Source organism: Limanda limanda, chromosome 16 (assembly GCF_963576545.1).
Source record: "Limanda limanda chromosome 16, fLimLim1.1, whole genome shotgun sequence".
Taxonomy (NCBI): Eukaryota; Metazoa; Chordata; class Actinopteri; order Pleuronectiformes; family Pleuronectidae; genus Limanda; species Limanda limanda.
This window is the reverse complement of record NC_083651.1, coordinates 2,229,183-2,300,551: the sequence shown is the minus strand read 5'-3', so window position 1 is coordinate 2,300,551 and position 71,369 is coordinate 2,229,183. Positions and strand designations below refer to the sequence as shown.

At 44.6% G+C, this 71,369-nt stretch overlaps 4 protein-coding genes across 4 annotated transcripts in view; 2 read left to right on the top strand and 2 right to left on the bottom strand.

Annotated features, from left to right (window-relative positions):
- Positions 1-10,910, bottom strand: part of kcnh3 (potassium voltage-gated channel, subfamily H (eag-related), member 3) — a 96,632-nt gene extending 85,722 nt beyond the window's left edge. The window contains exon 1 of the mRNA XM_061088484.1: positions 10,835-10,910. Coding sequence (XP_060944467.1) covers positions 10,835-10,910 — 76 coding nt within the window. The remainder of the gene's footprint in view (positions 1-10,834) is intronic.
- A 2,230-nt stretch (positions 10,911-13,140) lies between these two features.
- On the bottom strand, positions 13,141-13,958 carry LOC133022122 (macrophage mannose receptor 1-like). Its single transcript, XM_061089133.1, has 2 exons — positions 13,647-13,958; positions 13,141-13,544 (listed from the first exon to the last, which is right to left on the bottom strand). The coding sequence occupies exons 1-2, from the start codon at positions 13,888-13,890 to the stop codon at positions 13,165-13,167; spliced, it is 624 nt and encodes a 207-aa protein (XP_060945116.1). The 5' UTR covers positions 13,891-13,958; the 3' UTR covers positions 13,141-13,164.
- A 7,007-nt stretch (positions 13,959-20,965) lies between these two features.
- Positions 20,966-32,055, top strand: idh1 (isocitrate dehydrogenase (NADP(+)) 1). Its single transcript, XM_061088254.1, has 9 exons — positions 20,966-21,072; positions 22,675-22,804; positions 26,934-27,225; positions 29,371-29,473; positions 29,863-30,040; positions 30,117-30,268; positions 30,350-30,490; positions 30,588-30,750; positions 31,190-32,055. Exons 2-9 carry the CDS (start codon positions 22,683-22,685, stop codon positions 31,281-31,283), a joined length of 1,245 nt encoding a protein of 414 aa, XP_060944237.1. The 5' UTR covers positions 20,966-21,072; positions 22,675-22,682; the 3' UTR covers positions 31,284-32,055.
- Positions 32,056-32,971: 916 nt separating this feature from the next.
- On the top strand, positions 32,972-48,717 carry epsti1 (epithelial stromal interaction 1). Its single transcript, XM_061088932.1, has 10 exons — positions 32,972-33,211; positions 34,435-34,493; positions 34,605-34,688; positions 34,778-34,851; positions 34,957-35,040; positions 37,308-37,381; positions 38,624-38,711; positions 44,133-44,188; positions 44,525-44,724; positions 47,493-48,717. The coding sequence occupies exons 1-10, from the start codon at positions 33,048-33,050 to the stop codon at positions 47,636-47,638; spliced, it is 1,029 nt and encodes a 342-aa protein (XP_060944915.1). The 5' UTR covers positions 32,972-33,047; the 3' UTR covers positions 47,639-48,717.
- The last annotated feature ends 22,652 nt before the right edge of the window (positions 48,718-71,369 follow it).

The following is a 71,369-nucleotide window of genomic DNA, read 5'->3' as shown; positions in this document are numbered from 1 at the left end:
TATGTGTGTGTGTGTTCCTGGGTGAATGTGTGTGTTAGTGGGTGAATGTGTGTGTTAGTGGGTGAATGTGTGTGTTAGTGGGTGAATGTGTGTGTTCGTGGGTGAATGTGTGTGTTAGTGTGTGAATGTGTGTGTTCCTGGGTGAATGTGTGTGTTCCTGGGTGAATGTGTGTGTTAGTGGGTGAATGTGTGTGTTAGTGGGTGAATGTGTGTGTTAGTGGGTGAATGTGTGTGTTAGTGGGTGAATGTGTGTGTTAGTGGGTGAATGTGTGTGTTAGTGGGTGAATGTGTGTTCTCCTGTCACGGCTCCAGCTCGTCCCGACTGAGGGATTATCGCTGTTTGACCAGAGCCGAGCAGTTTATTGATCTGCTGCTTTAATCTCTCTCCGTCTTCAGAGAGAAGTGAACATATGCACGAGAACGATGTCGTGTTGTTTGGTCTTTCATAATTGAACAGCGTGGGAACATGTGATGCAGCCTGAGCGACAACACCTCAGAGAGAGAGAGAGAAACAATAAATTAAACCGGGCTCATAAACACCAACATCCAGTAAAGTCGAGCAGAACCGATCTGTCTGGTAACAGGTGCATCCAGATCTCTGTTCACAGCAGCCTCTCTCCGAGCAGCTGCCTCTCCTGGAGCCCGGCCTTAGAAAACCAAGCTGGTTTTTCTTTATTGGCCTTTTGATATTGGAAACGAGAGTCGGGCTCAGACGCTTTGCCCACAGTCAATATTTGCCAGATTTAAACAAAAGCAGGAAGCGATGGCAAAACTGGCGAGGAGCAGTGCGGTTAATGATGCAATATAATGGTCATCTACCAATCGCAAAACAAACACACATGAATGTGAATGAGCAGGAGCACATCACAGAGAAGAGCTGACTGGAGTGAAAAGCTGCTTCGAGGTTTCACTCCAGCGACTGGAAGCTGCTCAGTGTCCGATGCTAAACTTCTTTTAATTTTGCATGTTGATCTGAATTCATGACTTCATCTGGACGGACAGAAGTTCAGAACACACATGCTGACTGGGCATGGTGTTGAAAGATAGACAATCTACAATATTTCCATTTGTAAACTCAAAAAAACAACTTGAAGTTTCAATTCACCGTCAGACAAATATAAAAACTGCCAAGGTCGACCTCATGGTGGCCCGAGACAAAATGTTTCTTTTCAATAGTGCGTAGAATATCACGCACTATTTATCAGGAAAAGAAAAAAGCAATATGGTAAACAATAGGGATATGAATAATGAATATGTTTTAAAGAAAAAGAATAATACTTAATTTGAGAATCTAAAACTATACAAAGAAATAAATGAATAAATGCAAAAATAGCTGAAATAACCATTTTTAGAAACTTTTTATATGACTATATTTCCATTTTTTATTTATTAATGTATTCTTTCATTTGATTCCTCTTTATATTTCCACATATTTCCTTTTTCTTTTACAGACATTTCATCCTTTGACTGCATCCTGAGATAATCATCATGTTGCTTCTACAGTTTGTTTTCTGCTGAGTCAGTGTCTGATATTTAGTGATTCATTAACAAGCACCTGTTTGTGCAGACGTGTGAATCCAAGTCTTCAGATTTCAGATTTCAGAATCAGTGATTTAGTTAGTGACATAATATCAGATGAAGGATGCTGTGGATGAAACATCTGTTTTCTGAGGGAAAAGGAGCGAGCATCAGATTCCTGTTCTTCATGGACTGAGAACCTCAGCGTCCTGATCTCTCACTTCTTCCTCCATCTTCCTCCTCTTGACTCTCCCTGCTCTTCGTTGTGTCTCTCTCCTATTTGCATCTTTGACAGATTAATACCCCGTGGCTGTATAAGAGCTCTACATCCATATGTGTTCTCTGTGTTCGCCTGCAGGACGTGTTTAAACCCAGAGACAGGAGGGCGTCCTCGGGGAAATCAGGCTCCATCTGGTGACTTCAGGCTGCTTTACATCCACAGCTTCTCCCATCAGAGCTGCATGATGCTCTGATGGGAGGAGCCACCCATGAACTTTGGTGCTTTGCAAGTGAAATGATCCCGAACAAGACGATATACAAACCTCAAAGTGATCTCCGGTCTATTCAATTCACTCTCCCTAACTGTGTCAAGCGTCACGTCGACTGCACGCCATCGGTTTGCCGCTCATCAGAAGACACCCTCTGATCCGTACAGGTTGGGGGGGCAGTGACTCACGCATCACACGGCGTTTGGCATCGAGTTCAAAGCAGCCGCCTGCATCTGCTCCTCCGCCTAACGCTGCCACTTTGACTCCGAGGTTGAAATGAGGAGATTACAATATGGATGGAGGCCAGAGTTTAGAGCGAGAATCTCTGGAGTGAAGAGCACATAACGGTGGAAGGAGGAATTAGTCACTGACGCTGGAAGGCAGAGTGTTCGCTGAGAGGTTCAGGAGATGCCTGATGAGCGTTTGATTTTAATTTGTGGCTATTTGAAGTTATGAGAACCAGGGAGATCGGATTCACTCTAAGGAAATTATAGGAATTACAAATTAGCAAAAATAAACTGCTCGACTAAATCCAGTGAAATAACTGAATGTTCGCTTGTGGAAACATTTTCAGGAAATCAACCAGGATGAAAACAAGACATTTTTGTTTTTGCATCCATTTGTTTCATTTGTGTTTTCGGCCGAGAGCTGGTTCACATCAATGAGACCAAATTTGCAACATATAAAAAACAACAGACTTCATGAAGCACGGTGGAGATTCTGCGCTTTTCACGAGGCCGAGTCCGAGGCTTAATGAGGCCGCAGCCTGGATTCATCTGCTTCCTATTTGATTGGTTAGTTCAGAGCGAGCGGTCTGATGTGCCCCCCCGTCACTCCGGCTTTATCACTTTCATTTACTGCCATTACAGTCCCCGGCTCCCTCCTCCTCCTCCTCCTCCTCCTCCTCCTCCTGCACACTCATGTCTTATGCCTCCGTAATTCCCTCCGCTCACGGTGACATCTTCGTTGACCACCTGCTTTGGCGTCTATTTCCATCTCCGTCTGCGTCTCAACCTATTCCTGCTTCCCTCAGCCGATCTGATGGTTCACCTGGCAGCGTTCACCTCCTCCACACGGCTACCACGGAAAGATCGCTGCAATTACACTTTTGACATCGTTGAATTTAAAAGCTCGGCTGCTCCAACACTCGTCTCTTGGTCTCAAAGAAGAAACCACACAGAAACTTCAATGAGGCGGAGAAAAGATCACAAAACTCAACTTGACACGTTGACACCTTTTTCCTCTGGAGCTTTTCAAGAGGCTCGGCAGCAGAGACCGGACACTTGGCCTTTTGATCGGCAGCAGAAACGTTATCTGGAACCAGATCCTCTCCCTGCTGCTCCTCCACGGCCGTCAGTGCACGTTGACTTCATCTGATCCATGTGGTGATAGGTTGTGAGAGCTAATGCAGGAAAGCTGACGACAGGTGAAACAAGTTGACTGTTTGCCTCCTCGTGAACCTGCACATGCAAAATGAATAAATTATAATATATTGTTGAAGGATGCAGTTGATCCATGATCTGTACAGATCGAGCCCAGCAGCTCAGATTTTGCATTGAATTAAAGACGCCTCCTGCAGAAGTCGAGGTTTCACCGTCTGTGTGGACGGTAAAAACAAGCAAAACTCTAACTTACAGATCGATTATGGGGGTAAGGGACGTTTTTGGGACATTATGCATCCAAAACAAATACTGTTCTGTGACAAAAAACCTTGACTTGATCTGAACCTTGAGTTTTGCACGTTGCATCATCACTTCATGCAAACTCTGGGCAGTGGAGCCATCACCCACAGCTGGAGACTCACAACGCAGCGTTTCCTCCATTTAAATAACTTTGCATCTGAACCTAAATCGAGCCGATGATCACAGATCTGCTGGAGCTGTTCAGTTTTTGTATCAACAGCTTGGAGGAGAAATAGATTTTCACAGATTCACCTGCAGCCGCGGCAACAAGCAGCTGGACGGAGAAAACTTCCTCAGTTTCAACAGCAGCTGTAAATAATATATGAGTCGGGTTCTGGAGTTTGGGGAGATATTGATTTCAAGTCACTCACTGCTGTCAGAAATGCAGCCCACTGTTTGTGTGTGTGTCTGTGTGTGTGTGTGTGTGTGTTTGTGTAGATCTTCGTACCTCGGTTCCGGGAGCTTTTCACTGAATAGTGGAAATTATCCATCTGTTAAGAATCTAATTGAGTAAGCGAGTTCTCTCATCATTGATTATCAACCTCATCATGTGACTGTGGGTGAAGCGTAAGTGCAAAATGGACACTGTTAAAATTCAGAAATAACGAAGCGAGCTCTTCACAAAGCCGAGCTCTCTGGTCCCAGCAGCTCTCACGATGATGAATGTGCTTCACGTCTGATTAACGCTGTGGTTGATTCTCCTCCTCAGTCCGACTCCACACACCTAACGCACCAGCTCTCATTACATATCGTCCAGGATCAGCAGCAGGAGATGTGTTCTCGAGGCCGAGCCGGTCTCAAGTGGATCCTGCAGCCGGGGACGTGTGTCGCAGGAGGTGAAGAGTGGAGTTAGTGAACCAGCAGCCGAGGAGTGAGGTCACGCTCGAGGTCACGACTGCAGAGAAGACCGAGTGAAAACCAACATGACACCTCCCTCCATCACAGAGGAGGCTGAGCAGGAGACTCAGGATGTGGTTTCCTTCCTCCAGTGTGTTGTAAAGGTTGTTTAGTGAATGTTAAAGTTAAAAAACTGAGTCCAGACCAAACGCCTGCATCACAGTTTTCTGAAAGCTCTGTGCTGTGAGAATAAAACCCAATCCGTCCTCTTCCATCTTCCTGTTTTGCATTTTGATCACATCTGCTGTTCCCACACCCCTTCATTACTCCCCCCCGCCCCCAACCATTACCCGCCCATCCCCTCTTCATGTCCCCATCATGGAGTCCTCCCGCCCCCCCACCGTCTCTCTCTCCTGCCTCACTGGTGATAAGAGGCTGAGCTACAGCAACAACACACTTCACACTGGTTAACGATGTGAACTGTTGTAATTCACCCTTTGTTTAAATCACATGATTGTTTATCATCATTGACCTAGAAACAAAAATGTGTTATTCTATTTTCAAGCGTCTGTTTTGTTCCAATGAAAGAATCCCAGTCATTAATGGGATCATATTTACGTCTTCACCTGAAGCTTCGGTCAAAACTTCGGTAATGATATTTACACTCTGACGTCTTTGTCACGTCGACACTTCCTGTTTGAAGCAGGAAGTGAAGATTCTCCACCAACAGACTGAGGAAGAGTTTTTATCTCAGAGCCGTGACCTCCATCACGTCCAGGCCCAAACACAGCAAGGACACACACACACCTTCAGAGACTGTGAATAACACACACACACATAACCCAAACACAGCAAGGACACACACACACCTTCAGAGACTGGGACTAACACACACACATAACCCAAACACACCATGGACACACACACACCTTCAGAGACTGTGAATAACACACACACACATAACCCAAACACAGCAAGGACACACACACACCTTCAGAGACTGGGACTAACACACACACATAACCCAAACACACCAAGGACACACACACACCTTCAGAGACTGTGACTAAAACACACACAAACACAGACACACACCCAGACACACAGAGACAGACACTCCAACTTCACAAAATCTTGTTTTGCACCATTTGATAATACAGTCTTTCCTGCTATCAATATGACTATAAACCTTCTGTATATTATATGTTATTTGCTAAAGCTAATGTTATTGTTGTTTTCAAGTTATATTTCCATGTATTTTTTCACCTATAAATAGAAGTGCCTTGGTAAGAGAAGCCTCATTGTACCAGAGTATGATGACATCAAGATCTTGAATCTTCCCACACTTTCATCAAAATTACATTTTTCCTTCATTTCCAACGCTGTCGTATCCAGGTCGCTCTGCCCCCCCCCCCATCCCCATTCAATCAGCTGACTCCTCATTCTGCCTCCATCACCTGCTCCTCATCTCACAGGAACCATCAAGGTTCTTCATCTCTAATGACCAGCGTCTTGTGCTTCCTTCATCTCCTGCTCCCTCGGCCTCCGTGTATCACAGGTTTTACACCAAAGACCTTCACCATCAACTCAGCAGCTCTCCACTGATCTTTCCTCGACGACGCGTGAATGTAAAAGAATCAAAATGATAAAATATACATTTTGAACATGTGAAAAAACCTTCTGGTCCTTTTGTGAAATGAGATTTCATATCTGTGTGGACAGTTTCATACTGATCATTCACACAGCTCTAACTCCACCACTTGGGTCCAAGCTGAAATATCTTCCCTGTTGGATGGATTGTAATAATGTGATTTATTTTACATTCATGATTTCCAGAGGATAAATCCAAGTGTTATTATGCCATCAGTACAGAAGAATGACATTTTCAGATTTCTGTCAATTGTCTATATAAAGAATCGTGATTAAATCAAAGATTTGTTATTAATTCAAAGATTTGTGGTTCATTTAGAGATTCCTGGATAATTTAAAGATTCATGGATTAAATCCAAATGTTTTTGGTTGATTCACTGACTTTTTCTTTTATTGCTACAGAAGAATTACATTCTCAGATTCTTCAGGTTTGCTTCTTGCAGAAACAATTGATACAGAATAGTATATGAATATTTGTGGTTCTCAGACAATGTGAATGTGAACAAACCCTTTGACAATCATCTGGTTGAATTTTGAATTTTACAAGCTTTGCTTTCGGACGTATGAGGCAAACTTTAATATGCTGCACTTCTACCTGATACCAGTGTTCCCTGTTTGAATTTAAAATGCATCAATCACTTTTGTCTAAAACAATACAGACACAACTGTGAGAAACTAAAGGTTCCAGCTCCACTGTGTGTTTGGTTCTCAGAGAAGATGATGAACGTGGAGACGGAGCTCGGCTTCATTATCAGGCCGATCATTACATCTGCTGCTGCCTGACAAGGAGCCACGAGGGAGTTCAACACAAAGCGCCTCAGGAGACACACACACACACACACACACACACCTGAGACGCCACAATGCTGCACCACTTATCCCTGCTGTCAAACACACACACTCTCACACAGACACACAAACACAGGGCACAGGGAAGTGGTGACAGTCGTCCTCACTGCTGCTCGGGGCCACGTCCACGGATTCTCCCCCCCCCCCCGACACACATGCACCGAATGATGTGAATAACAAGAGGAGCGGGTGGGAGGCGGCTAATGAACGACAGGAAGCAGCAGCAGCAGATGAAGGGAGGAGAAGAGATGTCAGATAATTTGACAGTTATTTCACCGTTAGAGAGACACAGTGTCACAAAGTCTATTTCCCTGTGACTGGAGCAAATGGGCTTCGAGATGAAGTCAGTATTAGAAGATGAAGATGGAGATGACAAATCGTGAAAAAGGAGAAGAAAATTACTCAGATTTGTATCTTTGTAATACGTTAAAGACATTTCTGTATTTTGTTTTATGAAATTAAGCTCATTATCGATCCACACAACACGGTTGTTGCTTCGCTGCTGATTCATTTACTGCAACACACGAGGATTCTTTAATAAATGTGGTTTAATTAGAATCAAATGAATCCGTTTCCCAGAAGATATGATTTGATTCTGATTTGGAAAAACAGGATGTGATGGATTCACCGAGTTTGACATCACCTTGTTCATGGAAAACTGGATTGTATTTGCATTTTGCACATAAAATAAAATCTAAACATGTTCATTTTGTCGCTTTATTCAAAGACTCAACGTCAACAAAAATACATAACGATGTTAATTCTCCTTTTGTTGCAGCTCAATCTCAGCTGGCAGCAGGACAGGGGGGGGGACCAGAGCCAGTGGAAGCACATGCAGAGCGCTGGTCTGCACATGTGCTCGTTAAGAGCCGGGCGCAGACCCTAACCTGATTAGGACCGAGCACAGACCCACTCAATTAATAGGACCAATTGCCTGGTGCAGTCCCACACAGCTGCTGCTGCTCCGGGAGCGAAGCAGCAAACCAACATTGATTGAACGAAGCCTGAGGTCGACGCTGAGTCTTCAGAGAACTCAGTCGCTCTGTTCGCTCCTTTAGTTTCCTCCAGACTGTCAGTTCCAAATATGAACAAATTCTAAATTATGGTTCTAATGAGAACTCTGCAGGAGGCTGCTGATTACAGGATGAAAATAAATAAACACAAATTCACAGGGTGCTCTGTGACAGATCTCATATTTATAAAAAGGTGCACGTGTGTGTGTGTGTGTGTGTGTGTGTGTGTGTGTGTGTGTGTGTGTGTACACGTGTGTATGTTCTCTTTCCTCATGAGCTTCTGAGGTGTTGGCTACGATATTCGTCATGAGAGGGGTCTATAAATAATAACCTTCCTGCCAGTGTGTGATTCAGAAGCTGTGATGTATAACTGCAGTGTGTTGCAGCACTTCAGCTCCTTATTAAGGTGTCTGAGACTGTGTGTGTGTGTGTGTATGTGTGTGTGTGTGGGTCAAGGTCAAGTGTTGTGGTTGTAACGTTGGTGCTCATGTGCCATGTGTATCAGTCTGAGTGACAGCAGCACATCCTGAGTCAAACACAGAGAAATGATCCACATGACGCACAACTTTGCTGCACAGTCACACCAGATGTGTGTTTGATGTTGAACAGATGAGTTTGTTATGTTTCAGATTGGGTCTGTTCCAATCAATAAAGGAAGATAAGGACTCGAACCAACAACTGTTCTCATCACAGACTCTACCAACACGCCTGAGAGCTCATATCACATTCACACATTTCACAGATCACAGCTCGTCTCCTCCATGTTAACAGTTGGATCATTGTAAAATACAGGGTGAGTAACACTTGAGAATAATGACGGCTGACGAATCAGAGAAGGCTGATTAGAAAAGAGACAGAAAAGATCCAATCAGCAAGAGGCGGAGAGAGTCGACCCCATCGATTCCAGACATCTGTTTGTTTTTTAAAAAACAGCTTTTTTCCTCCTCTAGTAAAAGTTCAATCCAACGGCTGAGTCGAGTGAAACAATGGAGCAGCTGCACAAACTGAAAGAGCTCTCAGGTTCGACTCCTGCCAGAGACGAGTGGCTTTTTAAAGTGATGCTGATTCCCATTTGATTCTCAACACACAACAAAGAACCTCAGACACACACACACGACAGGAAACACAAAGACAAACGTCCTTCTCCTGAATCCTCTTTGAATTAACGAGGAACTAAAGTCACATCGTTCACAAAACACACAACGACATGTTTGTCAGAGCGAGCCCCTGTAATCCATTTATATTTAGATGTCCTGAAATACCCTCTCCTCCCACCAGGGCGGTGACACACGCTCTTGCATCTCACACTCCCGGCCTCCCCACCCCCACAGCCGTTCATCTCCGCACCCCCGCCCCCCTCTGACAGGCAGAAAGGCCACAATGAATCCTTGACATCCAATGCGAGTTAATTACAATGACTGCACATGCTCGGCTGGAGACGTGTAATTATCTGCACCTCGTCCAGAGCCGCGAGGGCTAATCTACAGAACATGTGGAGGAGAAGGGATCACCTCCATCTCCTTGTTTGAGTTGTGTGTCAGCTTATATAGGAAGGTTGTGGTTGCGTTTTGTGCGCACGCGGCTTCTCCTCTGAATTATGCAGAACAATCCATGATTACAGTGTTTGGGACCTGAAGTATTTGTGTGTCTGCAGCGACTGTGTGATGAGCCACCGAGCAGCAAGAGAGTGTGAAGACAAAGGACAACACAGCACTGGGAAGTCGTTGGTCTTTTCTCTCTTTGCTTCTCATCCTCACAGCAGATTCCCAGAAGCCTCAGAGACAAAGCTAACAACTGAGAGAGGAGAGAGGAGAGAGGAGAGTGGAGAGAGGAGAGAGGAGAGAGGAGAGAGGAGAGAGGAGACAAGAGGAGAGAGGAGACAGGAGACAGGAGACAGGAGACAGGAGACAGGAGACAGGAGACAGGAGACAGGAGGAGGGAGCTCTGGATGGCCCTTTGAGCGACTTGCTTGCTGCGTGGTCAGATAATCGCTTCCTCCATCCTGCTGTTACATGTCACAGGTTTCCAGGGGCGACACTGGCTCAGCCCATCACACAAAGACAGACTCACAAACTCCCATCGACCTGAGGGATCCACGCACAAGGAAACACAAACACGCCACACACAAGCCTTTCTCGCCCGCCCACCCAACCAGCAGGAGCCCGAACACACACGGGCTGCTCATCGCATCTGCTCACAAGACACCCTCACGCCAGAGAAGGAGAAAAGATAAAGGGTCAATACATGCATCCCTCTCTCTCCAGCTGCTGTGTGATGATAGTGAGAATAAACAGGGATTGAGTCAGAGCAGTGAGGCTGGAGGACAGAGAATCCTGGACACGTGCAGAGACAAGAGGGACACGATGGAAGAGACCATCGCCTGAATCATAGATCTACAACGAGCTGGGCAAGAAAACCTTAATGCATGAAGCTGCAAGCATCTAGAAGTAAACAACACAACACTGACTCAGGACTGTTGGTGCACCTGCAGGCTTCCATGTGCATGGGTAAAACTTTCAGGCTGAAAACTGATTCATCAAAATGTGCTTTGTTTGAATCCATGTGTGAAAGTGTGTCCTGCAGATCACATCTTCTCAGAAAACACAACCTGAGATGCACATCACTGAATCCTTCTATCAGGCAGAGTTGAAAGGTGAAAGAAGTTACAACTTTTAAAGTTTCACCCAAGAGAAAACTCCTCATTTGACAAGTTGACACATGGATCTATGAGGTGGACATGTCTGAAGTTCAGATGAGCTGCAGGTTCTGGACCAGGTCCAAAGCTCTGAGTACTCACGGGTTCCATCGAAGCGGGTGGCGATGGTGTCCAGGAAGGTGTTCTGCGGGGCCAGCAGCCCTCTCATCACCGGCATCCTGCTCCGGGTGGACTGGCTCCTCCGGGCTCGGCGGTGGCCCGGGCCGGACTCCTGGTCAGACCCGAACCCGGGCAGGAAGCGAGAGGTTCCCGGTGCGCATCCCAGCCCCTGGAGGAGCGCACCGATCCGAGAAACGCGCGGCGGCTCCACCTTGGCACCGCGGGGGTTGTGACCATACTCAACCCAGCGGGGGGTGCGTGGGAACCCAAGGGATGGAGCCGGGCAGCTTCCGGTGGAGGAGAGGTTCCAGAGCTGGGGGGTGGAGAAGAAGGATGGAGCACGGAGGAGAAGAGCGAGTGAGCCAGGGAGGAGGGATGGAGGCAAGTTTGGTGCTGATGGTGCGTGGAGTCAATCTTATAGCAGCAGGCTCCTCCTCAGCTCTCTCTCTCTTACTCTCTCTCTCTTTCTCTCTCTCCCCCCACCTCTCTCTCTCTCTCTCACTCCCCCCACCTCTCTCTCTCTCTCTCTCTCTCTCTCTCTCTCTCTCTCTCTCTCTCTCTCTCGTTGCGTGGTTATCTTGCCACAACTGAGAGCAGATGCAGTCACATGACTCGGAGCAGAAGTGGAGGTGAGAGACAAAGAGAAGCTGTGTCTGCTGCTCGATGAGATAATAAAGAAATAAATATTTACAGTATATGGTCCTGATGACATAAAGGGGGGGGGGGGGGGCTTCCTATACTAAACCATTGTGTTTTTAAAATCACTGCTTAGAGAACAAAGAAAAAATCCACTTTCCTGCACGTTACACTGCAATGCATCCATTTAAACGTATAATTCTGACATTAAATTAACAATAGAAGGTTTTTCTTTAATTATTTTTGTTTTATGTTAAATGATAATAGAGGAAAACCACTGAGCTGCCTCTCGTGTTTCCTCAGGACCACATGGCTCCGTGCAGCAGGAGACTCGCTTCTCACTGCGCAGTGAAATGCTGCCATCTATCGGTGATACACTGCAAGTTCAAGTTAAACACTATAAAGCAGAGGTCTTCAACGTTTTTCAGGCCAAGGACCCCCAAACAGGTGCAGAGATGTTATTGCTGCTCCATTCATGCTGTATTCTACAGATATACTTTGTTGCTGTGGTATTAACATTAGGGTAAAATGAGCCAAAAATCGAAAACGCTGTTAGAAATATTTTTGTTAAATATATTTTTTGTGTATTTATTACCAAAGCAATCTAACATTATCATTTTAATTTTAATGATTAAATAAATAGCCTAAAAAGCCTGCCCCTTGCAGATATGATGATGAATGCTGCTGTGTGAATTGATTTGTTCACTATGGACCTGATGTCAAAGTTCACCAAGAAGGAAAATGTCCATTAAAAGTTATAATTCGCTGGTCATGTTTGGAGATATGAGGACTTTGGTCACACAGCTGGTCACTATTTCAATACATATATTTAATGAAGCTACTAATGTGTGCTGCTCAAGGTATTTTATATCAAAAAGGAAATAGAAGAACACTTAAGTCACTTTTTTATGTTGCATATACATATATTTATTGATGCATTTATACATTTACACATTTTTGTCTATCTACTTAATCTTACCAATCTATTTTCTATAAGACAGGAGTTTCCATAAACCCAACACCAGTGAATTATTAATGTTTTCTTTGCAATTTTGCTTTTAAATCTGACAAAACAAACAGCTGAGAGCTAAGAGCTGAGATCTCGTTCACGAGGAGGATTATCAGAATCAGAATCAGAATCAGAATCAGAACCGGAATCAGAATCAGAACCAGAACCAGTACCAGAAGGTATTTATTGCCATAAAAACACAGTAAATACACCACACATAAGAAAAAAAACAATAAAAAAAGAATATATATTTACTCACTATTTACTCCTTATTTACTCACCTTTTCTAAAATGTATACAAAGTAACATTTATTTAGACATAAACATATCTATATAAAATATATAAAAGATAAAAGATATAAAAAAGTAAAAAGTGAAATGCAAAATGCAAAATAGTAACGAAAAGATACAGAAGGAGTTTGAAACCAGACGGAGTCTAAATGATCCAAAGTGTCTGTTTGTGTTGAAGAATCATCACAGAGCAGATTCATGAAGTGATAACACACAAGTACATCACAAGACATTTCTAGTTTCTCTCACTGAAAAGAAACAGTAGTCAAAACCAACATCATCCAAATATTCATTAATGCATTAACGTTATTAGAATCACTATTGAGACAATTACTGTTTTTCTGATGTCAGGATGTGTTCTCTCTCTCTCTCTCTCTCACTGGAAGCACCAGCCGCGCTGTTCCATGCTGTAGCAGACAAAAGGTTTTCTTACTTCACAGGAAATTAATCTCCATTTTCCTCCCTTGTTCAAATCTGCAACACCACATCCGACTTCCATCGAGTCAGGTGAGTTGACACCCGGGGACCAGGAGCTGAAAGAGAAGTGACTCCCGTCGGACCAGTAAATCTGAGAATCTCTGTACAAACCGATCCATGCCCAATTGCCACGGGATATCAAGCTCTTTATCTCTTCGTTTTCATCGTCGTTCCTCACAGTGGCCAGATCTGTGAAGTGTTCTCTGCAGTGCTTCTGAGCCTCAGACCAAGTCTTTCGTGTATTCACTCGCACAAACTCGAATCCTCCTGCAGCTGAGTCTGAGAACAAAAGAGGGATTGTTGAGATCACACAATGGATTTCAAAATCATTTCTTAAACATGATGTTGTATCGTAAAGATCAATATAAAGCACAACATTACCATTGTAGCAGACAAATGTAGGCTTTACATGGCAGTAATAATCAAACCATGTTCCTTGTCTAGTCATTCCCACACAGAACTGATTGGCTTCATTATAGTTTGGTTGGTGATCGTTCCAGTTCCTATATTCATCTCCACTCTGGTTGAACCCATCTGACCACTTCCAGTCCACATGACTGTACAGGCCGATCCAAACCTGAGACCTGTGACCAGCAGCAGAAACTGTGTCTTTCAGTTCCTCCATTTCTTCAGTGTTTCCCACAGTGGCCAGGTCGGTGTACTTCTCTCTGCAGTAGCTCTGAGCTTCAGTCCAAGTCCTTGCTTCAGACACAAAGTGGTACTGGTGGAGGAGGCAGGTGGAGAAGGTGAGGCACCCTGAGGAGGAAACCAGTTATTGTTGTTATATATGAGGACTCAAATTAATCTCTATTCATATTTCCTGTTAGACATCATACAAACAGTTAAATTCACTGACCTGAGAGACACAAGACACCAAAGAGGATCCGGTCCATCCTGATGCTGCTCGGTGGACTGTCTGTCCCAGTGTCCTCCACCAACACCTAACTGATCCAGCTCTAGTGCAGCTTTAGGGAAATGTAACTCCAGCTCCTCCTCTGCTACAGACAATAGTGTTCTGTTGAACTCCTCATGCAAAAAGGCAAAGATGCAAACAACAATTTTTTCTTATGTATTTCTGGAGGCATCTGAACTCCTCTTCCATTGTTCTGGCTGCTTTGCATTGTAAATCCTCTCTGGCAGGAGCTCTGTGTATTCACTCATGTCTCTCAGGGTTATTATCTTTGTTATTATCTTTGTGTTGATGTTGTTTGGAACTCCAGATCTCATGGAGTCGACTCTACTCACCTCTGGCCTTGTTGAGCCGTAAGGCTGCTGTTCTGTGATACTTGTGAAACCTCCATGTTCACAGACGGGACATGGACCAGACCCTCAGTGTCTGTTGAGGACGTCCTGACGTCTCCGCAGCACAGACCTCAGGTCAGCTGACAAACCAGAACTCACAGGTCGGGACTGCGGTCAAAGACAGAAACATGAAAAGGAAGATTTAAGTGAATCAGACAAATGAATCACTGAGACATCAGAGAGACATCCTGCTCAGCCAATCACGTCTCTTTAATCAGTTCACAGTGTCTGAGGGTCGGAGCGTGGGAACAGGACACACACGTCCATTCACACACCAGCCTGAAGACAGACACACAAAACTCAGGCTCCATCCACACAGAGAGGGGGGGGGGGAGGGGGGGGGGTACAGCAGCAGTAATGCACCTGGACGTTGGTTCCAGGCCCAATACACAGAAGAAAGAAGAAGAAGAAGAAGAAGTGTGTGGATGTGGTTTGGATCATGTTCACTTCAGTTTCCAGATCAGTTAAATCACTTATTCCATTACATTTTTTATTAATAATAAATTAATAAAAACTTGGCTGGGAATATTAATAATAAATTAAATCCATACTCAAAAGTTACTTATAACTTTTAATCTACTTGCTCCAATGCTCCACCAGCCAGTACCTGAGGAAGAGAGACGACCCTCATCGCTACTGTGGTCGTGCCACAGCACCACCTGCAGGTCAGAGGAGGGATAACGTGACAACAAGACGTTTACTAGAGTCTCAGCAGTGTGATGCAGACATGTTATCAGCTCCATGAGTCTGTGCTGAGGAGCTCTGATGCTAATTCTAATTGCATTACATGTCATTATCCTTGATACTGTTCTGTAACTGTGTGGATATGGTGAAGAGGGGGGGGGGGGCAAAGAGGCAGCTGGGGAGATAGACAGAAGGAGGTGAAGGAGGTGAAGGAGGTGAAGGAGGTGAAGGAAAGAAAGAACAAAGACAGGAGCTCCTAACGTTTCCTTTGATCTCCCCTCTCAGCAGTGTAAAGTGTGCAGTGAGTCTGGGAGGTCCTGTGGCCCCTCAGGCCCCCCGACGGCCCCGGGGTGGGCGGGTCTGACTTCGTGCTGTACGTCAGCGGCGTCCCCACCGAGCAGGAGAACATCGTGGCCTACGCCGCCTACTGCCAGCTGGAGGCGGAGCTAGACAGGTGGGTGGGGGGGGTGGTCCTCGACTTCAACCTGTGGTCCAGACTGTGAATCATTTCTGTTTGAGGATGTTTCTAAGTGTGTGTGTGTGTGTCTGTGTGTGTGTGTGTGTGTGTGCGTGTGTGTCTGTGCCTCTTTGTGTCTGTCTGTGTGTGTGTGTGTGTGTGTGTGTGTGTGTGTGTGTGTGTGTGTGTGTGCCTCTGTGTGTGTGTGTGTGTGTGTGTGTGTGTGTGTGTGTGTGTGTGTGTGTGTGTGTGTGCCTCTGTGTGTGTGTGTGTGTGTGTGTGTGTGTGTGTGTGTGTGTGTGTGTGTGTGTGTGTGGTGCTGCTGCAGAGGTGGACAGCTACGAGCCGGCCTTCTGCTCTCAGGTGTGTGAGCAGCCGTGTGTGGACAGCATGAGGGACATCGTCCTGAGGGACCGAGGACGACCCGACATCCCGGCGGCCTGGACGCAGCACCAGGTCAGAGACAGACACACAAACAGATGCTTTCGTCGCAGACACACACACGTGTGCAGACGACTTGGTTGACATGTCTCTGTCTCACCCTGGTCCTCTGTCCTCTGTCCTCTAGGGCAGGGGTCTTCAACGTGTTTCAGGCCAAGGACCCCCAAACACGTGGAGAGATGGAGCAGGGACCCCCTACTATATATATTGTATAAAACTGTGTTTTATATTAAACTGGGCCTAGTGCCATGTATAAACATAACTACCCTGATATTGTGCATTCAATACTAAGCTATTCAAATATTACACAGGTTCATATATTCATGTTTTTAATTTAAACATGTGCAAGGTACAGGGTGGCCATGCCACTGCTGTTTATAAACATACAGTGGGTACGGAAAGTATTCAGACCCCTTTAAATGTTTCACTCTGTTTCATTGCAGACATTTGCTAAAATCAAAAAAGTTCATTTTATTTCTCATCAATGTTCACTCAGCACCCCATCTTGACAGAAAAAAACAGAAATGTAGAAATTTTTGCAAATTTATTAAAAAAGAAAAACTGAAATATCACATGGTCATAAGTATTCAGACCCTTTGCTCAGTATTGAGTAGAACCTTTTGAGCTAGTACAGCCATGAGTCTTCTTGGGAATGATGCAACAAGTTTTTCACACCTGGATTTGGGGATCCTCTGACATTCTTCCTTGCAGATCCTCTCCAGGTCCGTCAGGTTGGATGGTGAACGTTGGTGGACAGCCATGTTCAGGTCTCTCCAGAGATGCTCCATTGGGTTTAGGTCAGGGCTCTGGCTGGGCCAGTCAAGAACGGTCACAGAGTTGTTCCGAAGCCACTCCTTTGTTATTTTAGCTGTGTGCTTAGGGTCATTGTCTTGTTGGAAGGTGAACCTTCGGCCCAGTCTGAGGTCCAGAGCACTCTGGAAGAGGTTTTCTTCCAGGATATCTCTGTACTTGGCCGCATTCATCTTTCCTTCAATTGCAACCAGTCGTCCTGTCCCTGCAGCTGAAACCCCCCCCCCCCATAGCATGATGCTGCCACCACCATGTTTCACTGTTGGGATTGTATTGGGCAGGTGATGAGCAGTGCCTGGTTTTCTCCACACATACCGCTGAGAATTACACCAACAAGTTCAATCTTGGTCTCATCAGACCAGAGAATCTTATTTCTCATAGTCTGGGAGTCCTTCATGTGTTTTTTGGTAAACTCTCTGCAGGCTTTCATATGTCTTGCACTGAGGAGAGGCTTCCGTCGGGCCACTCTGCCATAAAGCCCCGACTGGTGGAGGGCTGCAGTGATAATTGACTTTGTGGAACTTTCTCCCATCTCCCTACTGCATCTCTGGAGCTCAGCCACAGTGATCTTTGGGTTCTTCTTCACCTCTCTCACCAAGGCTCTTCTCCCACGATGGCTCAGTTTGGCTGCACGGCCAGGTCTAGGAAGAGTTCTGGTGGTCCCAAACTTCTTCCATTTAAGGATTATGGAGGCCACTGTGCTCTTAGGAACCTTGAGTGCTGCAGAAAATCTTTTGTAACCTTGGCCAGATCTGTGCCTTGACACAATTCTGTCTCTGAGCTCCTTGGGCAGTTCCGTCGACCTCATGATTCTCATTTGCTCTGACATGCACTGTGAGCTGGAAGGTCTTATATAGACAGGTGTGTGCCTTTCCTAATCAAGTCCAATCAGTATAATTAAACACAGCTGGACTCCAATGAAGGAGTAGAACCATCTCAAGGAGGATCAGAAGAAGGGACAGCATGTGAGTTCAATATGAGTGTCACAGCAAAGGGTCTGAATACTTATGACCATGTGATATTTCAGTTTTTCTTTTTTATTAAATTTGCAAAAATTTCTACTTTTCTATTTTTTTCTGTGAAGATGAGGTGCTGAGTGAACATTAATGAGAAATAAAATGAACTTTTTTGATTTTTGCAAATTGCTGCAATGAAACAGTGAAATATTTAAAGGGGTCTGAATACTTTCCGTACCCACTGTACATCTTGCATACAACACTGAGCTATTAAAGTAATTCACAGATTCATGTTTTTATTTTAAACATACATGTAGAAGAGACAGTGAATCCTCAAGCTATCTGTGGATGGCACACATACTCCCACATTAGTGAGATGTTGGACCCTGATGGGTAGCACACAATTTATCTAATCTTGGATGGATGGAGGTTGTCAGGCAGAGGTTCAAATCAGCCTCACAATATGTAGTATGCATGTCAATGTGTATTTAAAGACATTTAAATTCGTGAATAAAAACAAAATTATAATTTTTTTTTAAAATGGTCTAATCAAACAAAGATTTCACGACCCCCCTGCAGTACCTCCGCGGACCCCCTAGGGGTCGCGGACCCCCTGTTGAAGACCTCTGCTATAAAGTGTATAATGTGCATGTTTGTTTACATATTAGACTTCTCGGTTGAAATGAATAGCATTTTAAAGTATTTTTAATTTCACATGCAGATGTATGAGTTCATATTAAAATCTTCTCTGTTTTAATGTTTTCCCTGAAGGCTGCAGAGCTGAGGATGTTTAGTTATAAGATCTATAATCTCACTGAATTGAGCTGGGCTGACATTAGGTCGTTACTAAACCTTCTAATGGCCACAGAGAAACAACCTGGGGCCGTGCAGCTTTATTCCAGCAGTAAACTCTGGATGACAGCCTGTGAGAAGAGACCTGATACTCATAGTGAATTATCATTTCTTATTTTCTCACATCTAAATGTAATAATAAGTCTAACAAGACTAAACAGATTCAGTGTTTTAATAAAAAGAAAAGTGGGAATTGGTTGAGAACAGAAGCAGGTCTGGACATGAAATGATTTAATGAACAGATTCACACCATCAGGAGAGGAAACAGATTTCACCTCGAGTGCATTAATCTGTATAAATATCATGCATTTATAATCCACTATTAATAATATATTACTTTGTACTGAGTAATGTCATTTTAGTGCTGTATTCATTTTGTTAATACATTTTCTATTGTGCTCTGTATCATTATCATCATCATTATTATGTCTTTTATTACTTGTTTAAGTTTTGCAGCTATGAGGTTCCACTGCAGAGATTCTTCACAGGATTATATTTTTATAACTGGTGTCACAACATCGTGAATAAGATGCAGAAGATAATTTGTTTTTTTGACAGCTGGTTATTGCCTCCTCCTTTAAAAAAGTACAAAATGTGACATGCAACTCTGGTTATAATTAAATATTCATACTTTTAGATTTGAAACAGAATATTGTCAAATAGTAAATCATGTGGTTTTGTGCAATTTCACTTTGTTTCCTCCAAGAAGTCAACAACATCAACAGTTTCACACTGACACCAAACACATGTCAGAAAGAAATCTCTTATGTATGTTTTTAATATTAAAGCTTATGGAAGCTGCTCTGCAAAGTCTGTTACCTCATCCAGACACGACAGGCTGAGTATCACACAGTACACAATACTAACTGACAGATTGTGTACTTCTGTTTAGATGTGTGGATTAGATCCACGTCCTTCCTCTTATCTCTCAGGTACCATGACAACCCAAAGGAAGCTCAAGCTAATGAGTCTCAGAGCAAAGAAGAAACACAAGCAACAAACAAACACAAGACCTGAACACAAACAACAACAACAACAACAACAACAACAATATGAGCCACAAACAAGATGACAAGAAGAACAACAACACAGAGCAGAGAGGATCCTTGTGTTTGACTCACCTGGTCTCAGGTCCACAACTTGTCAATAGAGACATGACACAGAACTTCTCAGAGGCCAAGAGGTTCTGCAGACCACCGGTTCTCCAGACCACCGGTTCTCCAGCTCACATGTTCTCCAGTTATAGGTTCTTCTGTCCACAGGTTCTCCAGACCAAATGTTACATTACATTACATTACATTACATTTCATTTAGCTGACGCTTTTATCCAAAGCCACGTACAATAAGTGCATCAACCCCGAGGGAACAAACCCAGAACAACAAGAATCAAGACAGTACAATTTCTTCGAAATAAAGCAAAACTACAAAGTGCCGTCATCTCGGTTCACCACCTGCTCTTCCTCTGACGTGTTTTCATGCTGTGGTGTGCGGATCAATAAGGTTTGATCTTATCTTATCTTCTGCAGCGGTGCAGTACCGTCTTCCTCCACACGGGCTGCCTGTTTACTGCAGAAGGCATTTCTTGTGGGCGCTGTTTCAGTAATCTAAGGGAAACTGCCACAACTGAGGTGACAGTCAAACATAAAAGTTTGATCTTTAATTAAGTCATTCCGAGAGGAATTTAACTTCATGTAATAAACATATTTGATTTGAACCCCCCCCCCCCCCCCCCCCCTACCCTAGTTATTTATTTAACTTTTCATCATTTTTTTATCATGGACCATTTACTTTTATTGTTTCATGTTATTTATTTTTCACTCTACATCCATGTCTCTCTAGTTTAGTTTTCAATTGTTTTGTGTATTTGATTTCATTTGTTGATTTAAACTATGAAAAAAATCCCTAAGAAACAAAAACAGAACATTTTGAAAAGGTTGTTCCACTCCTAGGAAATAAAATCTTTAAATAAATGTTAACTAAAACCAACACAGATTTGAAACAGTGTGAAGAAGAAAAGGAAAATGCATTTTTTAAAGTTTTTATAAATGATCAGTTTTCACAGACACCGCCCACCCAAACCCCGCCCCCTCTCCTCTTCGTGGTCTTCTCTGATTGGCTGCTGACACGTCCTCCTCCTCTCTGATTGGCCGGTGGGCTTGTGGGTGACAGCTGGAGGCGGAAGCGAGTGTTACCGGGAGGAAGGCGTCTCCTCCCCGGGCTCAGTTCTCCGGTTGGCACCGATCAGACTTCACCTTCCTCCGGCTGCTCGTCTCTACTCAAGTCGCTGAACTCGGACCGGAACCAGGTGAGATCCACGAACCTTCATAATCCATAATGAGACCAGCACGTCTCATCTCTGGAGAACATCCAGATCCATCCAGGGATGCTAACGATGCTAATGATGCTAATGATGCTACAACACAAACAAGCTAATTACAGGAAGTACAAATCAACACATTCCTCTATTTTCTGCAGTAAATAATATTCAACCTTATGATCTTTATTGAAAACGACGAGTGACACATGACAGCAGGACACGTCACGATCCTTTAAGGCCTCAGCTTCCTTCCTGTTACCATATTTCTGCTTTAAAATTACACATTAATCATGTTTAATCAGAATCAGAAGTATTTTATTGCCAAGTACGTTCACACATACAAGGAATTTGCTCTGGTTATTGGTGCAAACAATGAACATAGAAACATAAAAACGCAATAAATACAACATGCATGGAGAGCAATAAAAAATGGGAAACCAGTATATATTTACTCACTGTTTACTTCTTATTTACTCACTTTTTACCCATATTTATACAAAGTAACATTTATTTTGAGATAAACATTTCTGAATAAAAAGATGTAAAAGATAAAAGATATAAAAAAGTGAAGTAAAAAAAGTGAAAAGCTAAATGCAAAACAGTTAACAGTGTCATATTGCAAAATGCAATGTAATGCAGTATAATATAATATGATATGATATAATGTGTTAATTTAACACATCCTAGAGGTGTGGGGGTGGAATAAAAGTCAGAGTCTGCTTTAAAATGACACATTAATCATCTTTAATATCAGTAATAACAGCAGAGACAGTGATGAATGGAATGTGTAGTTCTGTCTTCCTGGTCTGGATTGGCTGAGTGTGTGTCTCCTCCCATCAGGCCACCACCTGCAGACTTACATAACTTCAACATGTTCCACTGGTCCCAGTTCTTCTTCTCTTATAGAAAAAGACAGTGAACGTTCAGATGTTCAGATGCAACCTGAGCCTCGGGGGTTTCACTCTGGAACTCACAGTTAAGAGGATTGTGGAGCAAATTCATGCTGAGTCACTGTTTCTGCAGAGACTCAAAGAACTCATTCATTGAGGAAACTGTGGAGTCGTTCACAGGGTCACACTTTTCACAGTGGTATCGGTTTCTGGGATTATTATCATAATGGATTAGTTTCCAGTGGTTTCCTCTGTCCAGTAATTAATGAGGCATCTAATTCATGGAATTTTGAAAACAATGAAAGACAGTCTCTGCATGAAACCAGGAGAATCAGGAGGTCCACATTTTCATTTGGATCTGCAGCGAAAGACACACTCACAAACATCTTTCCCCCAAACACACTTTTTCATCAAGTTATTTTTGAAAACAATGGAAATGTTCTTAATGAAAACAAAAAACGTGGATCTGCACAAACCATAATGGATTGTTCCTTGGTTCATGTCTCACTCCTAAACATCTCAGGGAGAACTGTTGATTAGTTTTTCCAATTATCTTGCTAAAAACACAGATGTGGCTGAGATAACAACCTAAATTCATATATTTTTAATATTTTCGATATTACACAGTGTTAATTTATCAAATACTACATCCGCCATGTTGTCTCCTGACGTCTCTTTCTGTCCCCGTGTGTCCCTCCAGCCTCTAAGATGTCTCAGAAGATCAAGTCCGGCTCCGTGGTGGAGATGCAGGGAGACGAGATGACTCGGGTCATCTGGGAGCTCATCAAGGAGAAGCTCATCTTCCCCTACCTGGAGCTGGACCTGCACAGGTGAGGACAGGGGTCTTCACACTTCTGCTGCAGGCAAATGCAAACTTTCAGGATTTTAAATATCTGTTTAAAGGCCCTTGGGCAGATTATACTTTAGTAGATATAAGTAATTAAAGATTTGCTTGAGGGACACTGTGGTAACTCTCGAGCTCCCAGCAGGGACGAGTGAAAGTCACACATCCTGCAGGACTGGGATTTCTGGTTTGACTGGTTTAGAAAGCAGGAAAAGCAGAGACTCTAATGAGAACATCTCAAACGCTCCTGAAGAAGTGGTTTCTTAGTTTGTGAGAAACCCGGGTGGGGTTTATCTTCTGGAGCCTTGACTCTAACGACTGTTTTCCTCTGAGGTTGTCGTTATCTCATCTGCAGTCGGGTCATCATGTGCGTTTACTGCACTCGGGTCCAGTTCCTGGTTTAACCTTCTGTCTCTTCTTATCTCCTGCCTGGACTTTGTCCGGAGGTGTATTTTATTTTCATAACCATTACATGAAGTTCAACTCACCGACGTTACCATCCCTACATATGAATCAGTCTTTTCTGTGAAGTGATTACAAAAAGTCAACTCTTCAGAGTTCGGTTTCCTTCTGTTTTAGTTAGATTTTATAGATTTTTACAGTATTTTTCTCGTACTGACGTATAAAAGTTGATGATTTATTGTGCAACAGGTCGTGTTAGTACAAGTTTAATCACACGTGGTGTTGAAAGAGTATTTCACAATAAAGGAGGAGGTTGAAAACCAAACAATGATCCACCTGCTGTCCACACGTCTTCAGGACATTCTGTAGAATAGAAAACTATTTACTTTGTGAACGCAGCTCGATGTGTCCAACTCAAAGGCATCGAGCAGGTTTCCTGTTAAGGTGAAACAAGGTGAATGGATTCCATCAGTTCTCTCTCCCTGGTTAACTCACTCTTCAGCAGTCACAGATTTCTAGCGGCTCCGGCTCTGAAAGGCAGCGAGAGAAACGTGACACCAGGTGAACGAGTTAATCTGGTGAGAGAGAGGTGAAGAGCGCCTCCATCTTCAAAACATAGAAGCATCTTCTCTACTGGCAACGGGACAAGAGTTTTACTGGGTTTGAAAACCAGGTTTTTATTGAAGGGCTGGTGTACTGTTGAAAAGTCCATAAAGTTTTTACCATCCTGTCAGACCTGCACACGAGAGCCTGATCTGTTCCCGTTGCCCACTAACAACCAGGTAGTTAACGAGCACTAACACAACAGGGAGCTGGACATGTGATTACTTTAATCCCAGTGTGCATCCACCACTGATCAGTAATTGTGCGTCGTGTTGTTGTGGTTTGGTGTCGGCCTCTGGGGCAGGGGGGGAGAGAGAGAGAGAGAGAGAGAGAGAGAGAGAGAGAAAGTGGGTAAGAGGTCATTGCCGTTCTTAAACAAAGCCGGCGAGTGCACGAGGAAACAGCTCGGGCCTGCAGGGCGTGATCAGAATAATAAGTATCTAGGTGAAGTGTGCTTCCTTCTCTCACTACTTCCTTCACCACCACCCCCCCTTCCTGGTTAACTGAACTTCATTTGCGTGTTTTGCAGATCTCCGAGTTACATTATTCAGGTCTAAGAGAATCAGAGTTTCAGGAGCTGGGGGGGGGGGGGGGACTGGGGCAGGAGGTTAATGGATATTTTCTTAATGGGAGCACAGTGTGTCAGAGAGGAATATGATTAGTAAAGATATGGAGCGAGTTCTGACAGCAGCTTGAGTTATTCATCAAGCTGGGAACGAGCTGTCTCTGTCTCTGTCTCTGTCTCTGTCTCTGTCTCTGTCTCTGTCTCTCTCTCTCTCTCTCTCTCTCTCTCTGTCTCTGTCTCTGTCTCTGTCTCTCTCTCTCTCTCTCTCTCTCTCTCTCTCTCTGTCTCTGTCTCTGTCTCTGTCTCTGTCTCTGTCTCTGTCTCTCTATCTCTCTCTCTGTCTCTGTCTCTGTCTCTGTCTCTGTCTCTGTCTCTGTCTCTGTCTCTGTCTCTGTCTCTGTCTCTCTGTCTCTCTGTCTCTGTCTCTCTGTCTCTGTCTCTGTCTCTCTCTGTCTCTGTCTCTGTCTCTGTCTCTGTCTCTGTCTCTCTCTCTCTCTCCCTCTCTCTCTCTCTCTCTCTCTCTCTCTCTCTCTCTCTGTCTCTGTCTCTGTCTCTGTCTCTGTCTCTCTCTGTCGCTCTCTCTCTCTCTCTCTCTCTCTCTCTCTCTCTCTCTCTCTCTCTCTGTCTCTGTCTCTCTCTCTCTCTGTCTCTGTCTCTGTCTCTGTCTCTGTCTCTGTCTCTGTCTCTGTCTCTCTCTCTCTCTCTCTCTCTCTCTCTCTCTCTCTCTCTCTCTCTCTCTGTCTCTGTCTCTGTCTCTGTCTCTCTCTGTCGCTCTCTCTCTCTCTCTCTCTCTCTCTCTCTCTCTCTCTGTCTCTCTGTCTCTCTGTCTCTCTGTCTCTCTCTCTCTCTCTCTCTCTCTGTCTCTGTCTCTGTCTCTGTCTCTCTCGCTCTCTCTCTGTCTCTGTCTCTGTCTCTGTCTCTCTCGCTCTCGCTCTCTCTCGCTCTCTCTCTCTCTCTCTCTCTCTCTCTCTCTCTCTCTCTCTCTCTCTCTCTCTCTCCCTCTCCACACGGTGAAGTCTCTCCTGTGCTTTAACAAAGTGATTATGGTTCAGATCACATCTTTGTTAGCTCCTCCTGGACGGAGGCTGAGCTGCAGTGTGGTTGAAGGCGTCTCCTTCCTCTGCTGTTAAAACTAGTAAATAGATTTGTGTTTATTCTCATACTTCAAACGTATGCATCCGACATCCGAAACTTGGACTATGGGCAGAAAAGGTCTCTGGTTCGTCTCTGGTTCGACTCCACGGAGAAACAACAAAAAGACGAACCTGGATTGATCTGTCCAAAAATCCGAGAGGATTCTCCCTACCCTGTCTAGTGCCCTTGAGCAAGGCACCTTACTCCCCCAACATCTGCTCCCCGGGCACCGTACATGGCTGCTCACTGCTCTGTGTGTCCTGCACCAGATGGGTTAAAAGTAGAGCTGTCAAACGATTAAAATATTTAATCGTGATTAATCGCATTTTGTCATAGTTAACTCGCGATTAATCGCAATTAATCGCAAATTTGTATCTATTCTGAATGTTCCTTCATTTATTATTTTTCCATAATTTTACTTTCGTTTTAATGCTCTTATCAACATGGAAAAGTGGATTGGCTTGCTTTATGCAAATGTTTTATATTATTGAAAAACAACATTGCCAAACAGGGCGGTACAAAATAAGATTATAAAGTGCACATTTCAGGTAAACAAGGACTCTCCCTATAGTGCAGTTAAACCATGGCTTAATATTTTCTTTTTTTCAAGTTTGCTGTGAACATAGCAGTCAGTCCTCTTATTTCAGAAACAATGAACCATAACAGTTAGGTTACCAATAAAAGGTAAGCCTACTACTTCTTTGCTTTAAGCTAGCTACTCAAACAGACAAGCAACAAGATAACAAACAAACAAAATACACAGGCAGGTGTCGGCCTACTTTGAAATAAATGAAACACACAACTTTGTAGGGCTATTTGAGTCCTCCCCTTATTTGTGGAAAATGTATGAAATAAGAAGTACCCTATTTTTAAATAAATAAAAACATATAGCTGCAGCCTAATAGTGTAACGGACTGGGTTTATGTTTATGTTTGGTTTTGACGTATGCTCAGTAAAACACTGTTGAAGGAGCGTTCTGATGTCTGACGGTCACTGAAGGGGTCTGGGTGGGACATGTGACTGTTTGGACCAATAGGATGGGGGGATCGGGGATCAATGAGGAAGTGAAGTGTTGATGTCTGCGAGAGACGGAGTAACAGCGAGAGGTGCACATGTTCGTGTAGAGGAAAATACCAGTTACTAAACCACGAAGAAGTTCCGTGTCCTGTGGGACGCTACAGTAGCTTTAAAATATATAGTTTAGGTGGCGAAATATTAAAACAAAAAGCGAGAGCAGGTCAGACTGGAGGCGAACACAGATACTGAAGCTGCAGCTGCAGCTCTGCTTTAACTCGAGTTAAAAAAATTGACTGACCTAAATATATGTTTGCAGAATATAAAGAACAAGTTGTTTGTAGCTGCCTCTGCGGTGCCACTGGTTCCATCTGTTCTCTCTGTGTTCTCCTCACAGCTACGACCTCGGCATGGAGAACCGCGACGCCACCGACGACAAGGTGACGGTGGACGCCGCCGAGGCCGTGCAGCGCTACAACGTGGGCATCAAGTGCGCCACCATCACGCCGGACGAGAACCGCGTGGAGGAGTTCAAGCTCAAGCAGATGTGGCGCTCGCCCAACGGCACCATCCGTAACATCCTGGGGGGCACGGTGTTCCGAGAGGCCATCATCTGCAAGAACATCCCCCGCCTGGTGCCCGGCTGGACCAAGCCCATCATCATCGGGAGACACGCCCACGGAGACCAGGTGCGTCCTCCTGCTGGGTGAACTGCCAAAGTAAAGCAGGACGATAGTCTTCTGTGTTGTTTAGTATCGATAATAAGGGTGGGAATTGGCAAAAATGTGACGATTCAATACTATTGCGATACTGCAAGTATTGCGATTCGATTCAGTGATTTATTGCGATTCATGTCCCCCATATTATTCAAAGGCATTTCAAAAAATGAGGAAAATAAGACTGCTCACCTCACTTCAAATGTCACATTTAATTCTGTGAACAACATTGTCTTCTACACATTCACTGAAGTGTAAAAACTTTGTCCTTGGACATTCAGGACACAGGACCTTTGTAATTATTTTCTGAATAGGAGACCTCTCACATGAACACTGAGCTCCCAGCACATTACTTACAATTATTTAAATACAGTAACATCAAGCAGACATAATAGAGTAACATAAACCTGAGAATAATCCTATAAATAAGAGAAACCTAGAGCTTCAATCAAATTGAGAAAAATAAACAAATGTGTTCTACTAGAGTCCAGTCCAGTTGGCTGCAAGGTCATGACCCAAAATGTTAAATTCATTTGGTAATATTGGCATTTTTGTTCAGAAAAAGGAGTTGGTCAACATGCTCAGATGTTAAAGTTCCTCTGGAACGTTACTATATCTCCTGCAGTGGAGAACATCCTCTCCACATACACACTAGGTATCTTTTAAACTCTGAAACTCTCCTCGTCATGCTTTGCCAGCCAGGGGCTTTTTAAATATTGCAACACTTTGTGCTACAGTATCGATATAATCGCGGGCGCAAAATATCGCGATACTGAACAGAATCGATTTTTTCCCCCACCACTAATCGATAAGATGCTGAAATTTAAAATATGGATTATGTTTCACTGTATAAAAGCTAAAGACAAAGGTTTACAGCTCAAAAACAAAACATGGTTTAGAATTTAGAGTCGGTCGCTGAGCATCAGCCTCGAAAAGATCCTGATCTGAAGGGAACTTCCAGGACTGGAGCTTAAAAGAGCAACTTTTAACATTGTAGAAGTTATGAGAGAGTAACTTCCTGTGTGAAGATACTTAAAACCATCTCTATCGTACAAACTGTCTGTTATTCCTGAAACAGCCTGAGGGTGGTGCTGTCCGTCCTCAGCTCTCTGTGACAAACCGGCTGCTCGCTCTGTGAACTCATGAGCCGGTTCCACTTGTGTCTCACATTGTGGGTTCGTCAGGAGAGACTCCGTTAATAATTCTATTTGCTCATGAGTCCTCTGGAACAAAGTGTGCAGCCTGTCTGAGCTGCTGTGACATCACACTGCGCCAAAGTCAACAGTTCTGTCCTCAGAGGAGACGCTCGACTGAAGAGTCGTCAGGCTGCTCAGAATTCAGTTTTTATGATTTTATAGAAATCTGTTGGAGTTGGAGCATATTTCCCTTGTAGCCACATTTTATCCTCTTTTTATTTAACTGTGTTTTATTTATAACAAAATAATACTTGTGCATCTATTTACTGATATGCTGTCATGTTTGAAGGTGTCTATTCCTATCAACTTATGGGGTGACGTTTGTTTTTTTTTGTAGTTAATATCACGCTAATCCATGTCCAATAGTCCATTTCCCCGGATAAGATTTATTCGTTATTTGCCACTATAAACACACTCTGACCTCCTCAAGCGTTTATTTTGTTTTGATTTAGATTCAGATTTAACATTTAGATTAAGATTTAGATTAAACATTTAGATTTCACATTTAGATTTAGATTTAAATTTAACATTTAGATTAAGATTTAGCATTTAGATTTAACATTTAACATTTAACATTTGGATTTAAATATTTAAAATATCTCTAAGTTGACAAATATTGTTGTAAATGTACAAAAAAGTGACTCTCAAAAATTCACACCAGTTTTTTAAACATGGTTTGAAGCTAAATGTGACAAAATGTTGCTGTTATTTTCAGCGTGAGCTGCTTTACAAACGGCACCCCATATCAATCGGGGTTTCTTATTTTAATTTCTACTCTATCTTATTAAAGTTTCAAACCACTTTGTGCTTAAGCTTTTAAAGTCCCATATTAATAAAATGTGTCATTATACTTCTTATCCTCTGAGGTGTTAGCAGCCTTGTGGTTTCAGGTGTTAATCCTTGTCTCTTTGCTCCTCCACAGTACAAAGCCACAGACTTCGTGGTGCCCGGGCCGGGGAAAGTGGAGATGACCTACACGCCCACGAGCGGAGAGCCGGTGAAATATCTGGTTCATCAATTTGAGGGTAAGAGACATTCGGTCATTCTTCACACGCCGAGTCAATCAGAGCCAAGTGGGTCAGACAGGATTCATCTTAGTTCTGCAAATATACAAACATCAGCTTTAAATGAGAAACATCTTAAAGCAAAGATGCCGATGATCATAATGTAGATATTAAGTCAATATTCTTTCAATAAAGCTTTTACGAGAACATTTCCTCTTACACATTGTAAACAGGAGAATATAAGATGCTGTATCTTATTACCTGTTCTGGTTTTATCACTTTAAAACAAACACTGAGCTGAAATAAAGCTTAAACAAATCAGACTGCACATCATATAATGAACACACTAAGTTGTTTGTGTGTCTGTATTTGTGATGAACTCATTTGTGTGTGTGTGTGTGTGTGTCCAGGCACCGGCGGCGTGGCTCTGGCGATGTACAACACCGACAAATCCATCAAGGACTTTGCCCACTGCTCGTTCCAGATGGCTCTGACCAAAGGCTGGGTTCTGTACCTCAGCACCAAGAACACCATCCTGAAGAAGTACGACGGGCGCTTCAAGGACATCTTCCAGGAGATCTACGAGAAGTAAGGACAGACGCACACACTCGACGCACACACTCGACCGCAGATCCGATCTCAACACGCCTCTTGTGTGTCACAGGGAGTATCGAGCTCAGTTTGAGGCCAAAAGCATCTGGTACGAGCACCGGCTGATCGACGACATGGTGGCTCAGGCCATGAAGTCCGACGGAGGCTTCATCTGGGCGTGCAAGAACTACGATGGAGACGTGCAGTCGGACTCGGTGGCTCAAGGTGAAGAGCTGGAGAGGAACTCTGGAGTTTGTTTGTCGGTTTTCTTTTCTCTAATGTGGATTCTCTGTGTGAATGTCTCAGGCTACGGCTCCCTGGGCATGATGACCAGCGTGCTGATCTGTCCCGACGGACGCACGGTGGAGTCCGAGGCCGCCCACGGCACCGTGACCCGCCACTACAGGCAGCACCAGCAGGGGAAGGAGACCTCCACCAATCCCATCGGTAGGAGACTGCTGCACACACCTGGGCTTTCAGCAGCAAGACACACAAATCCCCTCAACAGATAAATTAATATTCCATACGCTTGTGTCTGCTGCAGCTTCCATCTTCGCCTGGTCCCGGGGTCTCCTCCACCGGGCGAAGCTGGACGACAACACGGAGCTGCGAGTGTTCTCCGAGGCGCTGGAGGCCGTCTGCATCGAGACCATCGAGGCCGGGTTCATGACCAAGGACTTGGCGATCTGCATCAAAGGACTCCCCAAGTGAGTCTCCTCCAAAACTCACACTCGGTTTAGGTTTCTCCGTTAAATCCCTTCTTCATTAAATCTATTTCAAATCATGGTTATTTGATTTCTCACACACGTCCTTGTTATAATGATAATGACACTAAATTATTTTGCTTTCATTTGACATCACTGAAGCTTTATAACCGATAGATAGAAATCTCCATTGTGTCTTTTTGTCTGCAACTGAGAGGTGAAGAGAGATGTTGTGTCACAATGTTTGAGATTCGAGAGATGAAAGATTCTAGTTCCTGATGCGTCCAATTTCAAAATCAGTCCAGATTTTAAAACCCTGGTAGTCTGATCCCGACTTGAGGACAGGAAATGGAAACCCTGCAGTAAAACTCAGTATCTTTTCAAAGTAAAATGAAATAATATTCAATTATTAATCCATGTTTCCTCTCTTCCTGTTTTGCAGTTTGAAACGCGCTGACTACTTGAACACTTTCGAGTTCCTGGACAAACTGGCAGAGAACCTGAAGATGAAGATGAGCAACCAACCCAAACTGTGATCGCACAACCTCCTGCGACTCTGCAGCTCAAACACAAACACAAACACATGAAATAAAACACACATCCTCACGCACACAGACGATCACGCAGCCGCTGCAGTCACCACCGGAGAGGGGAGGAGCCAGCGCAGGACGCCAGGACATCGAGTCATTCCTTAACTTAGGGTCCAACTAACCCGGGGGTCTTCGTCCTGAAGCAAGACGAGTCCCTGTTAATGTAACACAAGTAGACAAAAAGCCGCACTGAGGCGGTGATAACACAACTCAAACATTAATCCAGTCCACGAATGAAGCTGGACACATGACCTTGTTTACACTAATTACACTCGGCCCCCGGCAGCGAGCGTCTCTTTGTTGATCTGTGCGAGCCCCCGCCCCCCGGACCCTCGCTGCCTTATTCCTGTCAAGGTCACAGGTTTGATTCCCGTCTCCAGGCGTAGAGGCCGTGCACACAAAGACATTTTACTGTTAAACATCATCAGACAGATAAGATATGAAACTGACGCTGTCGTTGGTATTAATCACACAGAGGCTCGGACCCTTCAGACCATGTGACCTGCTTTTAGATTCTAGACTCACTCATTAACTTGACCAGTCACAGTAGGTGTATGAAGTGTATTTATTTTGTACTTCTGTTGTGTGTGTGTGTGTCTGTTAATCTCCACTTTGTCATCAAGTCCTGACGCAACACGTGGGTTTGTAATCATCACTTTACTCGTTGGTTCCCTGTGTGAAACCATGACTCATCATAATAAATGAGGTTTTGAGGAAATGTGTGCGTCGTTCTTCAGATGAAATTATGAGTGAATTTTACAATTAAGTTTGTGTCTGTAGATATTAAACATTAGGAATAATCGTGCCATTAAAATTTAAAAGTAAATAACCGTCTTTAACTCCTGTATTTTTATTTATAAAAGGTTTTTTAGTTAATAAACTATGAGGACGGAGGCAATAACACAAAAACGATTTGAATCTGTACAATAATAACACATTTTTTCTGTGCTACTTTTCAATGTGTGTTTTAAGTGGAAAAACTAATCTGTGAAATACAAACACACCAACACAAGTCAACAATAAAAACACAAACTAAACTAAATCTGTAACTAATCAATTAATCTCCAGATATTCTTATAAAAATTGAATAATCTTCAAAACCAGAAAATGGTGTAAACTACTTCATTTAATTTCCTAGAGCTGAAAGTAAAAAACATTTTATTTTAAGTCATGTAAAAAACAGTGAGTTCTGATAATTGAAAAGAGACCAGAGTCTAAGCCATGTGATGGGATATTGATAATTATAATAACAATAATAAAATAAACACCTTAACTCAATGATGAGCAAAAGATCGTTTGAACCACACAAATATAAATATAAAAAGCCAGTAGAGAATTTCACAGTTCACCTGAAACCCTGAGAGTTCAGAGCGAGATGCTGCAAAACAACAACAACAACAACAACAACAACCATAACAAGCTGCTATGAGTTTGCATGTGTGGTAAAACAATACATTTAACATCCGACATGAGTTCCATGGTTAATATTTCATGTAGAGCAACAGGAAATAAAGGTTTATGTTTATGTTTGTGTGACTGTGCTTTTAATCTCCATCGTAACGAAACTGCTCCAATGGTTTTACTCCAGCAGGTGGCGCTGTTGCATTGATCTGTTATTGGCTGCAGTGGCAACACATGTATACATAAGAGCGAGGACATGTGTCATGAGTCAAAGATTCAAGCAGCTGCTGGACTGACAGAGTCTTCATCATGGATCCTTCTCGTCCTCCTGGTCCTCCTCGTCCTCCTCAGCTCAACTCCAGGAACAACCGTCTGACTGAGAGAGAAGAAGAAACATCTGCAAACAGCCAAACATCTGGAAATGCACAGATCAACGCAGCTGATCCCCCGGCAGCAGACAGACAGCCTCAATAGTGAGTGAACACTTTTTTATTTAATTAACAATATCAGGAGGTTTGATACAGAAACAGGTTTTGATGGTTTTTATTCATACTTTTGATTCTATAACTGATCTGAAGTTGTTATTTAATCTTTTCTCACAGATTTCTGTGGTTTTTCCCTCTTCTTCACTTTCACTTTCGTTTCCTGCGTTTCGAAACAGAAATGCTGCCTTCACTGGTTCCAGTAAATTTCAGAAGTTTGTCTCCTTTAAGTCTTCAGAGGTTTAACTTGAAATAAATCCCTTAAAAAAACACGTAGAAACAACAGTAATAAACAGGTTGATTGTTATATTTATATTCATGAACTCCTCCTCTCTCTCCCTCCTGCTGCGGTTTGAATCCAACTGAATAAACGAGTCAGATGTCACCTGAACGCATCATCATATTATCTATTAATACATCATTGAATAGACTAGCTGTCAGTTTCTCTTTCTCACTAGTAATGGATTGTAGAAAAAGACTCATATCAGATGTGTGAAATGAAAGTGAGGTGTTCTGTAGTGAATTCATATTGTTTGTCATTTTGACCCATGTGTGTAAAAGTGATGTAGAAATACCAAATGTATATTTGTTCGTAAAGTAAGAAAGGAAAAAGGAAAATAATGATTTGTGTTAATCAAAAACAAGATATTTAATGAATACTTAGAATATTAAATATTAAAACACATCTATTTCAAACATAGAGCAAAACTCCGCCCAGGCTTTTTATAGAACAACACTTTCATTCATCAATCAAAGGATCCCTTGTTGTCAGTTTACATGTTATGTAAAGTAAAGGTATTTTAACGTGAAGTTCATTCCTTCAGATTTACACCTGGTGGCTGTTTTAACTCACAGCATCCTTTAAACTGATCATATGTTATTTTCATGTTAATCATGTTAATCGTAATATAAAAAATACTTGAGTAAAGCAAAAATACTCCGTGCTGATACTTAGAATTTTTAAAAAACACTTAAACCAACACAAAAAAGCAAAGCTTGAATTCACACAGAACTGGAGTGAACACACCAGAGGTGGATCTATCACATTTTATTAGTTCCTGATCCAGTAAAATGCCCATTTAGGTAATTTCTTGTTCAAACAGATGTGTTCTTTAAAGTGATGGAGTAACTTTTAGTAAGTGACTAGTTTATTAGAATAACAGACAACTGACAGAGCAGCTCATTTAATAACTAATAATCTCTTTGTGTCTCAGCTCAACCGGATTCACCATGATCCCACCGAATCTCACTCGGCGGAGCGAGATGCAAACGGGTAGGGCTGACGATCCCCCTCCTGTATTATCATTATTATTATCATTATCATTCTGATCCTTGTACATTTTGGATTTTCCTTCACACCTCATGAAGCTTTTTGTTGTTTCAGTGGCTCAAAAAGGAGAAGAGACGCTTCAGAGGATGAAAGAGGCACGAAGAGTTCACAATGTGTCCGTGGTGCCAGCGGCGCTCGGTAAAACATCAGATTCACACGAGCATCCAACCATAAGCAGAACATCATATTCACTCTGATGTGGTTTGACCCGCTGTTTATCTCTAAAGGTGGAAGTGCAACGCTGGATGAAGTCAGACAGAAGCAGCAGTCGCAGTTAAGCAGCTCCAAAGTGAAGAAGAGGGTAAGAGCTTTATCAGATTCATATACATCAAATATAAATATCGAGCATAAATATTTGAGGGGAAATGTTTCAGGTCGTCACTTTAACAAAAGTTGTTGTTTCCAGGTGGAAAAGGGAGAGATGGATAGGAAGAAGAGACAAGATGAGGAGGAGGAGCTACAGAAGAAGAAAGATGAGGCGAGGAAGAAGGTGAGAAAAGAAACTGAAACGGAAAGAACACTTCATTTTTATAATTTCTTCTAATTTGAAACAAAAAGTTGAGTCGGACTCAAAGATGAACTGATTATAATTTGGAGGTCAAAGGTCAAGATCATCACCTGTTTATCAAAGGGAATTTAATGACGACCAGATTAGAATTTAAAAGTTAATGAATCAATTATATTTGATTTGGTTAGAGCCCATATTCACAAATCTGAATTTACAAGGTGTGACATTTCTCTGGAGGTCAAAGGTCACAGTGACCTCATATGAGTGAAAGAAATGCAGTGTTTCTAGATGAACATTATTATCTATGAAAATAAAGAATTGAACCCTTTTATAAAAATCACCCACTAAACATATTTCCATAACAGAGAACACACTTTGAGATGAAGTGATGATTTGCTCGGTTTGGCCGCCGCCCTCCAACGTGTTTCTGTTTCTGTCAGCTCGTGATTTCCTGTGTTTCACAAAGTGATTTCTGACGAAGCCCAGAGTCGCTCGTCAGGAACGAAGCGCTCTGGCCCGAGGGCTGAGGCTGCAGTGCATTCTGGGAAACTGTTAAAGGTTTGCACAAAGACAGTGAAGTCAGAAAAGGCATCGAGCAAAATAACGGGCAAAGAAATACAAATCAAAAGTCACAATATGATGCATTTGACTCAAGATAGTGACTCAAATCAATATCTACTCTGATAATTTCAACAATTCAATGTTTAAACTCAGTTAAATGTTTATAATCTAATAATATATATATTTTATAAAGAGGTGCTTCATCCTATCTGAGTAACAGCTTCTTCACTAACATGGACAGTTTATGGTTCTCACACCTTCGCTCGGGGAGAAGATGCAAACTCCACACAACACGGCCCAGTGAGCCGTCGGGTTCGAACCCAGGAGGCAGACCGCTGGACCACCGTGCCGCCACAACTCTATCCATGCATCCGTTATCTGAAGTGAAGTTGAGCTGGAGCTAATCCTCTCTGGTTCTGTGGGTCCTAACCTCAATCTAAATGTTTTATTCCCTGTGGGAGAATCACAAACTAACAGAGAAACATAGGCTCACATGTCAGGATTCGAACCGGAAACCTTCTTCTGGGAGGTGACAGACCACTGTTCCACCGTGCCACATGAACTCCATGAACTGGGCATGAAGTTTAACTCTTGGTCAGGATGTCCTTCCTGTTCAATGAGTCGACCGCAGCCACAGACGTTTTCCTTCACAGGTCAATGCTGCTGTGTTTTGAGCCTCAGGGCCACCGTACATGATGAACACACACAGTCCGACTCCTCTTAAAGAACAGGTGCACAATGCAAGTGGCCACTGCAACAAAACAACACAAAACTCCATCAAATGAAGAAACAAGACAATAGTTTTGCAGCATTAAAGACTTATAGTAAGAAAATGACCTAATTCCCTAAAGCAGAACCAGGTTTGTCCTCTAGATGTCAGTAGAGACAAGCATTTGTCTCACTCCAGCTTCATGAGGTTCCAAACTCAGCTCCTCACTCTGCTCTCAGACATGTTCTCCTCCACATCTGCCCCCCCCCCGATCCAGCGAGTAGATAGATGCATGCGAAGCAGACACTCGGTCGTGTCTATAGACCTGATCTCACTTCACGTGATCTAACTTCACCTGATCTAACTACACGTCTATACTCTTACTTCAGAGAGACGTTAAATCAACAGACTGAGGATCAGTGTTTAAACCATAAAGATGGAGCCATAAACTTCTTCATAATGAAAATTAGATTCAGATATAAAGATGTTTTCAGCAAATATCTGAAGTGACAGAGGAATGGAAACGGATGATTTAGTGACTAACATGTTTCATCATAACACGCAAATAGAAAAGAAGACGATTAGAACAGGTCCGTATTTTACAAGTAAATAATGTTTTTACATGTTGTAAAATGTATTTGACTATTATAATGAATTAATAGATGGTTATTATATAATTATTTAAGTGGGAATTGTTCACACTCGCACAAACTTCAGCTCATGTTATCATAAGTCGTGTTCTTTCATATCAGTTCGTCCTCCAACCAGAAGGTCGGTGGTTCGATCCCAACCTTCTTCATCTGTGTGTTAAAGTGTCCTTGTGTGAATGTGTGTGAAGTAGTGGACTTTTAAACGTGACTATTCCCACTGATCTGAGATGAATGTAGCATGGAGCATGTAGCATGTAGCGTGTTGGGAGAAGCAGCACACGCGTGACGCCTGCATGTGACGTGTCCCGTGTTCTGTGATGCGTTTGCAGGCCGAGCGCCATGAGGAGAGGGAGCGAGAGGAGGAGCAGAGGAGGAGGGAGCAGCTCCATCAGGATCACCTCAGGTCAGACCGGGATCAGGTTCACCTCTTCACTGTCACTGTGCGGTATTGGGTTGTTGTTGTGTTGCTCTGCAATGGATCTGAGCCACAGACGCAGCATCAGGTGACACTTTACAGAGGAAGCTCCTCCCCCCGACCTGCGATTATCAGCTCATCAAGCCGGGTTCCATGTTGGCAGCAAAATGAAAACAGTTTAATTTATTTGTGAAAACCTGAAGAAATGAAACCAGTGACATGAACCAGTTCAGCTTTAGTTCAACAGTCAAACTGGTTTGTTCATGAATAGTTTTATACAGTTTAATATTTATACAACACTTCTCTAGTCTGGATTCATACGTTCATACGCTGCTGCAGTTTCTCAATCACACATCCTTCATACTCTGCTACACAATGCCAGGGACCGGGGGGGGGGACACTTCAGCATGTGGACTGGGGTGAGACTGGGATCGAACACACGACCCTCTGGTTAGTGGACAACCCACTTTACCTCCTCAGCCACATTAGGTCATGGAAAAAGGACGAAAGTTGGTTGTTTAAAAAGTTTATTAAAACTGAATTTCTTTGCTTCTGACACAGATTTAGTTAGAAAGACAAAGTGGAGACATCTCACTCCTGAAGAGAAAACGTTACACAACTTACTTTCACGTGGAAACACTTCTTTGTGTTCTGTCTACACAAGTTATCGAAGCCAAATTCCACAACAGTGTTTTATTCTGCGTGTTTGAGTCTGAGGGAAATTGTTTGTCAAGTAGCATCTGTGGCTTCAAGATAAACACCAGCAGGAGACAGAGGAGGAGAAGGAGGAGGAGGAGGAGGAGAGGAGGAGGAGAGGAGGAGGAGGAGAGGAGGAGGAGGAGGAGGAGGAGGAGAGGAGAGGAGGAGAGGAGGAGAGGAGGAGGAGAGGAGAGGAGGAGGAGGAGGAGAGGAGGAGAGGAGAGGAGAAGGAGGAGGAGAAGAGGAGAGGAGGAGGAGAGGAGGAGGAGGAGGAGGAGGAGGAGGAGAGGACTAGAGGAAGAGGAAGAGGAGAGGAGGAGAGGAGGAGGAGGAGGAGACAGGAGTCTGTGAACCTGAGACAATGAAGACATTTAGAGACGGGACAGAGGAGATGGAGAGGGACACACAAACCTGCTCGACCTTGTGGGTCTGTGGAGGAAATGAATCCCCCCCCCCCTCATTATGTGTGTGTGTGTGTGTGTGTCTGTGTGTGTGTGTGTGTGTGTGTGTGCGTGTGTGTCTCCTCTGCAGGACGAATGGGAGTTTTCTGCAGAGGATTGATCGGGGGGGAACCCGGGATCCACCGGCGTCCAGCGGCGTCTCACACACGTCATCCAGAGTGAGTGTGTGTGTGTGTGTCTGTGTGTGTGTGTGTGTGTGTGTCTGTGTCTGTGTGTGTGTGTGTGTGTGTGTCTGTGTGTGTGTGTCTGTGTGTGTGTGTGTCTGTGTGTGTGTGTGTCTGTGTGTGTGTGTCTGTGTGTGTGTGTGTCTGTGTGTGTGTGTGTCTGTGTGTGTGCACTTGTATGTGCTTTCACATGTTTAGCTTGTACATGCTGTGCCCTCTCCTCCTCCTCCTCCTCTCCTGTCTCCTCTTCTTCCTCCTCTCCTGTCTCCTCCTCTCCTCCTCCTCTCCTCTCCTCCTCCTCCTCCTCCTCCTCTCCTGTCTCCTCCTCTCCTCCTCCTCTCCTCTCCTCTCCTCCTCCTCCTCCTCCTCCTCCTCCTCCTCCTCCTCCTCCTCCTCCTCCTCCTCCTTCTTCTCCTCCTCCTCTCCTCTGTCTCCTCCTCCTCCTCCTCCTCCTCCTCTCCTCCTCCTCCTCTCCTCTGTCTCCTCCTCCTCCTCTCATCCTCCTCCTCTCCTCCTCTCCTCCTCTCCTCCTCTCCTCCTCTCCTCCTCCTCCTCCTCCTCCTCTCATCCTCCTCCTCTCCTCTGTCTCCTCCTCCTCCTCTCATCCTCCTCCTCTCCTCCTCCTCCTCCTCTCATCCTCCTCCTCTCCTCCTCACACACACACACACACACACACACACACACACACACACACACACACACACACACAGTTCCCAGGGTTCGGTGCTGAGTGGCTTTGTGGGCGGAGCTTCACTCCGACACATCTGCGTCTCTGAGCTGTTTTCTGAGTAAATACCCTCGGGGGTGCAGAGTCTTCATCATCCAGGGCCGTGCTGGGATTGACCAGGGTCCCCGGGTGCCCCCCCCCCTTATCGTCCCCGGGTGGAGCCAGGAGCCCGACCCCCCCCGACCCCCCCCACCCGGCTCACAGTGGAGCGAAAGGAAGTCCAAACACACAGAGGAGTGGGACCTCTCCCTCTGCCTCTTAATGCGTCTGTCTTCTCCCGCTCTCCTTTTGTTTTCTCTACCTCCTTCTTCTCCTCTTTTCTCAGCCGCTCTCTTCCTCTCTCTCTCTCTCTCTCTCTCTCTCTCTCTCTCTCTCTCTCCGTCTGTTTGTCTTTTCCTGGGCGGGGCCGAGTGGACGGCTCGCAGAGTTCAAGGGACTTCCCAGAGTTCACCCTGAGACATGATGGGACGCAGCCCAGTGGAACAGACGTGACCAGTGAAAGCACCTGGAGGACGCCCAAGCTGCTCGCCAGCGGGTCACATGACCCCAACCCCCCCCCCTGGTCGACCCGGGCGCCCACTGTCCCGCGTTGTAAATAACCTTCCTCCCAATCACCTGGATAACAGGAATCTATCTTTAGCTGAGGAAACATTTATTAGAGAGCGTCGACAGCTTCTGTGTGATCGTGTCTGTGCTGCTCGTCTTCATCACGTCTCCATCACGTCTTCATCACGTCTTCATCACGTCTTCATCACGTCTTCATCACATCTTCATCACGTCTTCATCACGTCTTCATCACTTCCTGCTGCTGGTGAAAGTGCACACGCAGCTCAGAGGAAGCGCTTTCCTTTCGGGGGCTTTTCTCATTGTTGTGTGTTTCTCTCTCTCTCGCCCTCGCTCTCCCTCTCTCTCTCTCTCTCTCACACATGGACCTGATGCAAATCTGTCAGCAGGCGAGTGGAGAGAGAGAGAGGGGGGGTGGGGGGGAGTGGGGGGGAGACAGAGAGACAGAGAGAGAGCGAGGGTCAAGCTGTGGTGCAGGAAGAAAGGGAAAGCAGTTACAGTAATAAAGAAGTCTCTGTTTTATGGCGGGACACACACACACACACAGACACAGACACACACACACACACAGACACAGACACACACACAGACACAGACACACACACACACACAGACACAGACACACACACACACACACACACACAGACACACACACACAGACACACACACACACACACACACACACACACACACACACACAGACACACAGACACACACACACACACACACACACACACAGACACACACACACACACACAGACACACACACACACACACACACACACACACACACAGACACACACACAGACACACACACACACACACTAAATGAATGGGTTACAGACAGACAAACCCTCTCTGCCGCCTTCTTGTTTCACGTTGTCTCCTCTCGTCTTCTCCCAAGTGTCTCCACTTGTTTTCGTCTCATGTTTTCTTTTCTTTTCCTTTTCCTGTTCTGTCTTGTTTCATCTCCCCTCATTTATCTCCTCTCCTGCTTCCTCTCTTTCTTCCTTTCCTCTCCTTCTTCCTTTCCTTTCGTCTCCTCATGTCTCCTATCCTTCTTCCTCTACTCTTGTCTCCTTTCCCTCTTCTCCTCTTGTCTCCTAGTCTCATCCTCTCCTCTCCTTCATGTCTCCTCTCGTCTCCTCTTGTCTCCTGTCTCCTCCTTCGCCTCTCCTCATCATCTCCTCTCTTTCATGACTCCTCCTCTCCTGATGTCCTCCTATCCCCCTCTCCTCTCCTCTCCTCTCCTCTCCTCTCCTCTCCTCTCCTCTCCTCTCCTCTCCTCTCCTCTCCTCTCCTCTCCTCTCCTCTCCTCTCCTCCTCCTCCTTTCCTCCTCTCCTCCTCCTCTCCTCCTCTCCTCCTCTCCACCTCCTCCTCTCCTCCTCATCTCCTCTCATTCATGACTCCTCCTCTCCTGATGTCCTCCTATCCCCCTCTCCTCTCCTCTCCTCCTCTCCTCCTCTCCTCCTCCCCTCTCATCTCCTCCTCTCCACCTCTTCCTCCTCTCCTCTCTCCTCTCCTCCTCTCCTCTCTCCTCTCTCATCTCCTCCTCTCCTCCTCACCTCCTCTCCTCTCTCCTCTCCTCTCTCCTCCTCTCTCCTCCTCACCTCTCTCCTCTCCTCTCTCCTCCTCCTCCTCCTCACCTCCTCCTCCTCCTCCTCCTCCTCCTCCTCCTCCTCCTCCTCCTCCTCCTCCTCCTCCTCCTCCTCTCCTCTCCTTCATGTCCCCTCTCGTCTCCTCTGTCTCCTCTCCCTCATCTCTCCTGTCTCCTCTCCTCCTCCTCTCCTCCTTCGCCTCTCCTCCTCATCTCCTCTCATTCATGACTCCTCCTCTCCTGATGTCCTCCTATCCCCCTCTCCTCTCCTCCTCCTCCTCCTCCTCTCCTCCTCCCCTATCATCTCCTCCTCTCCACCTCTTCCTCCTCTCCTACTCTCCACCTCTCCTCTTCTTCCTCTCCTCCTCTCCTCTCTCCTCTCCTCCTCTCCTCTCTCCTCCTCTCCTCTCTCCTCTCTCCTCTCTCCTCTCTCCTCTCTCCTCTCTCCTCTCTCCTCTCTCCTCTCTCCTCTCCTCCTCACCTCCTCTCCTCTCCTCCTCTCCTCCTCTCCTCCTCTCCTCCTCTCCTCCTCTCCTCCTCTCCTCCTCCTCTACCTCTCTCCTCTCCTCTCCTCCTCTCCTCCTCTCCTCCTCTCCTCCTCTCCTCCTCTCCTCCTCTCCTCCTCCTCTTCTCCTCCTCTCCTCCTCCTCCTCTCCTACTCATCCTCCTCCTCCTCCTCCTCCTCCTCCTCCTCCTCCTCCTCCTCCTCCTCCTCCTCCTCCTCCTCCTCCTCCTCCTCCTCCTCATCTCCTCCTCACCTCCTCTCCTCTCTCCTCCTCCTCTCCTCTCCCTCATCTCTCCTCTCCTCCTCCTCTACCTCTCTCCTCTCCTCTCCTTCATGTCTCCTCCTCCTCTCCTCCTCCTCTCCTCTTCCTCTGTCTCCTCACCTCCTCTCCTCCTCCTCCTGCTCCTCCTCTCCTCCTCCTCCTGCTCCCCTCCTCCTCCTCCTCCTCCTCTCCTCCTCCTCTCCTCTCTTCCTCCTCTCAGATCAGGAGATGAAAGCTTGTGGCCTCAGAGCAGCAGAAGTCAAACGTCTTCATGTGGTTTTGAGCCGGACTCTGGGATCTGTTGTTCTTTCAGCAGCGGCTCCATGAGAGAGATTGATCTCTCCTTCACTTCCTCTATTTGTGGGCGTGTGCGGTGTGTGTATATGTGTGTGTGTGGTGTGTATATGTGTGTGTGTTAGTGGGAGACTTGCAGCTTTGATGGGAGCAGTACAGAAGTTGTATGTGTTCCTTCTTCCTCTTGTGCCATCTTAAACAACCACTTCCTCTCAGGTCAGGAGAACAGTGTGAGGAGGATGGAGGCTGGTGGAGGTGAAGGTTAAGGAGAGGACCTTTATTCTGAAAAGGAGGAAAAATAACATTTTCATGTTTCTTTTCACCTAATCAAACTTGTAAACAGGAAGAGACAGAAAATAACATTTTCCACTTCCCTGCTCAGATTCTCTTGTTTGTCCTTCGTGCTCCTGATGGTTTTTTTAAATTCCACGTTCCAGCTTCACGGTGGAATTTTAAGTCCAGAGGTTGTTTACGTTTGGTGTTACTCATCAAAACAGATCGTGTGAATCCTGACAAACAACCTGATGCATCAAGTCTTTTTCGAATCACGGTGATTATTCATACGCTTGAAGTCTTCTTCACTGCAGACCAGAGGAAGAGTTTGTTTACGTGCTCGACACAAACTCATGCATGAACAATGTGTAACACTAACACAACAGGTTAACAGGTGTTCTGATGAGTTTGTGTTGGAAATGACCACGTTGTGCCGGGCGCGGCCGCTGGCCTCTCCACAGGAAGCTCAACACACAGTGAGCAATATAAATAATCATAATTGTTCCATGACTGAGGAGTCAACGTTTCAAACAAACTGATCTTCACCAGTAAAACAGGTTTTTACACAATTTAAAGTTATAAACTGTACGTTACATCACGTGTAAAACACAAAGTGATTATGAGAACAGTGAAACTAATGCACGGATCTTTGATAGATAAAAAAAGTCAGTTAATTTTTAATATACACATCAAAGAGCAGAGAAACGACAGGTTCCATTAAACAGCTTCTCTATCAGGACTGAAGTGGCTCAGTTATGTATTTACACTTCTCCTGATAAAGACCTGTACAGTTTATACTGATAAGATTCTATACGTCCTTTCTTTTCTTTTTTTTTTTAAACTCTTTATTTACAGATCATTTTCATCTTTTAGTACAGGGAGAACAAAAGACAAATACAAAACATTGAACAATTACCAAAATTCAAGGTCCAGGGGTGATCAATAAATCCAAAAGACAAAGTATCAAACCCAGTACGTGCATACAGTCTCACTCATTGGCCAAGTAGGCTTGCCATTTCTGCCATCGTTTTTCACCTAAGTCTTTTTGGAGTCTGACTGAATAAGTCATTTGCTCTAGTACATGTAGTTGTTTTACAATATTAACAAAAGAGTCTGTAGTGGGAGCGTTTTTCTGGAGCCAACACGTCCTTTCTTTTCTAACGTGGTTTGATTCCTGTTCTGTTTTTGTCAGATTGCAGCTGCAGCGAGTCAGAACAGTGGGAGAGACCTGCACCTGGAACACAAGAGGTAGGAACTTTTAAATTTAATATTAAATCAGGTTCTGGTTCCAACTTAGCATCAAACGCAGAAGTGAACCTGAGACTCTGTTTGATGGAAACGTTGAAACGTCCGAGCTATAAACTCAAGCCAATGAGATGAATCGTTTGTTTTGTTCATCCTGTTGGAATAAAACTTAAATAAGTCTGTGAGCACTTAACTGTCTCGGTGGACACAGAAGTTTTAAAACGTTCTCAAACATCCTGCTCAGGCCGGGTCGGAGCCTGTCAGCACGTCAGGTTCTAAAGTTCCACGTTCGCTCCTTTCACGTGAACCTTGTTTCTCTGATTCATTTTATTTTGACAGGGTGAACTCGGCCTTCCTGGACGACCTCCAGGGTCGAGGCGTCGGGAGCCAGGGAGAGAGGGCGGGCGTCCCGGGGGCCGAGTGGTACGGGTCGGCCTCGAAGGATCTCAAAGACGAGCCGTCCACATCCACCGGACAACAAGCCGCCCCCCCCACTCACCTGAAACCAGATCCAGACCAGAGCTGGACACAGGAAGCTGGTGAGCCCAGAGCGTGAACACCCCTCCCTCCTGCTTCTCACGCCTTTTTTTCTTCTTGGTGCGGCTAAGCGCTGGTTAACCGAACTTAAATCAGACATGACAGAGCTGCCCACCTCGTGCTTTCTCAGAACTCTGTGATTGTCTTGTTTAGTCTGCGTTAAATCAAAAGCTTTACGTGCTGCAGGAACGCAGACAGGAAGTGCTGCGTGGTACGAAGTGTCACTGTCGCTGCCGGCGTTTAAATCCTGCTGTGACTTGCAGTTTGTGGGAAATGTCAGCGTGAGTAAGGAAGTCGTTTCCTCTGCACTGAGCACAAATCAAACAGTGAAGTGTGAGTTTGTAAAGACGAGGCCGAGCGTGTGAGTCGAAGAGGAAAGTTCAGATCAGCAGTGATGAACCAGGAAGCGACCGACAGACTTCTGCAGCCGAGACTGAGAAACCATCGCCCTTATGTAGGGTTGCAAAATTCCGGGAATATTCAAAGTTGGAAACTTTCCGTGGGAATTAATGATAATATAGGGGAATTAACGGGGATTAACGGGAATAAACTGGAAATGTTGTGGGTAATTTATACTAACTGTATTTACTTTGTCATATACAGACATAAATATAAACATTTTGTTGTGTCATAGGCTGATTTGAGCCCTGAGGAAACTTTGGGCACTTGACTATATGCTTCTGCATCGTTGTGTCATTCTTAACATAGGTCTTTGCACAGTATTTGTAAATGTACACAGCCTTTCCTTCTACATTGGATGAGGTGAAATGTCTCCACACATGAGAGAGTGCACGTGGCATTGTTCTGTAGAATAAGATGAGAACAAAGTTTGTAAAAAAACACTAATGCAATGCCAGAGATATAAATAGTTAGCCAAACAATTGGAATCGTCTGTAAACATATTTTACAAATGATGGATAAATGAATGGAAATAGTCTAGATGAACAGATGAACAATCCTCAATCAGCATGCTAATATATTTTCCCAGTAATATCATGGAAACTTACCTGACTAGTCCTTCACTCTACAGCAGGCCTCAATAGTCCTGCTGTAGAGTGAAGCATGCTGGGAGTTATCTGTGCATGTGATGGAAGAATGCACAGTGGAGGCTTGAAACTCAACGTTCCATACATCTTTAAAATAGAGTTTTGAATGATGTTTTTATTGCTCAGCGTTTAATTTGCGTATTTTTTTTTTTTCAAAATTCCCAAAATTCCCGAGCTAAAGTTCCCATGGAAAGTTTCCGGAAAGTTTCCGGAAATTTACCGGAAACTTTCCACCCCTTTGCAACCCTACCCTTATGTAATGAGCCTGCTCTGACAGCGGGTGAGATACCTGACTCGCTGCCAAGCACCTTGGAATACCTGCCAGTCACCGGGCCGGAGAGAACACAGAATCCAGAGCGTCACGTTCATCACCTCCTGAATGTGAAGCTTCTCCTGCGGCTGCATGTGAGAGCACGTTCAGGAACCATATCCCTCATATCAGACATTGTTCACTTCAACAGACGAGGTTTCAATTAATACCTGGAGGGATGAAACCAACCAACTATCATTTCACTGTAAAGATTCAGTTCACAGTGACAAAGAAGAGTGAGAAGTAAGAAATCCTCTTTTAGTTGTATTCACCTGGTGGATTGTTTCTGTGTCGATGTTGCAATTAAATTAAAAACCGGTTATTTAATCGTTGAACTCGGTGCTCCAGCAGTTCCTCGATTACCTGGCTGTAGATTTCACCAGAGTGAGGTTAGACCTGAAATACCCCCGAGCCGCTCAGAGCTCCAGGTCCTGGCTCGGCTCGGCTCGGCTGGTCGGGATCCCACAACCTTCTGACTCCACGCTGGGCTGCGGGCCCCAGTCTGTAGATCAGGTCCTTCCTGGTCTCTCATTACCTGTCCGAGCCAAACTCCTGTCCGGTGAACCTGGAAGAACCACTACCGGGAGTCTGATCCCCGGCGGTGAATGACTGCAGACTTCCACTTTTCTCCTTCTCGTCTTTAAGTGCATTTTCATCCAAATAGCTGAGGACAGAGCGTTTCGAGGATTTCCCTCTCAGCCTCTGGTGACGACACAATTTGTGTTATTTGCACAAATTGTACAAAGTTCACAGAAAAGTGCATTGTGCTATAACAATAAACCGTCTTGCAGCAGAGTCCATGTGGGAACGATGAAGTATTAAAGCTGTAAATAGCAACGATGATCGGACCTGCACACCATGAAGGTCCCGAACCTTCCCTGTGTCCAGCAGCTGCAGATATCTTCAGACTGGGACTCGTGAAGTTTCAAATTATAAGAACTTCCTGTTTCCTTTTGAGGCGACGCTACGGACACGCCCATCAACGAAAACCTTTAATCGTTTAATAACCTTTCGTTGTGGACGTCTCTAGATCCTGAACACCAGGTCGATCTGATGACTGCTCTCAGATCAGTCTTTGGCTGTGAATCAGAAAAAATGACCACTAACTTAAAACTGTGCGACTTCCTCTTGGCTGTAAAACAAAGAACTTACTCCAGGTCATGAACACAAGCTTTGACGAAACCCCAATCTTTAATAACTTCTCATCTCTTGTTTGTGCTCAGATTGTTTTTGTGCCTTTGAGGGAAACGTGATGAGGGAAATGTTCATTTAGCCAAACGTTCATTTTCACCATGAGAACTGAGCTTTTGTGAGATTTCAATCAATCCGGTTAATTAGGAAGAAAATGTCATATTTATTGCAAAGTCGTCGCAGAGCTCTAATACACTGTCTCTATTTCCTGTTTGTTTTCCAGACCAGTATCCAGACTACGACTGGGCCCTGCTGAAGCTGGGGAACATCTTTCCTAACTACGACAAAGACGTCCTGAGAGACGTCCTCCACCAGGTCCACGGAGACTTCGAGCAGGCCGTCACGATGCTGGTCTGCACGTTGACTTGAGTTTCATGCTCCTCCAATGGGACGACTCTATCTATACTGGGTTTGGTGGTTCGGGAGTTGCAGCAAATAGAATGTGTAATCAGCGTTGTGACGTTAGAGGAAATGTAGAAACGGGTGATGGATGAAATCAACTGCAGGACGTGCACCTACAGAGGAATGTGTTTGTGATTATGCTATTAATCACCGAGTGGTTGTATCTGTCTGCTCCAGTGACTCATGTTGGGACGCGGCCCTGAACTGGAGCCGATGAGCGTTTTCACCAGTTTAGCTGAAGGTCATCGCCGTGACTCATCAGCTTCAGATCATATTTTGGGTTTCTTAATTAAATCAGTGTGTGCAGATGGAAAAATGCTCGACCCAAACACATGATGTCTTTTGTTTGTTTTATAATCAGAGTCACATGTGATGCATCTGTAGCAGGATTCCTCAGGAAAAGCACAGATTCAAATTCAAATACGATTTTACCTTGAAGGATTAGAGTCAGTTCCCAGGCTGCACACGACGACCTTTTCAAACTAAAACGATCTCTTCTTGAGGCTACTCGTCAGTTTTTAAACTGAACCGGGTCCAGTGACGTCTCCTAACTTTGATCTCGTGGTCGCCGGACGTCTCCGTAGCAGAGGTCATGTGTCTCCAATCGGAAACGTCTCCGTTAGGATGTGGATCAAGTCATAAAAACCTCGGAGGACGTCCATAAAACACCCGTCTGTGAAATCCTGCTGTTTCAGTCCGTCTGGTCACTGATAACAGCCGGGTGGGGTTTCCAGGTGGGACACGAGCTGCGGCCGGAGCTAAAAACAGCAGCTTGGTAACTAGGCTGAGTGGAGCAGCAGAGATGTTATCACCTGACCGAGGCTACAGAGAACAAAGGGTGGTGCTCTCCACACGGGGGACCGACAAAATCCCCTTCTCTCTTCTGTAGCATGAAGTCATTCAGGGAGCGATTCAGGGCTGATGTCATCCAGAGAGTTTCTGAACTCAGTTCTGCACACGCGAGGACTTCAGATAATAAAACTCACAAACATCTCCTACGTGTTAAATGTTATTTTCTTTGAATAAACTTTGGATTGTGTGCAGCACCTTTGTCTCTGTTTTAAGTTTTTTAAATATTTCTTTCCAGGAAATTACTGTAGAAATTATAAAGAAGAACACAGAGCTGTAGATTTTAGCATTAAGATATTTTCTACATTAACAGCCTTTAGGGAAAATGTGATATTAATAAGTTAAAGGAAAGATTTGTGAACCCACTTTCCCTCAGACAAACCAGAGGAGCTAAGAGTTTAACCTGGAAATACCAACATTAATCTGTTCTTTCCCTCAGATGGATTCATTTATTAGATTCAGTTACTGGTAAAGATATTTTTGAAGTTTGCATCGAGCCAGGCTAACAGTTCCCCTCTGCTTCCAGTGTTTATGCTAAGCTAACCACCTCCTGGCTCCGGCTCCTTCCTTGGATAAAACTTTCTACAATTGCAATATTGTGTTTGTAAAGTCGAGTTAATCCCACATCACATCGGATTACATTGTGGCCACAGACAAACTCATTTTAAAAAACCTCTAATGTGATAATGTGATGTTGTCGTATCATGCTGCGGTTTGTGGAAGAATAGTTTTGGGAGGAATAGATTTAATTGTGTTGCTTAAAGTAAATCAAAAGGAAGATTAGCTGAGAGTAAATGTTGAGATTAGGCCTTAATCTGCAGTGTTTGTGTAAGAATGTGTGTTTTTCACCTTGTGTGTGCGACACTACACAATAAACAGGAAACCCCCCCCCGACCCGACCTGGTTGTGTTTTCATGTGTGTGGGCAGCGATGCACGGCGAGGTGGGGACGAGCTACACGACGAGACGCCGGCGTGGGAACGAATCCCCCCCGGGCTGGAGGATCTCTTACAGGGCGTCTCCCCCCCCCCTCTCTCTCTTACAGGGCGGCTCGGCCTCATCGGAGGGAAACCGCTCTGAGAGCCGTCGGTTCCAGGAAGCAGGTTTCACTCGTTTATCTGGACCAGAGCATGAAATCCCCTCGGATGCTTCTCATGGGCTGAACTCTCGTTGCTTCACCACACAACTCGCTCAACCTGCTCCTGGGAAAAAGTCCCAAACCGGTCTGAGAGCTGCAGGGTCGTGAAGGTCAAAGGTCGAAGATGAAACTGGTTCCATGACACAATGCACACGTCTGTAAAGTGCTATGTTAGATTTAAAAGTTTTTACGTTTATTTGATCTATTCACAGATATATTTCATGCATTTCACTCTAAACAGAACTTTAAAAAGACATGAAGAGTTACATCATGATCCTGCAGAAGAACTCTGGTATATTTCACCCCCACCTCTCCATGGGCGGATCATCAGATGAAACTCCGGCCACACCACAGGACGCAGCTTCCTGCTCCAGACACGGAGACAACCTACGTGAGGAGCACACGGTGGTGGAGACCAAACTCAGAGCAACATTTAATGGTTTTATCCTTCAGCTGTAAACTAATGAAGCAGAACTCAAAGTCAGAAGATGTTAAACAGGCTCATAGAACCTGAGCTCCACCTCCTCTCCTAACGACATGTTGACGCCGCTAGTTTCTCTCAAACTCTTTCCTCAAACATTGTTCTGTAAACATCTTATAATAACTCAAACTAAAATTAAAATACGTGTCTTTTGAAGTTACTCGTGTCCAATCAGCGTCTCCTTCAATCAGTGAAACGTTTACTTTATCCAGAATTAGGTTTAGTCGACTCATACCTCGACCACAGTCATCACAGACCAAAACAAATCCCGAACCTGTATTAGTCATTCTGGAATCCTTTGAAAAATGACCTAGTTTGGTCAGAAGGTGAATGTCAACGTTGTTCCTGCTCACGGACCGAAGACCAGGAGGAACCAGGAGGTTCGGTCCAGCAGGAGGAACCAGGAGGAACCAGGAGGGAACCAGGAGGGAACCAGGAGGAACCAGGAGGAACCAGGAGGTTTGATCCAGCAGGAGGAACCAGGAGGAACCAGGAGGAACCAGGAGGGAACCAGGAGGGAACCAGGAGGAACCAGGAGGAACCAGGAGGTTTGATCCAGCAGGAGGAACCAGGAGGAACCAGGAGGAACCAGGAGGGAACCAGGAGGGAACCAGGAGGAACCAGGAGGAACCAGGAGGTTTGATCCAGCAGGAGGAACCAGGAGGTTCGGTCCAGCAGGAGGAACCAGGAGGTTCGATCCAGCAGGAGGAACCAGGAGGAACCAGGAGGAACCAGGAGGAACCAGGAGGTTCGATCCACCAGGAGGAACCAGGAGGTTCGGTCCAGCAGGAGGAACCAGGAGGTTCGGTCCAGCAGGAGGAACCAGGAGGAACCAGGAGGTTCAGTCCAGCAGGAGGAACCAGGAGGAACAAGGTGGTTTGATCCAGCAGGAGGAACCAGGAGGTGTGGCCCAGCAGGAGGAGGAGAGGAGGAACCAGGAGGAACCAGGAGGTTTGGTCCAGCAGGAGGAGGAGAGGAGGAACCAGGAGGAACCAGGAGGTCGAGCAGAAGGAGGAGAGGAGGAACCAGGAGGAACCAGGAGGAACCAAGAGGTTTGATCCAGCAGGAGGAACCAGGAGGAACCAGGAGGAACCAGGAGGAACCAGGAGGTTCGGTCCAGCATGAGGAACCAGGAGGTTCGGTTCAGCAGGAGGAACCAGGAGGAACCAGGAGGAACCAGGAGGTTTGGTCCAGCAGGAGGAGGAGAGGAGGAACCAGGAGGAACCAGGAGGTCGAGCAGGAGGAGGAGAGGAGGAACCAGGAGGAACCAGGAGGAACCAGGAGGAACCAGGAGGAACCAGGAGGAACCAGGAGGTCTGATCCAGCATGAGGAGGAGAGGAGGAAGGGTGCAGGTGCAGGAGGAGAACGATTCTTTCCCAGAGCTTCAAAGTAAAGCGGTTAACACCCAAACTGCACAAAACAAACACACACAAGTACCACACTGACACACACTCGGGGGCAGACACACACCCACATCCCTCCCGGGGGGGGGGGGCTGCTCACCGGCATTATTCTTGAACTGAGATGAGTCACAGCGAACAGGAAGAGAAGCGTTTTCACTCTCATGCTAATGTTCTCCATGCAGGTCTTCCGTTTCCGCCTGCTGGCCACTAGGTGTGTGTGTGTCAGTGTGTGTGTGTGTGTGTGTGTGTCTGTGTGTGTGTGTGTGTGTGTGTGTGCATGATGGACTCCAGTGAGATCAAATGAAAGTGGGATTTGTTTAAACTCTCAGGCTGGAGCTTGTGTTCTTTACCTCCACTCGGCCTCACAGCTGCAACAACCTTCTCAGCGTCTCTGATCCTCCAGAGAAGACAAACACTTTAGAGTCCTGGTTGAATCTGTGTGAGTCTCAGACAGATTCTGAAACCAGGGTCCGGGCCTCAGGCAGGTGAGAGTCTGCACGACCACAACACAACTGGAAATCCTGTCGAGACGATTCATTGTGTTTCTTCCAGGTTGTTGTTCTGCGTCTCTTTGTGATTCTGCATCAATGTGTGTTTGATTTGTGTCTGTTTGTAGTCGTTTCCTGTGCCTTTGTGATCATTTTGTGTCATCTTGTGTGCTTTTTTGTCATCGTTTTGAATGAATAGGTTGATTTGGGTCTGTTTGGTCATTTTATGTGTTTCTTTGTGGTTATTGTGTGTCTGTGCGTTATTGTTATTGTCAATCTGATCTATATGTGTTTGTATTTAATGATCATTTGTGTTTTTTGTTAATTTTTTGTTTGTTTTACATCCTGAACGGGTCATTTTGTGTCTGTGTTGGTTCTGTGTGTTTTTATCAAGTCTTTTAAATAAATGTGTAGTTTAATTGTGGTCACTTTGTGTCTTAAGGGTTGTTTTGTGTCTTTCTAAGTGTCTCTCTAAAGGTTTACTCTCCTTATGGTCATTTTGTGCAGCTTTATAGTTGCTTTGTGTCCATTTGTTCTCCTTTTGTGGTCTTTTCTGATTTTGAAATAATAAATAATAATACCTCATCTCAAACAGAAGCTGTGGTCCAGCTCTGCCCTGACCTCTCGACCCTTGAGCCCGGTGGTTCAGGTTGTTAATCCCTGGTTTGATTCCTCAGACTCTCACTGCAGCTACATCATCAGCTGCAGACTTTTATTTGTGTAATTGTCGATGTTAAAGTCTCGGGACCACCCAACGTTTTTTTTCCTGAGGATGAGCTGTCCCTCTAGAGGCGTCCATTACCTCAGCATATGACACACACACACAGACACACACACACACACACACAGACACACACAGGCCCACAAACAGTTGTGCGTTGAGTTGGGGGATTCCCAGTGGGTGGTTCATAGTCAGAATGAGGTCACTTCATTCTGTAGTGATACACACACACACCCCAAAACTTCTGGGTGAAAATTACAGTAAAGTTTCTCGGTTTCAGAAACACTCGTCTGTCACGCAACTCTGGAGATTATTAAATACTGGTTTGAAAAAAAGCACAAAGCAAAATCTTGATTAGTCGGAAATCACCTCCTTTTGTTTTTTATAGCTCCGGAGATGAGTTATTTGAATTCTGGATTCGGTTATGATGCCAGCTCGTGCATGAGCAGTGATATGAAGTAATAAGAACTCTTCCAGTCGTGTTCCTCTGCAGCCGGGAGGACGATAACATCTGAGCGGCTTCACAGTTAACAACTGATTCTTATCTGAAGCTGTAAAAAGAATTAGAAGAAAGAAAGAAGGATCCATGTTTTATGATGTGAAGCTGAAAGGAAGATGAATCAAACATCTCTGAACAAATAAAGATAAGAAGCAATAATAAGAACTTCTTGTGTTTGGTCCAAAAGTCTGAATTTAACGTGTTTTCACTCTGCAAAGGATTTTCTGGTCGGACTAAAGTTTGCTCCATTTGTCCGAGGAAACTTTCACACCTGATATTTTGGTTTAAGTAAAGTAGTTCCATGTTAAAGCACTTTTTTAATCTTCACTACAAACCAAACCAGATCCAGACTCTGCTTCACGCTCGGGGTATTTCAAGGTGCTTTCCGCTGAATGTTAAGAATGATAACAACGGTGCATTCTTTCCATACGTTGGAATTTTGCAGAAAAGTTTCCACAGTTTTCAGGAGATCGGCCAAGTTTCCGCTGTTCAGCCGTGAAGTGACAGCATCAAACCGTCTGTAGTTTAAAGATGTTTTTGAAGACTTTGTGTACGACACAGATAAATAATAAAAATACTTCAGAGCCATTCAGGTAAATGTGTAATGTGTGTGAGATGTTAGTTGCTGGTGTGAGGAGAACAGAACCTGATGCTTCACTCTGCAGATACATCATTATGTTTTATGTGCTGAGGTCATTAAGTTTTATGTGTAGATATATCAAACACCGTGTGTGAGACATGAGCAACAACACAGAGACGTGAACACAGTTTCATTCTGGTGCTCAAGAGAAAATGATCACACAAATACACACACACACACACACACACATTCTTTCTAGGAACCTCTTAAATGTGTCAACTGTAATTTTCCAACACGTTGAACACCACAGGCAGAATAACAGTGACCTCCATCGCGGTGACAGGAATCTCACAGACGGATATTTCAAAACTTCAACACATCATGAAACCAGAACTATTCTGCAGGGTCAGCGAGAAGGAAACACGAGTTTCTGTGAATCGCTTGGACGAGTTCTTTAAATCACCTCCAAGGCGTGAAGCGCTCGGCTGACTCTGGCCTGACGTCCAATCAGCTTCAGGCTGTTTCTGCATCCAGGAGACGAGAGAGGGACACTGAGCCTCCGGGTGCTTCGGGGTTTAGACAGCACCCTGCACGCTGCTCTTAGACTTTACATACAGATAGGGGGGGGGGGGGGGGCGACGTGGTGAGACGTCTGCAGCAAGTGTCATAAAACACGTCCTGCAGCGAGGAACCAGAACCCAGTTCACCTCAGAGGGAAGCAGCTTATTCCTGGAAATCACTTAAAAATGCACATGATGAATGCAAGCATGCAATGTGCATACAGAGACATTCCTGCTTTTACTTTATATCACCACACACACACACACACACACACACACACACACACACACACACACACACACACACACACACACACACACACACCATATGCAGTCAGAAACAATGTCCAACCACAGCTGAGTCACTTGACTTCCTGAGGGAAACTGGCTCCACAAGAAGGTTAGAGGAGGAACACCTCAAGTGGCCGAGGGCGCTGACAGCAACACACGTCCTGTGCAGCGTTCCCACAGACTCACAATCCTGTGCTGGCACACACTTCCTACTCATCACAAAAAGCCCATACGTTATCAGAGGGGACATTCAGCCGGGGGGGACGTGACAGAAAGATTCTTCAGCCGCTTAACAAGTAGAAAGAACAGAGAAGGTCCAGAGGAGCTGATGTGAGACGACAGGAAACATCTGCAGGAGTCATGAATTTGGACAAATTGCACAGTTACATAACTTTAAGCTTTATTTTGCACATATATAAAACCAGCCTATTTTTAATTGTACCAGGATTTTCAATTTTATCTTATTTATCTTTGAATTTGTTGCTATTTTTATTTCTTGTGAAATGTTTTCCTTTGCGCTGCTTCTTCTTATCTAATATCTTATGGATAGACAGCGTAAAAAAGGTCTTGAATATGAAACAGATTTATTAAAAGATGGGCACCAACAACAAAACTAATATATTATCATCCATTTTTCTGTTTCTTTTGAATCTTATTTATACACAGATATCTTTTATTTCCTTTTATTCGTCATGACCTGTAACAGAAATGTAAGAATACAAATCTGATTTACTAGAAAGAGAGCAAGAGAAGCGGTGATGGGTACGGTTATACATCTTAATAAGTGCAGACAGGTTTTATGATCGAGTTGGGATGAATTAATCATCAACGGAAACACTGTCTCATCGTGTGTGTGTGTAATAAATAAAAAGTGAAACAATACAATGAGGTGTTTGGCGTGTGGAGAGATGCTGCAGAGAGGAAGGTTGCTGGCTCCTCTTCCTCAGCAGTTTCCTGTGTGGTCCACATTCTGCGTCTGGGGTTTCACCAGCCTGGTTTCTCAAAGCATCGATCACACAGACAACGGCAGGTCGCAGCGTGGATTATGGATATTATCCTGTAATGATGATTTATGGGCTCACTCCTAACTCTGTGAGATCCTAGTGAAGGCAGAGCAGTAAGATAATACACGTGAACGCCTCTGGCTCTCGAGTCGCAGCTCGACTGCCTCTTACACCATCGCTGCAAAATGCAAAAGGAAATAAAATGTGACCGGAGGAAATGAAGAGAGAAATGTTGCTCTGGATCTGATTTAATCCAAACCATAGAAAATCTCAGTTAGATGAAGAGAGAGACGGATCTGAACCCGTCCTTCACTTCTAATGAAAGTGACTCATCGTGTTTATCATGGCCGACTCCGGACCAATCTGCAGGTTACAAGTTCAGATGCAGATACTGAGGTGAAAGGTCGCTGGGTTCACACACCCACACACCCACACACCCACACCCACACACACACACACACACACACACACGCACACACTCTCACACACACACACACACACACACACACACACTCTGCTGATACTGGAGCAACACGTGTTCCCGTAACTTGCCCCTCGTGCAGAAAGCCAGAATAGCATCTTTCCAGCTTAGCAACTGTCAACAGAGCGACCAAAGGCAACGTCATCATCCGATTGGCTCTAAAGTTTCCTCCGCCCACACGGTGCCCCGTTTCTATTTTACTGCTTACACTCCATCACCAACACACACACACACACACACACACAGACACACACACACACACCCGGTGGGAAGAAAACCACTAATCATTCCAGGGCCACTGTGTCGATTCCCACTTGTCCTCCACTCACTGACATGAGCTAAAAAAGAAAGAACGAGTTGTTTGCTGTGTGTGACCAGGTCTCAGTTTCACATCCGGGACCCGGACCCCAGACCCCTAGACCCCAGACCCCAGCCCCCCAGACCCCCAGACCACAGACCCCAAACTTAGAAACCGGTGCTGGGATCTGTCTCCGTGTGTCAGCTGCGTGTTGACACGGGTGTAAATCGGTGTTGTGGCCTCTTCTTCGGGTTATTCTGAGAGCAGGTTTGGGAATCGACTGAGCGGCAGCGGCTCAGCGAGTGGCAGCGAGACTCCGAGCTGCAGCGCAGCCGGGCCGGTGAGTGCAGCGTACAGCATGTGGTCCAGTGGGAGTCGACTGGCAGGGTAATTAGAGGCTTGTCTCAAGTGGAACAGACCTTACAGTAACAGGGACGCTGACAGATTGATGGTGTGTACTGGGAGGTTGGGACAGCACTGGAGGTCCTGCTCATGAATGGAGAGAACGTTTACCTTCAGCGCCGCTGAAGAGAGAGAGAAACGAGCCCGTGGGTCGGGGGGAGAAGGTCGGGGAAATCCCACGAGCGGCAGACGTGATCATGGAGCCGGGAGCCGGGTTCATGTTAGTCTTAACTAAAGTCTGAGGACGGTTTTCTACATGGGCGGAGTCTACCTGTACCTGACTCTGATTGGTTTGTAGACATGGGTGTGTTGTCAGGTGGGGGGGTAGTAGAACATGAATAAAACATTGGGTTGCCATGGTATCACTACCAGCATCAGAACCTTCAGGCGCAGTACTCCACAGTACTCCACAGTACTCCACAGTACTCCACAGTACTCCACAGTACTCCACAGTACTCCAGTACTCCAGTTCTCCACAGTACTACAGTACTCCACAGTACTCCACAGTACTACAGTACTCCACAGAACTACAGTACTCCACAGTACTCCACAGTACTCCACAGTACTCCACAGTACTCCAGTACTCCAGTTCTCCACAGTACTACAGTACTCCACAGTACTCCACAGTACTACAGTACTCCACAGAACTACAGTACTCCACAGTACTCCACAGTTCTCCACAGTACTCCACAGTTCTCCACAGTTCTCCACAGTACTCCACAGTACTACAGTACTCCACAGTACTCCACAGTTCTCCACAGTTCTCCACAGTACTTCACAGTACTCCACAGTTCTCCACAGTTCTCGACAGTACTTCACAGTACTCCACAGTAGTAGTAGTAGAACTGTTATAAGCCACACGTGAAGGGAGAGGGAGGCTTCCAGCGAGCAGATGATTAAAAGGAACATTAATCTCAAACATCTCAATGAGGTCAGAAGAATCTGGTAAAACAAGAACCTGTGGCTTCCATTGGACAGAAGCAGTCCTCATGTTGTTTTATCCTATAATTGGTTAATGACGTCTCAACTTGTTGTGATTGGCTCCAAAGTCTGAACTCTCCAAACGAAACCAGGGTTAATTCTTGGATCCAGACCCAGACCACCACTTTGGGTCGGATCCTTTCACACCTGGTGCTTGGTTCTGACGAAACTGAAAAGTCCGAAGGTGCAAACGAAACAAGGTGTGAAAAACGTCTTTAGCAGAATTCATGTCTGCAGCACAAATGACACATGACCTTCCTGTCGTCTCCTGTGTTGTAACACATGTCTCCTTGTGCAGGAAAAACATTCCACATCGAGCTGCACATTATGAGGGATCAACGGCATATGAAAACGCTCTGTGGGAAAACACTTTGCCCAGACTCTGTGGTGAAACGTAAACGATTCAGAAAGATTTAGGACTTCACGATCGCTCTCCTGCAGAAGCTCGCCAACGTTTCCCAACGTCCACATCGCTCGCGCTGAAATCCAGAGGATGTGCGAGATCACGACAACAAGAACAACACAAACAGCTACAGCACAACGAACCCAAACTCACGGGTCGGCTGCTTTCCTTCAAAACATTCCCTGAAACAAACTCCGTGACTTAATATAGCTCGTTCCCGACGGACCGGCCCTGACCCGAGCTCGACCAGAGCTGCGGTCGCTCGCCCGCTCTCTCTCTCTCTCTCTCTCTCCTCACTGATGACTCTGAACTCTCAGCGGTGCTTTGGCTCAGTGGCCCCACTTCATCAAGTCGGGGGGATTGCAGAAAAACAACACACACACACAGTAACACACACAGTAACACACACACAGTAATCTCATGCATGCACAGAAACACCCAGTTGCAGAAGGACACACACATGCTTCCTCAGCACTGGAGACGGCTGCGTTTGCACAAGAGACAATTCAAGACAATTATGGTCTTCGGACCAAAACAGGTTTGTGAAGACAGCGTCCGTCCAGCCGCTCGTCCCCCTGGACCCATCACGAACAATAAATCACAGACCTCACAGGGTAATTGTGATGTATACGTTCTCGTGGTCACTACGTCGGTTTCATTATGCAAATGCTTACTGTGGAGAATGTTGACGAGCGCTGAGATTGTGTCTTTGTTGTGTTTACGCTGCGGTTATTGTCTTTCTAAATCTGACATTTAGGGAAACAGACTGTTGTCTCCGTGTGTGCGTGTCTGTGTGTGTGTGTGTGTGTGTGTGTGTGTGTGTGTGTGTGTGTGTGTGTGTGTGTGTGTGTGTGTTTGTGTGTGTGTGAGAGAGAGAGAGAGTGAGACACGGGCACAAACTATTTTCCGTGGCCTTTCAAACAACCTCTTCCCTGGGGATCACTCTTTGGTTTTGCAGAGTGTCGCCCTAACGACCCCATTAAGTTCTTTCCAGGGGTTTGAAAACATTATTAATATTCAAAGTTTGTAACATAACTTGGAATTACATAGTTATTTAGAAATTTAGAAATCATCCTCAGAATCTGTTAAGAATGATAAACGCTTTGTGTTCTCAGAGTATTTACTCTCCGAGCTCCGACCACTTTCACAAGAAAACTTTTCAAATCAAGATGATTAAATGCATTTTCTAAATCGGACGATATATCTTTTGACAGCGTGTTTACAGTCTGGACGCTGCGTCCTCATTGGTGTTTGTTCATCCAGCAAGTTAAGTTACACTTTGTGTAAACACTTTGCTGCACAACAACACAGGGAGAGTATTGTGTAAATCCCTCGGTGCTTCACTGACGCAGAGGTTTTCATTTCTGCTTTTGTTCTTTAAGGAAATCCTGATTTCTAATTAGATCTGTTTAGTTCTTTGTCTGAATTTCACCTCAGTTGCTTTGTTTTTATTTGTTTTTCTGTCTTTTATTGTGACGTCTTAGATTTCTGATGAGACTCACTCGTCTTACTTATAAATGAAAGTCAGTAAAGTTCAGAACATGCATGGTCTCTTCATGAAGTGTAATTTATATGCAGTTGTTCTCATTGATTATTTGAAAGGTGTTTCCTAATTTTAAAAGAGTGTTAGTTCGATCTCACTGTTCAATACCTGATGTGGTCGTAACACTTTCCTCAGCTGTCGTATATTACCCTTATAAAGTGAAAAAGTGAAAAAGTGATTCACACATATAAAATAAAAGCATAAATATCATAATGAGGACTGATTATTTATGACTTGTAATTGAATGATTATAAAATATAAATAGGTTAGGATGTTTAATTTAAAAACTTCAAAACAGAATCCTAAAAATCAAATCTTCTTATATTTAATTTAATATTTAATTTAATTTAATTAAAACAAATCTGATGATAAAACACAGGTTTAATCACATCTCACAAATCAACAGAAAACACGACGTTGGTTCCCAGCAGAGGCCGTTGTGTTTACTGACCCACTTTTGTGTGTGTGTGTGTGTGTGTGTGTGTGTGTGTGTCTGTGTGTGTGTCTGTGTGTGTGTTACCATGACCAAACCTCATGAATGCACATTTCACCATCATAATACGAAGAAAAAAAAGGCACAATCATTTTCATTTGTTTCAATAATTCTCAGATGCCACAAATGTTGTGTTTTCAACATTTCAGAAAGCTCTCCTCTCACCACAGACACGTAGTGACAGACACAAAGGATCAAAACAAGAGCTGAGGGCCAGTTTGGTTCATAGGAGAAGTTTTACACAAAACTTCCTTCATAACCCTCAGCTTCAGAGATATCTCGGCCCCGAAGAACTAAATACCTGCGTCTCCAAATGAAATGATAAAGGAAATTCCCTGGAGAATAAAGGATCTGTGAACTAAAGCCTCAACATGACGTCTGATGAACTTCTCCTGACGTTCTGTAAAAACCAGTTCACCCATCGATCGAAACCAGCTCATCTGCTCTCGACACCAGACAAACTGATCACATCTGACAAAACTGCAAAACAAGAGATTTCCATGAAAACTTCAGTCGTGACGCAAACTTCTCTCTCTCTCTTATAACCAGGTCACGGTGGAACATGAAGGAAATGTCAACGGAACCTAAAAGAACCCAACCAGCCGCGGGACCCGCCCACAAAGCGACCATGACCCACTTTTTGGGGGGGATTAAGAAACAGCGATTAGGACGATCATCAGCGTAACCACGGCGACGTGAAACTGCACACGTTCTATTTCTGTCCCGATTTCTGATTGAACGTCTGTGTGGTCGATGAATCACAGACAGGCCACACCTCGGAAAAGTACAGCTGAAGAATGTACAGTAGATGCTGCTGCTGCTAAATACCCCTCATTTGTGTGTGTGTGTGTGTGTGTGTGTGTCTGTGTGTGTGTGTGTGTGTGTGTGTGTGGACTCAAAATATAAAAGCTTGCAACAGCATCACAGGGGGAAAAATGTGACACCCTCAAAAGCAGATGATGCCCAGTGTCGTTCTCAGAAATGAGATCTATACCACAACCACACTGCCAAAGCCTCACACACACACACACACACACACACACACAGACAGACACAGACACACACACCATGACTGTATGAGTGAGTGTTTCCTGGCCTGTCTCTCTCGTCTGTCCCTGATCCACCGACTCTTGTCTGAGGCCGGAGACGTTCGCACCTCACAGATCGACTCCTCCGTCATTTCCTGCCGTCGGCTCGGTGTAAAATCAGCCGCGGCCGGGGGAAGGGCGGACGGGCCGAGCTGATGCTGCGTAATTGTCGCAATTATTGGGAAGACAAATCAAATTACCAGGACTGCGTTATCCAGATTCTCTCGCTGATGAGCGCCGGCAGGGAAACGAGACCGAGGATTTGTGCAAAGGCGGATTTCAAAACCGATTTTGTTTGAGAAGTAGCTTAAAACACTTTCTTCCAATTGTCGACCTTTGCTTGAAGGGAAATCAAACCCTGAAAACCAGATTCAATGAAGTAGTGACGTTGGTGCAAAGGGAAGACTCGTCTGCCAGGTCTTTTCAGTTCACTCTTTACAGGCGACCATGTTCACTTGTTCTTCAGCTTTTGGATTTCCTCTGTTCCCCAGGTGTGACCGATACAAACTCTGGAAGTGTCTTGGTTCTGAATGGTTTTGTGTTTCTGTTACTTTTTGCTCTGCTGAGGCAACCGACCAGAAGAGATTTGACTTTTTGCCTCTTTTAAAATGAAATGCCTCCCTTGGAGATTCATGCTTTTGTATATTGGAGCCAGTGGACACCAAATCCACATCTACTCTCTGGCTATTGTTTTATTCGGAAAATCATCTTCTCCTCTAGATTCATCATCACTTCATACGTGAGGCCGAAGATCTGAACATGTAAAATGCAGATGTTACTTTATTTCACTCTAGATTTTATTCTAAAAGGCCAAACAGCAGATTAAAGAAACAGGCACCAAGTTTCTCGTATTAATTCTCAAAAGGACAGTTTCTAAAATCTGCGACTCGGCCACAAATCAAAAGGTTTTTCTCTGTGTGGTGAATTTTCATGAGATTTTGAGGCCTCTCAAATTCACAGTAACTGAAATTCACGGCAGCTCGTTGTCACTCAGCTTTAAAGCCACATGTTGAGGAACAGGAAGTCGGGAGGAAATGCGAGGACACTGCTTGGTTATCTGTGGTCTCTCTATGAGCTGACACAGAATGTTCTCGCAAATCAACCAGGTGCCTGAGATGCTGCAGCAGATCCATCACGATAAGATCTGAGTTGCACGAAGCCTGTTTTTGTTACCAAGTGCAGTGAAGTCTCCTTGAAGAGCAGAGACGTGTGCAGCTCTGAGACAAACAGAGAATCCTCCGATGGTTCCTGTGTCTGAACGCAGCCTCACTGGACTCTGAGCTGGAGAATCAGACCAACGCTCTTTGGTCGGTCTGGATCGATGTGTCTGCTCAGCGTCAAAGGGCCGAGACGAGGAGACTCCTCCCACAGCCGGGGATCTGACCTCTTCACCTTCTGACAGCATCGACCTGCACCAAGTGCAAACTGATGGAGACGAAGCTGAGGATTCACTTGAGTTAACGATTAAGAGGAAGGGAACTAGGGTTGTGCAAAAGTGTGCGACGAGGACTCTTGATTGTGTGTGTGTGTGTGTGTGTGTGTGTCTGTGTGTGTGCGTGTTGCCTAGAGGGGATACAGTGACTGTGAAACCAAAGAGCCCCGCCCACTCCCACGCTGGAAAGAATGATGTGTTATTCTGTAAATGACAGTACTGACCAAACAGATGCTTGTCTGAGGTAAGACACTGGGCATTGTGTGTGTGTGTCTGTGCATGTGTGTGTGTTTGTGTGTGTCTGTGTGTGTCTGCCTTGGATGCAGCAGTTGTCCATACACAATGTGTGTGTCTCCTGCAGATATTTAGTGCTGGAGAGCGTCTGTGAGGCCCCCTGTGGAGTGTTTGGACTGCAAACCCCCCCCTCGTCTGTTGTGGTTCCAAAGTGTGTGTGTGTGTGTGTGTGTGTGTGTGTATGTGTGTGTGTGCAGAGTGAGGGGGCCGGACTCGTTGGACTCTTTCTAATCACAGCGACCACAGAGGAAGTTGTTTACTCTGTGTAGGTGTGTGTCCTTGTGAGCAGCCGGTGGGTCTGAGTTGTGCGATTGCAGGTGCGGATGCATGCCGTGCGTTGGTTTACGAGTGTGTGAGTAAGTATAGTGTGTGAGAGCCCGGTTGTGTGTTTTGCGTGAGAGTCCATCTCCCTTCATGTGGTCACTGAATCCTGCCGCAGTTAGCATAATTGTGTTTACAGTAAAGCTGCTGCCTCCTTCTCCACTGGCTGCGGAACAAACACTTACTGGATCAGAATCCAACCAGAGGCCAAGTGCTGGAGTGTGGGATTCTGACTCCGGGTGGTTCCAGGTATCCAGAACAACTCCAACATCAAAACCATCTCGTGTTGTCAGGTGGAAATTTAGCTTTTTGTTGCGATGAGTAATTCGAGTCCTCGTTCGTGAGATCCAGCGCCCGGCCCACACAGGTCGAGTCCCTCTCTCCTCCAGCTGGCTTCGGATCTGAGCAAAGATTTGAATATTTTATTTAAAAAAAGGCTCTAAAAAGGTGGACGAGGATTTAAAGAAGAACTTAATTGTCTTGTTAAACACAGATTTGAACTGTCGACTCGTCAAAGTCATGAGTTGTGGTTGTGTCCTCATATCAAACTCTGAGAAAACCCAGAGTTCTTTTCAGGTTTAATCTCATCTGTTGCTATTCTAATTATACATTAATTCAATTAGTCATAATTAGTACTAACATGTTTACACAGATGATACAAACGCCCTGAGGAACCTTCCCTTAAATATTTCTTCATCACAGACTAGTTTCATGTAAATTCAGATAAGAACAAGTACAAATTAAACTTTGAGAACTTTCTCTTCAGATTTAACAAATCTTGATGAGCCTCCAGCCGTCGATTCAACTTGAGCCAGAAGAGTTTATGGTTTATTAACAATTTGCCCAAATGTAAATAGACAGATAATACACGATAAGCAGAGTCATTAAAATATCTCACATATTCTACATTTAACTAAATAGAATGACTCCGGGTGGTTCCAGGTACCAAGAACAACTCCAACATCAAACCCATCTCGTGTTGTCAGGTGGAAATTCTGCTTTTTGTTGCGATGAGTAATTCAAGCTCTCGTTCCTGACGTGTGGGCGACGCCACCAGATCCAGCGCCGGTTCCGCCCCCCACGGCCCACACAGGTCGAGTCCCTCCTTCCTCCAGCTGGCTTCGGATCTGAGCAAAGATTTGAATAATTTATCAAAAAAGGTCTATAAAGGTGGACGAGGATTTAAAGAAGAATTTAATTGTCTTGTAAAACACAGATTTGATTCCTAATGAACTACTGGGCGTGTTCTTTACAAAGTCATAAGTTGTGGTTGTGTCCTGATATCAAACTCTGAGAAAACAGGTTGAATCTCATCTGTTGCTATTCTAATTCCATATGAATACAATTAGTCATAATTAGTACTAACATGTTTACACAGATGATACAAACGCCCTGAGGAACCTTCCAAACACAGGTCCATGTTTATTCTTAAATCTTTCTTCATCACTTCTTCATCACAGACTAGTTTCATGTAAATTCAGATAAGAACAAGTACAAATTAAACTTTGACAAAACAAACTGTTTCTCCGGATTTAACAAATCTTGATGAACCTCCAGCCGTCGATTCATCTTGAGCCAGAAGAGTTTATGGTTTATTAACAATTAGCCCAAATGAAAACAGACGGATAATACACGATAAGCAGAGTCATTAAAATATCTCACATATTCTACATTTAACTAAATAGAATCAGTCCGAGTCATGCTGCCTCTATGCAGACGATATGCTGGTGTGAGTACGTTGATCATTTCTCCTTCAAAAATCAAAGTGGAATTTCTAGTTTTTGTGTTTCTTGTTCTCGGTTCAAAAGAAATCTCACTTTCAACAAAGCGAAGGGATTATACAAAGAACGAAAGAACGTCAACAAACTCACTTGTGTGTAGATCAAACGGATTTTACAAGATCGTACACGATCAAAACGCCCGAGGCCGAAAGAACCAGCTTCTCCTCCGAGTGTTTGGAAGAAGACGAGACTGTTAAAGAGAAAACTGAGATGTGACGTAACGCTTCGGATTCAACTGTGGATCTACGTGAGAACTTTTACTGGAGGTCATGACCTCTGGGAAGTTATCAGCAGAATGAGATCATAGTTGGTAGAGACACAAGGAGCTTCCTCTGTGGGGAACCTGTTCTCCTTCCTGTTCTCCTTCCTGTTCTCCATCCTGTTCTCCCTCCTGTTCTCCCTCCTGTTCTCCCTCCTGTTCTCCCTCCTGTTCTCCTTCCTGTTCTCCCTCCTGTTCTCCTTCCTGTTCTCCTTCCTGTTCTCCCTCCTGTTCTCCCTCCTGTTCTCCCTCCTGTTCTCCTTCCTGTTCTCCCTCCTGTTCTCCCTCCTGTTCTCCTTCCAGAACAAACCCAGAACCCGTCTGGACTTGAAACCACTTGGAATCCACCAGCAGTTTGGAGAACTCAGCTCCGGCTGCGACCCTCTTGACCTGAATCCAGTCGTTCCATCTCCACTCGTATGCAGATGATACGCTGCTGTTTATCTAGTCATTAGAAACGTGAATGTTACCAAATCTCGCTCTCTGAATCATACTAGTACTTAAATATATGTCTCGACAACAGACATTTAAAATCAAACATCAAACTAGTCTTTCTTGTTTGTTTTGAAATGAGTGTTTCTTCTTATCGGGTCTCTCTTCAAAACGATATCTCGACCTCAGGACAACAAACCAAATATAGAAAGAAACAAAGCCCAAAACTTCTGAGCAGAACAAACAAGGTTTTAAAATATGATCAAAAGGCACAAAGTAGAAAGTACTAGGTTGTACTACAAATGTTTAGTAGAGGAGCCAACTGTTGTGGTGAGGAGCGAGCGGAGCGAGAACGTTAAGCTTTCGATTCACGATCTTCATCCCAACTTTCACCTACGACCACGAGCTAGTGACTGAAACAATGAGATCGCAGACACAAGTGGACAGAACTAGTTTCCTCTGTGGGGAACCTGGGCTTCACCTGAGAGATAGAATAGGAGTTAATAGAGTTTCCAGAGTTTTCTGACCCAAACTCAGTGGCGCCATCTCCACTTTGATATAAATGATATGCTGGTGTACATCCCGTAAGCGTGTCTCCCTTTCTGAATCACGCTAGCACTTAAATCTTTGGCTCGACCGCAGCGTGTTGTGCATAATCAACGTTGACTCAACGATGAACATCAAACCAGGCTTTCTAGTTTAGCTTATCTTTCTAATTATGAGTGTTTCTTCTTATCAGGCCCCTCATGAAAAGGAGATTTAAACCTCATCACAACAAGGGGATTAAATAAAGAATGACGGCATATCAACAAACTCACCCAAAAAGACTGAAAAGTAGAAAGTACTAGGTTGTCCTACAAATATTTAGTAGAAGAACAGACTGTTGTGGTGAGAAAAAGGAGCTGCGCTGACATGCAAAGCTTTCGATTCGCCGGTCGATCTACGTTACGACCTTCACCAGAGGTCATGATCTCCGGTGATGGAGATAGAACCCTGGGATCGGCCTTTCTGATCTGGTGAAGCTCTTCTCCCTTCTGGGCACCTTAAGGACGTGTCCACCTGGAGGAGATCCGGGGTAGACCCAGAACTCGCAGGAGGGATCCTGTAATCCATCCGGCCTGGAAGGAGGCCACGTGGAGAACCTCAGGAGTTTGGAACACTCCGCCACCGTGAACCCGACCTTGGACGAGCAGAAGAAAACGCACTATCCGATAGTTACGAGCAATTGTGCATTGTCCCAAATGAATTCTGTAAAGGTTTTTGCATCATCATATCAAAGAGACTCGGGTATCTAACATAACGCTTAGGCATAAAAGCACAAAGGCAATTAGTGTTGCGTTGTGTTGGAAAGCTCCGGCTGTAGATGGAGACCTGATTGAGATTGAAACGTGAAACCACGATCCCTCGAAGAATTAATTCTCCCGGTGAGATGCCCAGATTCTGTTGATTTTTGCAACTTGGAGATTTACCCCTCGGGCGACTTCAGGGGAATCGGATACCTGTGTGTGAGATTATGGTCTTAACGCTGCGCCAACTGTCCACACTCCACATGCAGACATCAAAGAGATATTACAAGAAATCTATGAATATTATTTTCCCACGTCCTCGTGTGTCTTTGAATGTTGCATGAGTCTCCGCGCTGTCAGTGGGTTCATCACCCGGGCCATGTAATTCTAAACAGCTGTTTGTGTGAGTAAGTGCCTGTGTGTTTAAATGTGTCTATGCATGCATGTAATCCTATGTGTATATCAAAGTGTGTGTGTGTGTAGTGTGTGTGTGTGTGTGTGTGTCATCCCCTCCCAGACTGACGTTAACCCCACACACCACACACACACAGACGCTTGTTGATTCCTGGATTCCTCTCTCTAATCTGCTACCGCTGCCGTGGTTTACAGCAGACACACTGACGGATGGCTGCAGGGAAGTGGCTCCACATGACATATTTATTTCCAATCAGCGCGAGGATTAGCTAAGAATAAATAGTGTGTCTTCCTTCTCAGGTGATGCGTCTCGTCTCTCGCAGCGTACGCACACACACACAACCTCCAACTCATAAATGTGGTTTTGCTGCTGGTTAATCCAGGAATACGGACGGTATTTGAGTTTGATCTCGTCCCAAGGTCGGCTGGATTCTGGTAAAAAGGATGTTTGGCAGAGGTGCACGAACTCATGTCAATAACTCTGTGGGTGGAGGTTTTTACTAGCTCTCTGTGTGCATCCTGTTGTATAATTCTGTGTGTGTGTGTGTGTGCATATGGTTGTGTTTCCTTCCTCCAACATCTTGCTCTGTTGTACAAATGTCAGAGCGTTTTCATTTCTCTGCTCGGCTTCACAGACACTCGTAGTAGAAGCAGAGACACAGAACCAGTGATGACGCCGTCTGGAAAGAGAGAAACACAAGTTGGGCGAGTGAATGAAAGCTGGAATCACTTCGACTGCCGAGAGGAAGAGCGCGAGAAAAGATTGCGTAAGGAACGATGAGCGCTCGGAGGAAAAAAAATCACATCATCCGTCTGTGATCAATAGTCTGCTTCATAATTCTGGACGATTCTTAACTGCTGCACATAATCACCTGCAATCAGACACAGATTTACTCACAAATCTAGGAGATGCCATTCGTGACAGACGATGAAATCAGATAACTATGATTCACGTCAGTGGAAAAACATAAAGTAATGAAAACAGTCTCCATCCCGTCAGCTTCATAAAGCCAGTGGATGTACAGCAGTTTTAATGGAGCATTACTCTCATGTTTATGACATATTGGAATAATCTCCGGCTCGGGGACGAGTGTGGGTTGTTCTGCTGGCTCCAGCGAGTGGATGATGACAGGATGTTGTCTAATGTCACAGGAAGTGAAGGGGTCATCTTGGTCGATGAGTTTTCTACAAGTCATCACGGAAGCGCCTCTTTGCTGTAATGATGGTCTGGCCAACTTTCTACCTCCAGTCACGAGCGTCCAGTCAACCTCCCAGATTAAAAGCTAAACCTTGACACCTCATAATCCATAATAAACGTCTCCTCTGTTCATCAACAGTCTTGAAAACAAATCAGTTTATTATCTCTTGTCTCTTATTGTGTCTGATTGAATCAGGCAAAGGACTTCTTTGGTCCAATTGACTCATTAAGTCTGTGACTGGCCGCATGAAACAAAACCTGAAGTTTAAAACTGATCTATTAGTATTTGCCTTCACTTAATCCTACAATTTACAGACTAACCATTTGAAAAATATGTTATTTTATCATGAGTATTATTGTTTTTTATGCTTTTACTTGTACAAAGCACAGTGTATGACCTCTGTGTATAATAATGCACTGTACAAATAAATTCTTCAATCTGCAAATGTATCTGTCAGAGCTCAGGCTGATGAGCAGCAGCGTCCTGCTCTCTAATGAAGTCCAGCACCTTCACACCTGAGTCAGGAAACGTGCATTTTCCCATGAGAAGTTAAAAGTGAAACACAGGTTCTGAAAACAGTGAAACAGGAAAAACTGTCTGATTATTCTTCTTCATACTTTTAATACTATGAATATTCAGTTCTACACCATGAACCTGATGACTTCCTGCCTCAGACATCCAGGTTGTTCATACTTGTTCAGCTTAAGTAACTCAAGTGTAGATTTTTGTTTCTATTTCAAAGTCAAACCTGAGAAGACTCAGAGAGATTATTACACCCACAGAATTTAGATTCTGGTTCTTATTGTTTGTTTTAAACATTATTTTACCCTCGACCTCGTTTCTACAAACTACAGAAGTCGACTTCAAGCTTCTTGCAGAGTTTGAGCAGGAAACTGAGCAAAGCTTCATTTTCCTCAAATGTATCTGCAGGAAACTAAAGGACTGAGAAGCAACACACACACAAACAAAGACACACACACACAAACACACACAGACACACTCGTGTACAGAGGAAGCTGCGTCGAGCTTCCCATTGTGACTTTACAACCACGGATTCAGTGACACACAAACACAACAACACAAAATGTCTCTCTAGTGCTATGATTGTCATCACAGGTTACACACGTTGGTGGTCCACAGGTTGTTTGCATACGAAGGAGAAAGAAAATGCTTCGTCATCTCACTTCACCACAGAAGTAAATGAGCCTCGTGTGTGAAGGTTGTCGTTTACACTGAGGACGAGTTTCCAGGAACCGACAACAGAGACACGTCGAGCACTTCCTGTGTGTCTCAGCAGATCCTCCCCCTGAAGACTCACTGATCTGAGGAGGCAAATACCTGGAATTCCGTGGTCACCTCCGTCAGCAGCGGTTCACAGAGACTGTGTGGCTCAGTTTATTAGGGACAGGTCTTACAGATAGATTCACTGCAGTTTGCAGCACTGACCCATTTATATCAATAGACATGTTTATATGGACATTCATATTCTGATATTAACCCAATTAATACCATTATTGAGATATGACAATAATTACCTACTGTTTGACAAATCATATCCTGGCTTTGAATGTAAAAAAACTGATAACGAGGAGGTGAAGCTTTTGTAAAAAGAAAAACTCAAAAGACAGAATTGAGCATCAAAACATTTCAAGGTTGGGTTTTTAAATTCTGGTGGAAATATTGATCACATGACAAAGTGAACATAATGTTGACATGTGTCAAAATCAGACTCGTAACATGAACAGCAACATGAATGATCTATAACCAATTTATTTAAACATCATAATGGGAATTATAAATAAAACAGGTGAGGACAGATGAGTGAAGACGTCTAAATAATGGTAAAAACCAACAGGATTCAGAGCTGGTAAATCTCAGCAGAGGGAAACTCACTGGGACATGCTGGTGGTGCTGGTGCTGGTGGTGCTGGTGCTGCTGGTGCTGGTGGTGCTGCTGGTGATTACCAGTGTGGCCTCACATCAGGAAGGTTCCTGGTTCCAATCCCCACGTGCAGACGCAGGTTGAAGTTGATTGGAGACTCAGGATTGGTGGTTTGTTGGTCTGGTGATGCGCTGTGAGTCCAGTGATTGGCTCCTGCTCCCTGTGATGATAGAAGATGGATGAACAACACAAACTGACAAAAACAACTGGACACAGGTGTCACATGTTAGGACATGTGCAGGTAATCAGGGGGCGGGGCACGAAACTAGAGGAACAGGAAGTGATGTGACATAAAACAACATGAGAACAACTTGAAATATTTGGTCCTCGCACGAAATATGTCAATCATGTTGCGTATTTAAGTACTTCCTTCTTTAATTGTCGTTTGTGTATAAATACAAATGAATGTTGACAGATGTGATTTAATGTTTAATTGCACTGTTGCATTGAACGAAGATTAAATTCAGTGCAACTCACAATCATCTTGTTTCTTAAGGAAACAGACTAATTAAATCTCCACTTGTGTCGTCCTGGGAGACGGATCCTCACATGTGTCTCTCTGAGGTTTCTACGTGTCTTCACCTGTTAAAAGTGTTTTTAGTAGTTTGTCCTGACTCTTGTTGAGGGTGAAGGACA

What these genes read in the sequence shown, in the direction of transcription:
- LOC133022122 (XM_061089133.1), bottom strand. Translation starts at nt 13,890, where the DNA reads ATGGAGGAACTGAAAGACACAGTTTCTGCTGCTGGTCACAGGTCTCAG. An exon ending in TACATTTGTCTGCTACAATG is followed by an intron (nt 13,545 to 13,646) that starts GTAATGTTGTGC and finishes TTTTGTTCTCAG; the next exon opens with ACTCAGCTGCAGGAGGATTC.
- idh1 (XM_061088254.1), top strand. Translation starts at nt 22,683, where the DNA reads ATGTCTCAGAAGATCAAGTCCGGCTCCGTGGTGGAGATGCAGGGAGAC. An exon ending in CTGGAGCTGGACCTGCACAG is followed by an intron (nt 22,805 to 26,933) that starts GTGAGGACAGGG and finishes TTCTCCTCACAG; the next exon opens with CTACGACCTCGGCATGGAGA. An exon ending in GACACGCCCACGGAGACCAG is followed by an intron (nt 27,226 to 29,370) that starts GTGCGTCCTCCT and finishes GCTCCTCCACAG; the next exon opens with TACAAAGCCACAGACTTCGT.
- epsti1 (XM_061088932.1), top strand. Translation starts at nt 33,048, where the DNA reads ATGGATCCTTCTCGTCCTCCTGGTCCTCCTCGTCCTCCTCAGCTCAAC. An exon ending in CTGCACCTGGAACACAAGAG is followed by an intron (nt 44,189 to 44,524) that starts GTAGGAACTTTT and finishes TTATTTTGACAG; the next exon opens with GGTGAACTCGGCCTTCCTGG. An exon ending in GAGCTGGACACAGGAAGCTG is followed by an intron (nt 44,725 to 47,492) that starts GTGAGCCCAGAG and finishes TTTGTTTTCCAG; the next exon opens with ACCAGTATCCAGACTACGAC.